Source organism: Paroedura picta, chromosome 9 (assembly GCF_049243985.1).
Source record: "Paroedura picta isolate Pp20150507F chromosome 9, Ppicta_v3.0, whole genome shotgun sequence".
In the NCBI taxonomy this organism is placed as follows: Eukaryota; Metazoa; Chordata; class Lepidosauria; order Squamata; family Gekkonidae; genus Paroedura; species Paroedura picta.
Window position 1 is genome coordinate 41,727,309 of NC_135377.1, and position 68,009 is coordinate 41,795,317.

The following is a 68,009-nucleotide window of genomic DNA, read 5'->3' on the forward strand; positions in this document are numbered from 1 at the left end:
TTGGGGACACAGAAATCCAGCAAGGGCCAGTGTTGCCAACTCTGGATCATGGCATACCTGAAGATTTTTGGGTGGGCCTTGTGAAGGATGGGATTTAGGAAGGGACCTCAGTAGGGTCCAATTCCACATAGCAGCCATTTTCTCTGAGGTCATTTGGGGATATCTCCAAGCCACCCACAGGAAGAATATACTTTCATTTTGGGATTCACAGGGAGTTTTACACATGGCACATTGTCCCCAAATGCAGTCTTTCACCTGCAGTTTGAATTGGTGCAGTCCTTCCTGCTACCTCCTTTAATTCTTGGATAAGCTTTTTGAGTATCCCAGCCTCCAGGTGGGACCTGGTGATCTACTGGAATTACATCTCATAACAGAGATCACTTCACCTCGAGAAAATGGTCCCTTAGAAGGTGGACTGTATGGCTTTATAAACCACTGAGACTAGGGTTGAACGCTTCTGTGTCTGAAACGGCCGTTTGCCATGTGGCGGGGGGGGGAGGGAAGGTGCGGGTGCCGGCATGCCGGCGCCTGCCAGCACTGGTGCCTGCGCTCTTCCCTGCTCACGGTGCAGCGCTGGCTGCTTTGAGCATGAATGCCCATTTTGGACGCCAAAGCACTCAACCCTAATTGAGACACTCTCTTCCCCAAACCCGACTCTCTGTGGGCGCCACTCCCAAAGTCTTCAGTTTTTTCCCAATCTGGAGATGAGAACCCTATTTCATGTGCATACCCTCAAAATCTGTCTTAAAGGATACTATCCCCAGAGATGAGCTGTGATTCCAGGGGATCCCCAAATTCCACCTAGATGGTGGTGTCCCTAAACCTAAGAGTGGTACAATGCCATAGAGCTCTCCTCCAAAACAGCCACTTTCTCCAAGGGAACTTATGCAGAACTATGGGCTGCTGCCTGATGCCTTTCAATATGGGCTTTGTTCCACTATGTATTTCTGGTAAGGCCTTGGAGGAGGAGCTGGTCTCATAGCTTAAGTGCCACTCAGAGCTTAACAACCACACAGGGCAGTTGTTCCACCCCTGAGTGCCTCCTCTTCCAACCAGCTTGCTCTGCCCAGCAGCCAGCCAATCGCCTTCCACCCCCCACCCCTGACCACCCCCCCTCCACCTTCGATGCTTGGAGGCTGCAGATCCCTGCTGTGTGAGAGCTGACCCTGCTGGTCAATTCCCTGCAGCCTTTCTGGTTCCTGGGGGGGGGGGAAGGAGAGGCCATCTGCAGAGTTCTCCCCCCCCCCCAATCTGGCCCCTGTTGTATTCCTGAATTCAATGGCCTTTGCCCCTAGTATAAAATAATCATGGTACTTTTGATATGTAAAACAATTACCACTCAAAAAGTCAAGAATGTATCTGATACTGCTAAACATTTGAAAAAAAAAGTCTTTATATTTATAGCTAGCTCAATACAGTACAGGATCTGGTCTGGGGATACATTCAAATCCATACAAAATCACAAACCCCATTGGAAATAATATTGGACCAGCAGAATCTCTCAAACTGACTTATCTCATATGATTTTGTTTTCTTTTGGTGAGGATAAAATGAGGCGTACACTGCTTGGAACTCTTTTGAGAAAGGTTAACTTCCTGTTAGCTCTAAAGGCTACATAACTGGTCACTCACTAAGCCAAACTCAGAACACTAGCCTTTTGATCATATCAATATTACTTCAATTCTAGTCGTTAGTTAAGCTGAAAATTTCTTAAACCCCTCTTGGATCACCATATATGCCATATAACCTACAGATAAGTATTTTAACCTCAAAGATATCTCAGGAATAAACCTTGATCTGAACTGATGCGTAGCATGAGCCATACTGAACAGGAATTGGCAACTGTAATAACTGATTTTATTAAGAATCTGAGTTCTAGCACTTCCAAGGTATAGGTTACATTTACAATGGGACCACCATGGGGACTTGAAGCTACATGACAACTGTGAGTTCCCTGTGTGAGATCGACTCAGAAACATCTCAAAGACCTTATCTGGATCAGGACTCTGGCATAGGGGAGAGCCATTATTTGTCCCATGGGGAGGAGTTGCATGTGTACTGAATTCTTGCATGTGTAACATTCACACAAGGAAAATAACTCCCCCCAGGGCCATTTGGGGTCAGGAAATTTGTGTGTATATGCATGCATAGGTGGAAGCAGGATCTCCTTTCCTCCCTGCACCACCATCTTGATCTGAATTGGGGCCCTGAGGCACTTCCAAACTGGTGGGTTCTTATGGGCAACTTGCAGCAGGTATCTTGCTGCAAGTCCTTGTAGAGATTATATGGGATATGTAGCATGAAGTCTGGCTCCTGGTTTAACAAACCTGGAGGGCCAATACACTACCTAGTTTCCACTGCTATTCTATGAAAAACTAATGAATCCCTTCATTATATCTTTTCTGCCACACTAATAAATGAAGGCAGGAACATACAATGTTCAAGGGTGGAATTGCTCAGAGGTAAGACATTAGGGCAAGGATTCCCAAATGTTGAAAAAGGCTGCATTAGGAAGTTATTATAGCTCATTGCTGTAGCAGCCGCCTGCCTGCTCTCTCTAAACCCTTCCTGCAATTGCTCATTTCCAGTAGTCATGCAAAGCGTATTCAGAGAGAGCTGCAATAAGTAGGGCAGTGGATCTGGCTGCCAGTAAAATAAGTTTTAAAAATGGAGAGGTGAAACAACAGGTGACCTGCAGATAGTTTGTTTTTACATCATATCCTTTTTCAGTCCACTCAAACCTGGTTTCTTCACTGTAACCCTGTTAGAAGGGGGAGGAAACCAATTTGTGTTCCTGATGCCAGCTAACCATTGAGTCATGGCGTCTTAGCTAAGCAGGTGTGACATCTGATACAAAAAAGAAGTATTTGCACCACCCTCCCTGGAAGCAATTCTTTACCCACAGGTGAAGTATCTAAATTAACTTGTAGACCTAGTACCTAGCCCTTTTTTTAATTGGCAGGTGACTGTGTGAAAATGCTGACTGAATGCTATTCACAAGTACAGGCTTTTGAAGAGGACATGCTGGTGGGTGGGGCATTTCTTGGGAAGGAGAAAAAAAAACCCCTCCTGATCCCCACCAGTCAAGGCTCAAAGAAAGCAATGATTTGGTATTTATATGGCCTTTTGATTGCTGCTGTCACAATACAATAATAAGATGCCGAAACAAACTCTGAGAGTGTAAGTGATTGACGGTTCTCTGTCATCAAGGGTGGATTCAGATGACATAGTGTTGCAGAGTGTGGACCCTTAAGAATTGTACTGTTTGGAGGATTCCCCTGTTTCATATCTTAGCTGACCCACAGACACTGGGCACAAACTTCAAACAACTCTCTGCACTAACATGGGGATACTTATTGACCTTATAGGGCTGTTTACAGAGACAATGTCTATGAAACCTTTTGAACACTTAGAATGCCCTGCGTAAATAAAGGGTGGGGATATAAATCCTGTAAAATAAATATTTTGCAATTCTGATATTACTGAAGTGCATTGTGTATTTCACCCTCAGAGAACAAAACTTTGTCAAATGCTGGATAATTAATGAAAAAGAATGGTGGCATTCCAGTTTTGTGAAACATTAGATGCAGGAGGGGTGCCAGGCACAGATGACGCAGGAAGAAAAACAGTCGGCAGTGTGGTGTCTAAGAAAGGTAGAGGCCAAACGAAATAAGGAAGCAACATAAGGTAATGTAATAGAATTATCTCAGTGATATCTCATTATGAGTTTTTAATTGAAAATTATCGTATTCAATGAGTATTTTGCTCAGAGCCTAAAACATAGGCTTAAAAATCATAGCCCTTACCAAGATTCTTCAAAAACTTTTAGCATTATCCTCTGATGTTCCACTCATTCTGCACATGTTGGAGAATGCACTTTTAGTATGCTTTTGCAGTCTGATTTTCCAATACAGAACAGGAAAATCTGCCTCTAAAGAGCATCAAAAGTGCATTATCCAACATGTTCAGAATGAGCCCTTCATACAAAAAGTTGCCATGATACTTTTGACAAATGTACTCAATAATTAGGAAGGAGATCCAAGAGATCAATTCTGATCTCAGTTGCAGTCTCAGTAAATCTACCACTAAATCCAAACCCTTGTAATGTGAAAATCAGGAAAACACTTAACTTCTGTTCCTCATCAGGGTATAACTAGTCCTCTTCTTGAGTGATTGATAGGCACAGATTAATACAAGGAAAATTTAAAAAGTACAGCATGTATGATTTCTCTGTAGCTAGTTTGTTTTTCTTATCAAAATAATAAAATTACTGATCATTTTTGCTTTCTTGCACATGATGACCACCTTCCTATGGATTTGCACATCTGTCATCAGGTGACTGTGAATATGCAACTATTGTGGGCATATTTCTTCCTTAAAAACTTGTTCAATGAATTGTAGGGTATAAGTGCAGCATGGTTCTAATCTTACTACTGTATTTCTTCAAATCAACCAGAACTGAACTTTGGTTTTTACATTTCTTGATTTCCTCTCATTAAATTAGCCTGGCCAAGATGCATGTTAGTGAAAAACAGACCAGACTGTTTCAGTGCCTATTCTTTTTAGTTTTTGAAATATTTTCCCTTTCAGATCTATAATATGATCCTTAGCAACAACTTTGGCAACTTGTTCTAAGGTGGGTAATAATCAAAATTTCCATAATTATGAATATAAACTTACAGGTTGTCCTGTACTTTTCTTTAGTAGCTCCCCTCCCCCAAAGGTGAGGGCAGAATTGTTTTTAGGAATTGTTTTCCAAGACCATTTTATTCACTAAAGGTAAAGGTATCCCCTGTGCAAGCACCGGGTCATGTCTGACCCTTGGGGTGATGCCCTCTAGCGTTTTCATGGCAGACTCAATACGGGGTGGTTTGCCAGTGCCTTCCCCAGTCATTACCGTTTACCCCCCCAGCAAGCTGGGTACTCATTTTACCGACCTCGGAAGCATGGAAGGCTGAGTCAACCTTGAGCCGGCTGCTGGGATTGAACTCCCAGCCTCATGGGCAAACAGCTTCAGACAGCATTTCTGCTGCCTTACCATCCTGGGCCCAAGAGGGTCTTTTATTCACTAGGGGTGAATAAATGGCAAATAAATGATGGCATTTTCTTGGGGAGTGGAGATTAATTTGTTTTCTTTTTTTGGGAGGGGTTTACATGTTTAAATTCAGATTACTAATAAATTGTGAGCTACAAGGGGTAAACAGAGTATGAAGACTGTAAATAATAAATACACTTCTGAAAATCATACGCATAAATTGGCTTGGATCCATTCAGATGTTTCTGTGGGCACAAGGATTTCTGCCTGTGAACAGTGACTTCCTGACCTCCCTCCCTATCCAGCTTTGCTGGTGGAGATCATTCTGCTTACAGAAATGCTTCATTGAAACCAAGCCATTGGTTTCATCTTACATGTATGAAAACGTTCCTTAACTTACATTGCTTTCCATTGAAACTTCAAAAGGAGACCTATACTGATCTTCTACCAGTTCTTTCTGAAAAATAATTTGACTTTTTTTTGTATGAAAGAAAATAGCAAGAAAATGACGCAGAGTAAAAGTGTATCATTGTATAGTGAAGGTAAAATTTTGAACACATTATAGTTCTCTCTTTGCATTCTATTCTCTAGATTCAACACTTACTAAAAAAAAACTAATGACAAGTCATGACAGGTCTAGATAGAATGAAATTCTGCAGATTTGGCAATATTCAGGAGACATAAGTCATCCTACTCCAAGGAGGAGCTTCTGATAAAATAGTGTGCTAGTAGGCAGATCCTGAAATTAATAGTCTTGAAAATTGCCACAGTAAACTTAAAGGCAAAAATGCCAGATATTATATATACAGATACTTGGTGTGTTGTCTTTTTAGCAGACTTATGTGCCTCTTTGATATAGTTTACACACAGTGGAATCACATAGAAGTATTTTCTTCTGGATTGTAAATTTGTCCTTTCTTTTTTAAAGAAAAGTAACATGCAGTATCTATAATTTTTGCTCATCAATTTGTACAGTTCATTTAATTAAAACATTTATTTTAGTTGACTGCTGCACAGAGAGCTATTTCTTGAACTTTCATTTCTTGATTGATGTCTTATGAACAACATTTATGTTTTCCCAAGGAATGTAGCTGGTTCAGTGAGATATGGATAACCATTAAACCTAGCTGTTATTGTGAGGGTGTTTGTACACAGTAATGAAGTCCTCTTCTTGCTGAGCAATAAGGAAATGAAACTGCTGTGCAATAAAGAAATGGAGAAGGTTAGTTAAGTGCTGGAAGGACATCTTTTATTAGCTGCTGATGGAAGGGAGCTTGCTCCCTTTTCCTAGAGGGTAGTACAGGTGGATGGAAGGGGAAACTTACACATTTCCTTACAACATGCATGCAACTTACAACATTCATGCAGCTTGACAAATATATGCCACTGATAATATACATAAGGGAGGGATATGCACTATCAAATACCTTGTAATATGCTCTTTAATTTTCTGTGACCCATGATAAAAAATATTGAGCATTTGACCCAGAATGTATTTTTAACAAATGAAGCAAATATTTGGTAATTATGCAGCACCAATATTTCCCCATAAGTTCTTAAAACAATGCTTAAAATGTGGGTAATTTGCATGCATTTTCATGGTAGTTTTGAAGGGGTTGAAGTAGGCCTTCAATTTTTCCATCCAGGATTGGGAATTTCCATTTCCCAGCTCCAATTTCTCATCATTAAGGAAATGAGGAAGAAAAAATGACCTCTGTCTAGTAACACTCTAGAAATTACACCTAGTGTCTACAAAAATGATGACAACAACATTTTTTTGGTCAGACTTTTTTAGAGGTTTCTTGCCACACTCAGCTTTTGTTTTGTTTTCTCCCCACACTTGGTTTAGTAACAAAACAAAGCAGCTCAAAAACATCTGGACACATCCTTGTTATGTGACCCTTCAGGAGCTTGACTGGACTGAGAATACTGTAATATAAACTTAGGAATTAATAAAAATAATAAATACATTATATATTTAGATCCATTCTTTTGTGCACAGTGATTTTTGTTTTTAAGTTCAGCCTTGAAAAGTACCTGGTTGTACTTTCCAGTACACAGCATGCTTGCTGCTTTACCATCCCAAGGAAAAATACAGAGGATATGCCATCAATTTTTTCAACTAGAGAAATAATAAATTACCACAGGAGTCTAATTCTCAAAATGTTCAGTAGTTCAGCCAAGGGCAACATTGACACAGACGCTTATTGTAGAATCAATACTTTCCTACTTTTCAAGGACAATAAAATAGCAGCAGATTTTCTTGTTTTATTTTGCAGTTTTTTGTTCAGTTCTTAGGCCAGTTTCTGCATTGCCTGATCAGAGAGGAATTTTTGCAGGGCTGTATGAAATATGTCACATGCTAAAAATATTCCTTTATATTTGTATCACTACCAATATTGACCCAACTAGTATATCAAGGAGGTGTCGAGATAATTTTCCTGTGTATTTAAACAGCAAAACTATTGGTCATGTCCCAGTCAGAAACTGAGGTGTCTGATTTGCAGTATCCTTTTTAGTTCCTATGACAGAAACCGAGATTTGTATCTCAGACTTGGAATCTTACACTAGCCAAGCCAGGCAGAATCATAAATCTCAGTTCTTCTTACTACTAAAAACCCTTATATTAATATTACACTTTAATCTGGGAGCATAACTCCACTTAAGGTCATCTTACATTTTTCTCCCCCCCCCAATAAATTTTACAGCCCTATTTAAAGTTTTCAGTAACAGATAGTATTTTAATGAAAGCATCAGTTGCCAGCTTTTGAATGTTTAACTATAGAAACCTACAAGAACCTACTCTCATTATTATTATTATTTATATGAGGCTATGAACTCTTGTCATCAGAGGCCTTGGCTGCTGGACCACACCTGAAGTGGGAAGATTACATAACTGTTCTGGTTTTTATGCACTTAGTGGGTCGGGGGAATGGGGCTGGTGAGAACCTGCACAGGAGGTGTTACCTCTTTGCACTTGTCTATTATCTTCTTAAAGAACGTTACTAATTAATTGCTTACTGATTTTTCTCAAATATAACTAATTTGCTGGCTCTCCCTCCCTCCCTGCAAGTCTTTGCAATTTTGCTAAAAATTGCCTGGTTCCTTGAATCAGGTTTCAGTTACTATTGTCATGACCCGATTTGCTGTGTGGAATGCATTTTGTTTTACTCGATATTCTTAAAGCTGATATAAATAGATGTATAATAGCATGTGATTACATGAAGAATGCCCAGAAATGGATAATGAATAACATACAATTGTTTATTGCAAAACTGTTTTTATTTGTATCAAAGAACAGCTGCATATTCTTGCAGGTGTTTGAAGGTTATAGGATAATTCTTTGGGGGTGCTTGATCATCATGAGGGCTTGTCTGCTTTGGCTCAGTGCCTAGAGTTATTCCTAAAAGAATGCTGCCAATATGGGATTTCTACTAGGGTTACAATATTAAATGTTTTAATTTGGTGGATTAATTGATGATAAAGTCTTGAGTGACTAAAAATGCTCCTGTGTGATTAACCAATGGACATAATTTTTTTTTAATTCACGTCATTGTAACAAGTGCAAGGGGCAGATACCAAACTTGAAGAAGGATGCCCCTTTCCTCTTACCCAGAATACAATGTTTTGTCTAAGACTTTTTTTGATGTATAAATGCATAATCTAAAAACAAACAAAGGTCTGATACACAAATGTATGCAGATTAACCAATTAATGCAATTAACTGACAGAGTTCTTTAATTGGGTGACACCCTATGTTCCAATAGTTTGATCAGGTAAAGAAGGTGTGTGCAGCTGTCCTTCTCAGATCTTGATCTCTCTGACAGTTTTTTAAAGCTTTGGCAGACATTACGTCTGACTATGAGACTCCTAAGCCATCTTGAATTTCATAATGGAAGAAAACGATCTTATTCATTAAGTCACTGCTTGGAACAATGTAGGCTACCTTTCCTAACTGGGACGCTGTAAGCAAGCCTCCTCTCATCATAAAATGCCTCAGGGTGCTCGACAAAAGATCTTAAATTTAAGCAGACCCACACTGTTGCTGTTAATCCAATCAGGGACTACAGCAAGTTTATTTAACCCAGCCTTGAAAACAGCTAACCATTTCCAGGCCAATCTAAAGGTTCTTTTGAAAAGCTCCCTTGGCCTTGAATTGACCAGGTAATCTCACCTTGCCAAATTACACAGTTGGGTGGGCAGGTGGACAAGTACATGATGGTTTTCCTGCTATGTTCCCCAGATTGGTCAGGAGCACAGTTTCCTGGTATTTCCAACCCTGGATGGTCAGCATCTTCTTTTTAAATTAAGGGAGGGTGGAGCTGAACATTTGCAGGAAGTGTCATTCGCTGGCATTTCCTGCATTGCTCTTGATTTGCTCTGAAACTGAGTGCTATGCGCAAACAGGCAATTTGTAAGAAGTGAGTTGCTGAGGACATGTCCATAAAAGCCATCCCTTGATTCGAAAGCAACCCACTCTAAACACCATACAGTGTGTATCAGATGTCCGTTGTTTCTTAAGCATTTTCTTCTTTACCCATACATTTACTTATTTTCAGAGCTAAGCATTATAACTAAAATTAGATCCTGAGGGTGGGCCTAGCAAATACAGGTTTAAATTAATATCTGGTCCAAAGATTTATATAACGGCTTAATATTGCTATCCCTACCATTTAGTTTATAGCCAGCCAGGTGTTAAAAGAAAACTGGAACAAAATGTTTTTGGATGGTATGTAGTCCCAAAGGATATTGAGAAAATAGGCAAAAACTGCAAAGGAAAATTCTGTAAATGTCAAGACATAGGTGCGGTTTCTGCATATTGCTTTGGATTTCTTTTGGATGCTGTGAGTTGACTCTAACAATTCTGCATTCCTCTCGTTATTTCCCAGGATGAAATTTGCAACATGCTTTCTGCACTGAGTCCAACAGAGGTAGTCTCCCATCATGCTTTGCTCCTTTCCCCTTTTCAAAAAAGTGGGGTTTTTTTGCAAAATGATGCCTGCTTGCACCTTTGTTTTTGTTGTACCTCTTAATCCCTTGATCGCCTCCCCCCTTCCTCCCAAAGTGTCCTGAATGTCATTTTTAAAAACCCTGGGTTATAATGTTATAATGCTGCTGTGCAAGACTGCTTTTTTAAAACTCAAAAACAGCATCAAAATGTGATCACCCGCCCCTTTAAAAAAAAAAAAGGCAGATTCTTCAGAATAGAGGGAGGGAGGGAAGGAAGGGAGGGGGGAGGGAGGATGATGACAAGGAAAGGTGCATGCCCAAATGATTCAAGATGGTGGGTGCAGGGAAAAACCCAATTGTATTGGGCAACCTCGAATTAGACCATGTTAGACCCTGCTTGAAAAGTTGAAATCAGGTTTTCGGGGGATTCTTTTGCTGCAAGGAAAGTGAGGGAGCATTTCTGGACTGTACCTAAAGAAGCAAATTTTAGTGTGAAAACAGATGGAAAAGTCAACCCTTTAAAATCTGAGTGATATCACTATTGCGGAAAAGTAATAGAACTAGTGCGGAAAAGTAATGGGACTATTTACCATACCTGTTGGACTTGTAAAAAATAAAAATATTTTGGAAGGAAATACATGATAAAATGCAGAACATATTACATTTTAAATTATCTGTGGAAGCTAAGAATGTGTGATTAGGTCTAAAGGTAAAGGTAAAGATATCCCCTGTGCAAGCACTGAGACATGTCTGACCCTTGGGGTGATGCTCTCTAGTGTTTTCTTGACAGACTCAATACAGGGTGGTTTGCCATTCCCTTCCCCAGTCATTACCATTTTACCCCCCAGCAAGCTGGGTACTCATTTTACCGACCTCGGAAGGATGAAAGGCTGAGTCAACCTTGAGCCGGCTGCTGGGATCGAACTCCCAACCTCATGGTCAGAGCTTCAGACAGCATGTCAGCTGCCTTACCACCCTGCACTACAAGAGGCTCTGTTATTAGGTCTACTGCTTATAAATTACCAATTTTGAGGGGAAGATATATTTAAATATATGGTGACAGTGGCTAGAATTATCTGCATAGCAAAATGGAAATTAGATGTCTGTCCAAGCTTAGAAGAATGGGAAAATAAATTTGCAAACTATGAAGCAATGGAAAGATTAACAATGTATTTGAGAAACAGATCAATTACAAAATTTGAGAAGAGATGGAAACTAATTTAGAATGAGAACTGGTTTAAAAATTGTATATAAATGTATTCTATTGCTTAAGCATACTGAGACCAAGTTTTAAATGTAATATTTGAATATAGATGAAAAGGAATTGGGTTTTGAACAGAAACATCTTTTATTTTCTTATTATAATATAATGGACTTCCCTTTAATATATTACCAATCTGTTAAAAGTTATGGTGAATATGCAGAAGTAGCAAAATATGTAATACTGAATATGTAGTAATAATAAAACTAACAATGTAGTTGCAAAATAGATAAGTTATGACATTTGACATTTAAAATGTGGAATATAAAAGTACCCCAACAGAAGTAAGGATCATTGTATTTTTTAGATAATGTCTTAAAATTATAGTGAAAGGAATGCTGGGGAGAAATATTTTCTGTTTCATATACTCTGTAATATGTAATCCTTGGTATATTCTATTATATTATAAATTCCCTGTTTTCCTTTTTGTATTCACTCTGTCTATACTATTATTTTGTTTTCTAAAATTAAAAAATACATAGAAAAAATATTTCTATCCCTACCAAGCATTAGTCCCCTGCATTCCACTTCTGTATAAGGATTTTAAAAAAATCGACTCCAGTTCTCCTTTTGCACATGATCATGTGAATATACACATGGGCCCTCCTTTTGGCCTTCAGTCAGTCAGCCTAAAGGCAGAGCTCATGCAGAAATTAATCAGCCACCCCTTAATTCCAGTGAACACAGGGTGTGTTAGTAACTATGCCAGTCTGTTAAGAAGTATTTTCCCTTGCAGCCATGCCAAAGCATTGCCTTCCATTCCTTAGACATCCTTATCTGAGTCATGAAGATTTCCTTCCCTAGCTTTGTCACTGCTGAACTGAAGACAGTTTATGAACACTGTCCATGAAAATTTGTAGATTAATACATAGTCCTTCAGATCTGGCTAATGCTGCTTCTTAATATGTCAGAAAAGTTTCTACTGGATGAAGTGAGGCACACCCATCTCCTCCTTAAGTGATGAGTGCTCAGTTATTCAAACACACCCAGCTTAAAGAACACATCATGATTAGCACCAGAAGCAGATGCTCTGGACAGGATCAACCTGCTCTTCTGCTCTTAGCTTAACCTTGACTCTATTGCTTTTTTGAAAAAAAGAAGGTATTTTGTTAATGTTCAGACTTCTTTTCATTTGCCTACATTTACTTACATACATTTTGGGGTGCTGTAAGCAGGGGAAATAAAATGCTGCTCTGCTAACAGGAATCCCTTCCATCAGCAGAGATTTTCTGCAGAATCCAAAACATAATGTGTATCCATTATAGCTGGGTTATGAGTTGGGCATCTTCAACACTTGTGGATCCTTATCTGAGTCATGAGTTTGACCTTTCCCAGTTCTATCACTGCTGAATTGAAAAGACTTTATGAATCCTTGAAAATTTGTAGATTAAAATGCAGTTGTTTACCTGTTGTCCTAGAACAGTGGTTCTCAACCTGGGGGTCGCTTGACCCTTTTGCGGGAGTCGCTGAGACCCCTGCACCATCGACAACCTCCTTGCGAAGCCCATTGTTAATCACTATGTTTCAATTATGTTCAGTTTGTAACAATGAAAATACATCCTGCATATCAGATATTTACATTACAATTCATAACAGTGGCAAAATTACAGTTATAAAGTAGTAACAAAAATAATGTTATGGTTGGGGGTCCCCACAACATGAAGAACTGTATTAAGGGACTGCAGCATTAGGAAGCATTAGGAACCACTAATCTAGGACAAAAGGTGGTGTTAACATTACTCAGGAGGTCAGGTAAGTGAATGAATGTGTGAAAGAGGCAGAGTAATGCCCAACACAGTTTCCCATCTGTTGGACAAGAGTTACTTTGGAGGAAGATTGACAGCTGCTGCCAGCTTTCTTAAGCAGCAACTGCCTACTTTCAGTACTGTTGTTAGGTGTGAAGTCATGTCCGACCCATTGCGACCCCATGGAAAATGATCCTCCAGGCCTTCCTGTCCTCTACCATTCCCTGGAGTCCATTTAAGTTTGCACCTACTGCTTCAGTGACTCCATCCAGCCACCTCATTCTCTGTCGTCCCCTTCTTCTTTTGCCCTCGATCGCTCCCAGCATTAGGCTCTTCTCCATGGAGTCCTTCCTTCTCATGAGGTGGTCGGTACTATCTCCCCTCAATATCATTTGATGAAGTCTTTCTCTGCTGGGTAGCTGTCAGTATCAGTGTGGGCGGTTGTTTCTCATACCTTGCTTTTTCACCTGCTTTCTGGAGGTGGCTTGGTGGCTTGTACTATATCCAGGACAGGCATTGGTGTCAGCACTGCCCCTCATATCCTGCCTTCATTTGTCACTCTCTCACTCACTTAGATGGGAGATCTGCTGATGGATGCGAGGAACAGCTATCAGCATCCTCCTCCTGTTCTAAGCAGTGACATGCAGAATCGAGTAGAGGCTGCATAGTTTGTGGAGAGAACTCTAGTGGAGGGAGGCATGGGAAGAGCCACCAGTCCCCCAGCACCTGAAATTATAAGGGACTGCCTTATACTGAACCAGGCCATTGACCTCTATCTCATTATTGTCTGCTTTTTCAGCAGCAGCTGTCCAGAGTGAGCAGTATTGCTTCCTTACACCCTTGTACTTTGGGTGGAATAGATCTTGGGGCCCTTTAAATGCAAAGCTCAGCTATATGAAGGCTTTGGTTTTAAGTCCAGATTCATACAATGGCAGCAGCACTTGGGAAGCAGAGACTAGTAAAATGGCAATATGCAAGACTTCAATGTCACTTCTGGCTGAAAAGCTGGAAGTGATGTCAATTAATTGTGCAATGCTCTAGGATTTTCCCTGATCTCTATGATAAAACCGATACAAATCAGGGTTCCTAGGTTATCAAACAATGAAGTGGAATCCAGAAGTGACATTGATATGCCATCCAATAGCATTTTACCAGCCCCTCCTGCTGCTGTATGGAGCAATGGCAGGGGCCAGAGCTGAGGGATGGAAAATTACCAACCACAGTAGACCACCTGGCACTGAAGGGAAGACTTTGGGGCTATGGCCTATGAAATTTATATTATTGATGTACCAAACTCTTAATTGGGAGAGGGGACTGTTTTGGGACACCCACACTAAATAGTTTCTATAAATTTTAGTTTTTCTCAGGCCAATTCCTCACAGGCGGAAAAGTGAAGGAGGAGAGTGCAAAAGTTGGCCTGAAACTCAACATCAAGAAAACAAAGATCATGGCATCCGGCCCTCTCAATTCCTGGCAAATAGATGGGGAAGAAATGGAGATAGTGACAGATTTTATTTTCCTGGGCTCCAAGATCACTGCAGATGGGGACTGCAGCAAAGAAATTAAAAGACACTTACTCCTCGGGAGGAAAGCTATGGCAAATCTAGACAGCATCCTAAAAAGCAGAAACATTGAGGCTTTTGAACTCTGGTGCTGGAGAAGATTCTTGCGAGTCCCTTGGTCTGCAAGGCGAACAAATGGGTTAGTCCTAGAGGAGATCAGCCCTGACTGCTTCTTAGAAGGCCAGATCTTGAAGATGAAACTCAAATACTTTGGCCACCTCATGAGAAGGAAGGACTCTCTGGAGAAGAGCCTAATGCAGGGGGCGACTCAGGGCAAAAGAAGAAGGGGACAGACAGAGAATAAGCGTCCAACAGGATGCTTTCGATGTGTTATCACGAGTCTTTCTCCAAGTTTGTTCCAGTTGTCTCAGCTCTCACTTTCTTTCATGAAGCTGCTCAGTGTGCCAGGGAGCTGGTTTGTGATGGGGATGGAGAAGACATCTGGAAGCAATCTTGTCAATGGTGGTTGACATTCAGTCATTCCAATAGTCAACCATTGCATCTAAGGAGTTGCTAGAAAGGCTTGGGGCCTGCAGGGCATCCACAAATCCTTCTGGATCCATAGGTCTCTGCAAGCAGGAAAAAATGCACCCCTGCCTGTCAGGGATGGAGATGAGATACAAAGGTGATCTTTTAGGGTGTAGTGGTCTGACCATCGCACTCCTTCATTTGCAATCAATTCCGCTCAATTGAGTGCAAATTGTATTAAGGGAAAAGCGATTAGCCATTCTATTCCCAAAAACTGTCAGAGATGCTTTAAGCTGCTACTTCAGCTAATTTGCACTGATTTATATGGGCCTATCATACTAGCATCAACCGCAAATAACACTTATCTATTATCTTTTACATATTATTTTTCATGCTATACAATGTGTTACTTGATGAAAAAAACTGAGCGGAAACTGAGAGATTATATTGACATGGTTTCTAACATGTTCAACAGGAAATCTCAAGCTATCTAGTCTGGTCATTGTGGTGAGTGCATATCTAGGTCAGTACAGGCATTCCTAAGGTATGAAAGACCATAATAATATGTAAATATTGACTGTTTAATGTTAACAAAATCTCAGCTCTTATTCTGTCATCAGTTGTATGAATGCAGCTGTTCAAGATGGCATGGTGTTGTAGATGTTAAAATGAGGTAGTTTGGATTATTTCAAACAGAAAATTTAACTCAAAGGGGACAATAATTATTTATATGGTAATTGTTTAAATATTATTGGAATGCTCTCCAAAGAGATGCTAGGTGGAAATATCCTTCACTTAATATTGGAATAAGATATCCCACTGAATTTGATTTTCTCTGTATTTCAATATATTAACAGTTCCTGAGTTGAAATGGTCATACACACTTATAACAGCTCAGATGAAGGGTTGTTTTCTCCAGATCCCTTCAAACTGACACACTGAAAAGGGGTTACTAAATGAATCTCCTTCTATTGAGCTGGTAGCCTTAGCGAGGATGACTATTTCCTCTGGTCCTGATGGTACTACATAAAACCTGAAACCACTTAGAGAAGAGATGGCTATATTTCCTTAAACATTCCCTTTTCTCCCTTGTGACACAAATGTTCAATTAAAAAAGATGAAACTGAAAGACATTTTAGTATTCTGTGCAAATAATTTATTTGATTGATTACCATGATTGATACAGAATGTGAACTGCAAGCTCTGTGGCCATTGATAGGAGTGATATTTGATGGCTTCAAGTTGCTGGGTTCAGTGAGGGCAACTACCTGTCACCTAGATCCCTTTCCGTCATGGTTACTCAAATTGGGTAATCAATGGATAGGAGGCCATTTGAGGGTTATCGCCAACCTCTCCTTATCATTTGGAGAGTCCCCTGAAGGGCTGAAGGAGGCAGTGGTTTGCCCTCTTCTGAAAAAACAACTTCTCTCGATCCGTGGGACCCTGCCAGCTACTGCCTAGTTTCACATTTGGTGTTTCTGGGTAAGGTGGCTGAGAGGGACACTGCAGACCAGCTCCCAGTATTCTTGGAGGAAACTTCACAGCATTACAGTGGCTAGTTTCCTTTCTCCAGAACCAGACACAGAGGGTGCCAGTGGGGGAAGAGTTGTTGTACATTTATGCACTCCCTGGTGGGATGCTGCAGGAGGCGATACTCTCCCCCATGCTTTTCAACATCTATATGCGCCCTCTGCACAGCTGGTCTGGGGTTTTTGGCTGGGTTGACACCAGTATATGGATGACATCCAAGTGATGGATGGTCAGTTGGACTCCCCTCCCCCCCCGAAAACATTTGCCAGTAGTATGGAAGTGGTGTCTATATGGCCCTGTTAAGTGAAATGCTCTGTTATCATAAAATGCTCTGATCAAAAATTGGGGGAATCAGCTATGCAAAAAGGGGGATAACTAGCAGGATCTGTTTTGCACAGTTTATGAGGTGATTAAGCCCTTCAAGAATCCAAGGCAGACAACAAATACTGTTTAAAATAATATTGTAGCTGTATTTACAGAATAAGACTAAGCAATTACACTAACACCTACGGCAGAAAGAAGTAAGATAGGAAATTGCTATGTTTGGGGAAGAGGACAGCAAAATTCATACGATTACCTGTCTTGCACAGATGGAGAAGTTGGGTGCATTGTGGGAGAGTGTCAGCAACATGAATGAAACCAGAATCCGAGTCAGGTGTCGCCGCAGGAGAGCGAACTCCCTGAGAGCTCCAAGGAAGGGTTCTTATACCTTTTCCTTAGCCGGATACGTGGTTAAAAGTCACGTATTCAAAAAGCGAGCTTTAGACAAAAAGGTGCAGATGCCTCCTTTTGATGTGGGCCTCAAAGGTTGATTTATCCAGGATATCTGGGAAACCTGGGACCTGGCTTAATCTAGGTGACTATATAGAGCAATAAGTCTCTTGGCTAGCTGGTGTTAGGTTGGGTGGATGGGAAGGGGATTTCAGAGGTAAGAAGTTTCTTCTGGGATCTGATAGTTTAGCAGGAGAGGGTGCCAGGAAGGAGGATGCTCTTTGAAGTTGCCAGCACTGTGCGCATTTCCCATGGATGCAGGGATCCTGGGTTCATGAGGTCATTCAGTCATGCCAAGCTTCATTGATGCTCTGCAGAAAAAGGTTGGCCTTATGTCTAGACCAGAGCAACTGTCCAAAGCCCAGAGTCCATTGTCTTGATTGAAGAAGCACACAAGTGCTATTATTGTCCCATGATGAGGTCTGTTGTTATAGGTGTTGATCCAGGGTTCCTGGCACCATGGAATACAGTCCAGCGGGTCTGGATTTTACTGGTTATAATCCAGGATCTGGTAGCACTGGTTACATTTCAGGAGTATGGTTGCACAGGTTACAGCTCAAGAAGAGTTGCCTGAAACTCAGCTCCAGAACACTTAGCCATAGTGATCCATGCAATGGTCACTTCCAGATTAGACTTTTGTAACTTGCTCTATGCAGGCCGACCCTTATCTCTGACCCAGAAATTGCAATTGGTTCAAAATGAGGCTGCTGGGGTCCTTATGAGGTCATCTTGGACCCTTATCCATTCTGTCCTGAGGCCACTACACTTGTTACTGGTTAGCTTCCGGATCAGGTTTTGGTTCTTATGTTCAAGGCCATCCACGGCTTGGTCCCTGCTTATCTGAGGGACTGCTTGTCTGCTTATGCCTGCCACAGGGCTCTTCACTCTGCAGGTTTGAATTGGTTGGTTGTTCCTGGTCCCTAGGAGGCACACCTGGCCTTGATGAGGGACTGGGCCTTTTCGGTCCTGGCCCCAACCTGGTGGAATGAATTTACAATTTCTTACAATTTCCATTTGTTTTAATGATATTGTTTCCTCCAATCAGAAGAAAATTTGGAGGGACTATTCATATTAGCGGGCAGAATGGGCCAGCATAGCCAGATTTTGTTAGGACCCGGAAGCTTGACATGTTCTTCCTCTTGTAACCCTTAGTCAAAGATTCATCCCTGCCAAACTCTAAACAGATGGAAGAAGGTGTCCTTGGCCTATGGGTAATTAAGGCTTGCAGAGTGAGTACAAGGAGATGGGAATTGGCATGTGAATTTCCCATGTTTCCTGGAATCTTGGGGGATGGGTAAGTGAGTGGGAATGAAATAAGATGCAGCACCAGAATAACAATCAGCCTGGAAAACATTTGGTCCCTCATGAAAGGTGGAAGCAATTTTGTTTTGATTTGGAATATTTATTACATTTCTGAGTGGGACACAGTTTGGATAATACCAGAAGAGTCAAATTGCCACTGCCCAGTTTTACTGTTGGTTTCGTATGACCATGCCTGTTTTTTGGTAGATAAATTGTCCTGTTTGAATAAGTGATAGCTGGAACCTTATGAAAGGGAGAACTGTGGCTAATCTTCTGTAGAACTTCTGTATTATAAAAGAAGGAAGAACATTTCTTAATGAGAATGTAGACAATTACAGGTCAGGGAAGAGGCAGATTAACATGGTTGACTAGGGGCAAACTCCTTGAACGAGTAGGGAGAACATTTATTTCAGCCTTAGTAGGACCTACTCCCCCCAACTTTCTGAGAATCATCTTAGTGGGATTCTATGAAACTAGACCCTGCTTAAAAATATCTCCCTGTTTTGCAAATAGAAACAGCAGGGAAAGGCAAGCCTGGGGCCCAATCCATCCAGTTTCTTCCTTCCCCCCAGCACTTCACAACTCTGAAATGAAACTAAGCACGTTCCACAAGTCTTTCCTAGGAGACAAGCCCTATCAACTTTACTAAGAGAGCTGAATTAACAACCAGTTCCTTTGCTTTAGTCTGTCAAAGTTTGAGGGATCCAAAAAGAGAAAGGGAAGACAGTTTTACTCACTTTCTACACAGCTACAGCTCTGCTAGCCTGGGCACCACTTCATCGTTTTGCCCTCACTCCCCTGGGGACTATGATCAATCAGTAATCCTGCAACTTCACCAGCCCTCAGAAGTTACCAGGAGAACTGGAAATGGTACTCTCAGTTGAAGCAAGATGCAGAGGTAGGACTTTGACTAGAACAATCTCGTCGTACCTTCTCTTCAGCCTACTGGTGAGTAAAGTGATCTATATTTTCTTTTTCCCCTGTGTCAAATAGAGAGGAAGTTTGGCAAAAAAGGAATGTTAGCAAATCGATGACATGTAGTGCAAGAAGGATGCTTTGTGTTACTGCCTTTTAATCAATGAACTGATATTTCTTTCTTTGAGTAAACTCTCTGCTTTTGTTAAACTCCTATTCTATGGACAGTTGTTATCAGTAACAATTGATGATGTTTAGCCAGTGTTATCTTGTGGAAACAAAGTGCAACAGTTTGAAATATTGAAAAGAATATACATTCTAAAGAAAGGGTCTGTTTTGCTAGATGGATTTATAGCATAAATTGAAGCTATAATCACTTTTAATAGCAAATGTGGTAGTCTCATGTCTATGAATACAGCCAACCACAAGGTATAAGTGTTTAAATACTTTGGGGGATTTCTTTTCTGCAAAGGAGCGCATAGAATTATGAGTTTGTAAATTTTAAAAATGATCTCCTACCCCCACAACAATCCAACGATGCTTGAGCATGCTCATTGCCCTTGAGGAGACATGGACCATTGAACATCAGATAAAGGGGAGGAGACAGAAAAATAAACAGGCTCAAACCCAAACAAAGGAAATGTGAACCTGTATCCCTCTGATGTCTCCCATATAGAATATATTCTTCAAAATCAAAGAATATAGAAAATCTGCTTATGCCACAATAACTATGGGAGCAAAATTGCAGTTTGGATCACTACAGCGAGGGACTGCCTGGGAAACCTTACCCATCCTTTTACTTACTCCTGATCAAGTTATTAGGAAGGGAAATGGTACCATGTGTTCAGGAGTGGTGCTTGCTTATTTGAATATATTTCTATAGTATCTATGCATGGTTAACATACCAGAGAGAAAGCCTGGCTTTTCAGCAGAGGTCTGCAGCATTGGAATGCCCCTTCCATAACTCAGTGGTGGCTGAAAGTAAAAAAAATGTTTTGACCTTTTTATGTATAGCAAAAATCAAATGAATGACCTGGTTATTTTGTATTTACATGTTTGAATCATTTCTACAGTAACTTTCCACACAATTATGCCCATAGCACCTCACACAATCATAAAATACCTAACAGGAATTTTAAGACAATTTAGAACAAGGACTAAAATTAAGGTTAAAATTACTGTTCAAAGGGCTTCCAGAATAAGAAGGGATTTAGTTGATGCTGGAAGGCCTGCAATCAGAAGGCTAAACTCAACTCTGGGGGAATTTCCTGAAAGGCAATTCTAGAGTCATTCCTGAGAAGGCTTCCCAAGCGTCCCCAATAAACATAAGTGAGATAGTATGATTCCCATAGCAACATCCCCTCAGATGATCTCAGAACAGAGAGTAGATGTTTATGAGTGGAGGTGGTCCTTTGGGTACTGGGAACTTATTTATATTTATTTATAATTGAATTTATAGACCACCAGCTGGCTCATGGTGGTTTACATAACATATAAAAGCAGCACAAAACCTGATACAATCGATGGCAGCAACAAAGAACAACCTACTCTCTCGTACAGCCCTCAATCCTTCTGCTAGCAGTTACTGTTGCCCTGATAGCTGACTACAGGTGATGTATGGTCTGAGGGGGGGGGGTACAGATTATAAAGAGGAGGGGAGGGACCCAATTTTATTACCCCAGCCTCAACCAAACGCCTGGTGGAAGAGCTCCATCTTGCAGGTCCTGTGGAACCCAGAGAACTCTGTCAGGGCCCTCACCTCTTCCGGGAGCTCATTCCAACAGGTTGGGACCCAGACTAAAATGTCCCTGGCTGTAGTCAAGGCCAGCCATGCTTCCTGGGAACCCGGGACAACTAGCAGATTCATACCCACCGAATGGATGAGATAAGTGATCCCACAGATAGGTAGGACCCAGGCCACATATAGCCTTGAAGGCTAAAATCAAAACTTTGATTTTGAACTATTTAGGCTTTTGAATATCAAATCATCACTTCGTACTAGGCATAGAAACAAAGTGGAAACCAGTCGAATTGATTAAATATCAGTGCCATATATGTGTTTGGTAAGCTTCAGCTAGGTGACCAGGATTGCCAGATCCCTGCAGCCTCTGGTGGAGGATGAGGGGGTCGGGTTACCAGATCTAGGTTGGGAAACTCTTGGAGATTTGGGGGATGGAGCCTGGGGAGGACAGGAGCATAGAAAGTGTACAATGCCAAAAAGTCTGCCCTCTAAAACATGATCTCTGTTGTCTGGTGATGAGTTGTAATTTTGGGGGATCCCCAGGTCCCACCTGGAGGCCGGCCTCCCTATTGACAGTGCTCAAGTCTGTTTTCTTCAGGAATGGCTGTATCTGGAAAAGCAGTCTCAACTGGTAAAAAGCAAACCTTGCCACCTCCATCTTATTTTTTCCCATGAGAAGAGAGGAATCTAAGAGTGTCAAGCTGCAACATGGGCTGTACATCTATTCCACATCAACTTCTAACCAGTGCACAACAGTGCATTTTTTTGGATTAAGTTTCAGTTTTTCCCACATTCATTCATCCTTCTTTTGCCTACAGACAGAGCCCTTCCTAGAGCAGAGAGAATTATGATGCCCCAAATCCCTGTGCTTCCCTGAAGGTGCTGATCACCTGAATAGAAATGGTTCTACAGGGCTGCTGCACAAGTAGTTGGCAGTGGTGTGAGGGACAAAGTGTGTACATTTTAACTTCAAACCATTGCTGAAAATTTCATCATTCAGATGATCAATGATGGCTTGGAAATGGAAGGGACTGGGAAGACTCTAAAAATTGGGAGGAAAGGGAGGAGTGTGTTTTGAGCCCTCCATTACCTAGGACAGCATCTAGACAATGCCTCCACCTCCCAGCATCTATATGGAAGCAAGACAGTGTCTTGTTTGCTTTGGATCTGCAAGTGATTTCTCCAAGATTATTGATGTTAAATAACACATGGGAAAATAGAATCTTAATAGGCTAAAGTGGAGGACAGAATCTTTTAGCTCTGTTTCTTCAGCATGTTCCTCAGGAATAAATTTCCTTACCCAGGCTTTCTTAACCAGGGTTTCATGAAACCCTAGGGTTTTGCAATGGCCATGGAAGGGTTTCATCAATTGAGTGGGAGTTAATTAATTAATTGGGAACTCCTCTCAAAATGGCCAGTGATGGGCCTGGATCAGGTGGGAAGAGGAGGGGCCCTGGCCATACAAATTCTTGCTGGCCAAAGCTCATTGCATGTGGTAGTGACTGGAGTCCAGAGCAGTACATACTCTCATTTTAACTTAACTGCAGGGAGAGCAACAGAGCAGTATACCATATATACTCGCATATAAGCCGAGTTTTCCAGCACAGTTTTTAGCATTTAAAAGACCTCCTTGGCTTATACTCAGGTAATTGATTAACAGCCTGCCCCCAGCCAGCCAATCGCAGCATTGCATTTGCAACCTAAGCTTTTTGCAAGTGAGTTAATTAACCTTTGCCTTCTGCAAAGATCTTAAAAACTAAGCTCTTTGCAAGTGAGCTAATTGCTCCTAGCTAACCATTGCCTTCTGCAAATATCTTGATCCTACTCTGGCAGCTTGTAGGACATCAATGCTTTGACTGAGGGATTCTGATATTTTCCCCCTTCTTTTCCTAATCACTTCTTTCAAACTATTATTATGGCTTCTGTGGGTGGGGTGGGTTTTGGGGGTGCTTTGGGATTTACTGTTTCTTCAGTGTTTCTTTCTTCTTTTATCCAAGTGGCAGCATTGTTTGCCTTTTCTTCTAGGGGTTGTGTTTCTTTTAAAAGTTCTTTCTTTTTACAGTTCTTTCTTTCAGTTTTCAGTTTTCTGGTTCTTTATTTCAGTGTTTTGTTCTGAGGGGCACTGTAGCCCCCAGTTTGGTAACTGTTGTACTTGTTGTAGTAGGTTGCCAACTTTGGGTACTATTGTTCTGCTCTGGCTTGCTAGCCTGGGGGCACTGTTTGGTTTTCCTGCCAGAGCTGTTCTCACAGAGCAGTTCTGTCAGTGCTCTCTCAGGGTGCCTGGCATCAAGAGAGGAAGGGAAGACAATTGTAAGCCGCTTTGAGACTCCTTTGGTTAGTGAAAAGTGGGGTACAAAAACCAGCAGCTATTCAATCTCTTGACTTTTCTGTATTTGTTGGGAGGGAGACTGGATGGGAAAGCCTGTGATGATTGATCATGGATTAAGCACTTAGGCCACCCTGTACATTTACCAGTAGCCTGCTGCATTTCCCACCCTCAGCTTCTATGCGAGTCAATATTGCTTCAAATATAACTATTAATTCCCCCCCCCCATTTTTTTTGTCACTACCTTTTAAAAAGAAAATCACTGGTAACCCTACTAATGACATGTTGATTATTTTCACCATCTACCAGCTCATTGCAGATTTTATTTTCTAGATGCATGAGGTAGATCTCTAAGTATTCTGTTCACATCTTCAAGTTGCACCAATAGACCGTTTACACACTGGAGGTTTTATGCTGGGATGCAGGTTGGAGCTTTAGTTGTGGCAGGTTGCTCCACATCTTCCTGCACCTACATGGGGGAACATTTGGCCTAGTGCACCACATCCACCCTCGATTTGTGCTCCTGCATGGGAGCTGGGGCAGTGAAGTTCCCAGTGGCAGGTTGCCCCCCCCCGGTATCTAGCCAATATTGTTCTACGTGTCGTTTAAACCCATTATTGTGGGTCCTATCCTCTGCTGCCAACAGGAACCTTTCTCTCCCTTCCTCTGACAACCTTTCAAATACTTAAAGACAGCAATCATGCCCCCTCTCAACCTCCTCTTTTCCAAGATGAACATTCCCAAGTCCCTCAGCCTTTTCTTCATAGGGCTTGGTCCCCAGGCCCTGGATCACTCTCGTTGCACCCTCTGCACCTCTCAATTTTGTCAAAATCCCTCTCTCCCTTCCTTCTTTCCTTCCTATTGAAAGGCCTCACAAAGAAGCAAGATTTGCAGATCTCTTGAACATGTCCAAGGAGGGGGGCTCCCTTCACCTCTTCTGGGAGCCTATTTCACAGATCAGAAGCTATGATGGAAAAGTGGAGAGACAGACAACAGATAGTTACCTGAAGACAATAGTAGGTGCATGGGAACATATCGAAGGAGCAGCCCCTAAAAATATTTGGGATTGCAGATTCTGAACCAGTTGTAGTTTCTGGATTGTCTTTGAGGGCATTCCCATGTAGAGTGTCTTGCAATAATCCATCTGTGAGGTTGCAGAAGCATGGCTCGCTAATGAGAGAGTTGGCAAACCAGATCAGTTGATAGAAGGTACTCCTGACGACCATGCTTTTCAAAGAGCAAGGCAGGGTCTCATTTGGTTATTTTTTTATTAACTCTATATGGGTAATGAAAGTGAGATTACTGGGGCTATGGGTTTTTATTTGGTTGACTCTGTTGACTACATTGCTGGCTGATCTAGGATCATCATAATAACATTGAATGATTGATTGAACACAGGGTCTATGAACAGCACCAAGCTCTTAACATATTCTGAGACGGTTGAGCATGTTTTACTGCATTGCCCTTGTTAGGAGGGTGATTGCAGATATGGCTTTATTACTCATATATCCTCAAAAGAAATCCTGTTACACTAATGTACTTCCATTTTTGTCTTGGACTATGAGCCTTAGATTATGGATACAGTTGCCAGATTTTTTTTTTTGCAGCTGCTGGGGTCTACTGTAGTTCTGTGTTAATTGAATGAATTATGTTTGCTATTTTTAATATTAAATTAATATTATCTACATATCATTTATGTAAATATTTTTGATACTGTGTGCATTTCTATGCTTCTCTATGACTGTAACAAACAATTCTGTTCAAATGTATCATGCTTCTGGCAGTTTTTGTTGCCCAAGGCAGCTTTTTGTTTGCAGTTCTGAAATCCTGGTCCTACTGCATTGTTTATTCTTTGTTATCTGATTGAATTGCTTTGTGTATTTTGAGATCCTCCTTGCATCTCAGTGAAAAAAACTGAATATGGCTATAATAGCAATACATTTGTTACTTTATTTATTTACTTCATTTATACTTCTAATTAGGTTGTTATGCAGCAGCCATATTAGTCTGGAAAACTAAATAGTTCTTTGTAAAAGTAATTTCTACAAGCCATTTTGGGTCCTCATTGGAGGGAAAGGGAGGGGGGAAAGAGAGAGCGCACGTGAAAGAGAGACAGATACGCACACAGACCGGGTGGTCTTAGGTCAGACAGTCTCTCATAGCCTAACCTACCATGGGAAGGGGGCTGTGAGAATAAAATGCAGTAGAGAAGTACCACGTACACTATCTGAACTCCGTGGAGGAAGTCTGAGATAAAAATGTTATACACTTTGTATTGTACTTTTTACAATTTACTAATTGTCCTTAATTTGAATTCACAAAAGGATCAGGAACACTTTAATCCCATTGCAAGAGCAGTTTGGCACATTGAAAAAATAGCGTTATGCCAAAAAATAATGCACCTCTGGCCATTCCTCACCTTCTGGCTCTCTTGCTTTTGTCTGCCACCTTCTTGCACTTCTTAGCACTCTACATTCCTGCTTGAAATGGCGGAAGAGAGTAACGTGCTTTACATGTGACTTTCCTCTATCTGTCAATCAAGCCAGGCAGCCAATCACCTTTCTCCATGTTTTAAAGGGCCCACAATGGTTGCTAATTCTTTTTTAAAAGTAAAACTTCTCTATTGAAAGTCCTAATCAAAGATGCATAGTGCTTTTTATAATGCCACCCCTTATGAAAACCTTGAATCACAAGCCTTGAATCTTTTAAAAAATTAATCTCGTTCCCGAATTTGGGAGGGGGGGTGACTATAGAGAGGCATGCTTTGTGTTTTAACTGGGGGGGGAGGGATATTTTTTCCTTTGCCTGTACGATTTAATGCCTATTTATTGTTCCTGGCAATTTGCCTTAGAAAAAAATACCCTGTCCCCGGGAGGAGAGGGAGGTGGGTACGTGGGCGGGAATTGGAGGAGGAGATAGTGCTACTTCAGCTCCACACATTTCCTTAGCGTGTGGCCTGCTGGTTGCTCTCCTCTAGCTTGCGCTTTTTAGTTGAGAGAATTCACTTTATGCGATTCCGCAGTTAGCGCTTTAAAATGAAGGATGTATCTACCAGTTTGCTGCTTGGACACTGGAGATGTTGTGCAAAATGACGTCTGCATAAGGTGAGTATTTCACTATATTTATCGGGTGTGGAATGGCCCCATGAATTGATACTGATTTCCTCTGTAGCTCAGATATGGTTATGTCTGCCAGCATTTGCCATTACAAGTGAACGAAAATAAGGCTTGTGTAAGAAGGACCATATTCTTTCACAATTAAAATGAATGAAATTTTTTGAACTCTTTCTTAAAGGTATTGAATGTATTCTCTGATGCTTGCAAGAAAGTGACTTTCAATGTACCTCCTGAACTGGAAGCTGGAGTATTAGTTGGCAGAGGTGAGGAAGTCCAAGACTTGTTTGCTCTTACCATTATGTAGATATTTTTGCATATTATTAGTGCTTCATGTCTTTATGTGTATTTCAGTTTATTTCTATCAGAAACTCCAAAACTGATTAGTCAGTTGTTCATGTGAAAATCCATAGCATCTAGGCAACATTTATTTGAAATTAAAATCTAACCAGTGCGGTAAACAGGCACTGAGATTTGAATTGAGGCTCTTTGTACTCAGATTACATAGCCAAAGGCGGTTTGGGCAATTTATGACATCACAGAAGTGTTGGAACTCCTCTGCTTGTACCCCATGACTTTTATTGATTAGACAATTTAAGCATCTCTGATTGGAATTTTGTGTTTTATAATGCTTTTTTCCCCTTTTTCTGACTAGTCTTTATTTTTCTTTCAGTCAAAGTGAAAAACTGTCTTAAGCATATAGAATTTCTCCACTCAAACAACCCCAACTTTACAGTTTTAGAAGATGGTTCATTGTATACAACAAATGCTGTTTCTTTCTTGTCTTCTCATGAAAACACCATCACCATATTTCTTGAAGGCAATAATGAACATGAACAAAAGAAGATACTTGTTAGTTTGCTAACACACCCCAAAAAGGTAGATACACTTAAATTAAAATTGTTGTTTTGTTTGTTATTGTATCCCTCAGTAGACAGAATTAATTTTTTAATTTTTTTAAAAATTCAGTTCTCCACCATGAATGGGGGAGACCTGCTGTGCCTTTCTCCACCCCACCCCCTGCCTATGACCCGTGACTAGTCTCTGCTTTGCATGCCAAGGTTTTAACACTGCGGTTGTTTCACATGATATATGACATCATGGCCAGATGCAGATGTATGCCAGTTTCTTTGTGCTGATAATGATCTTGGTTTTATTCTTGCATACATCCTCCATCCTGAGATTGAGCAGTTTACTTTTTTTGCAAACATAGTTGCTTTAACAAATTGGGGTGCACAGATTAATCTTCTTTTAGATTTCTTGTTTATAGACAAGAAACAATTTATTAAAGTGCCTGGATTTGATTGTCATAAGAAATTGTGGTTAAAGATTAATGAAAAAAGAAGTCTTCCGTTTCTACCCTGAATGCAAGAGAAGGAGGGGAATATATATGCCAATAAAGGTATTGAATTTAAATTTGAGAATAAGTCAAAATGCCAACCTGAGAATAAACTGTGAGAATCATATTCTTGCATAAGATGCATGTATGTGAAAACATCTTATACAGCAGCCCTGGATCACCCCCTCCCCCAAAGTTTTACAAGATAAAATGATCTGTTTGGTGGTGGAGTTCCTGCCCTGCTGACCTCTATGGGGGAAGCCATGTGGTCATCCTATCCAGCTTAAGGAGTCAGGGCAGGAAGGTAGTGAGGCGGCACATTATTGAGGGCCACATTTTCACCCAGATGGGCAGCTGTGGTAAGGAATGCCAGAGTGTAGATGTTCACCTGTGTGCCACCCATGTCTTCAGAGCCCCCTTGATGGTACAGCTGAAATACAACTCCTTGGTTCTATGTCTGAAAGCAAAGACTGCCCTGCAGAGGATAGCTTCCTGCTCTGCTTCAGCTTTCCCAGTAAGTGACTTATGCTCCACCCACTTCCAGGAGTCGGGAAGTGCTTGGTGTAGTGGTTAGGAGTGCGGACTTCTAATCTGGCAAGCCAGGTTTGATTACCTGCTCCTCCACATGCAGTCAGCTGAGTGACCTTGGGCTTGACACAGCAGTGATAAGGCTGTTCTGACAGAACAGTAATTTCAGGACTCTCTCAGTTTCACTTACCTCACAGAGCGTCTGTTGTAGGGAGAGAAAAGAGAAGGCGATTATAGGCCGCTTTGAGACTCCTTCTGGTAGAGGAAAGTGGCATATAAGAACCAACTCCTCTTCCTCCTCCTCCTCCTCCTCAGTTTCCATGCAAACATGGGAGGGGCAAAGAATGGGGCCAAGCCTGCAGCATTACCTCCGACCACTAACCACCACTGCTGCCTCCTCCTCTGCTGCCCACCTGCTGTGGGTCATTTTGCAGGTGGGCAGCAGTGAAGGAGGCATCAGCGTGCACTGTGAAGAGGAGATAGCGGGCTCTTTCCCTTGGTGGGGTAGGTTGACATGGAGGTGAGCATTAGTGTAGGAGGCATCAGCAGCTGCCTCCTGACCTTAGGTGACAACAAGTGGGAATGGTAAAGAGACCCAGAGCACAGCCATTCATCTGAGTTTCCCCCAAATCCTGAGAGTTCCCACCTATCTCCTCTTCTGTAGTTCACTTCCATTACATAGCTTGCTGTGCGTGCAGCTCAGGATGTTTTTAGATCAACAAGGAGTTTGTTCTTGATGTCTTGGTAAACCTATGCAGCAGTCTTGATACATACAGCCTGTGTAAATCAGAGCATTATTTGTTAAATGACATTTCCAAATTAATTGCCATGAAACAAAGTAGCAACTAATGATCATGTAGTTCAACTAGAATATTGTTTCTGGCAAGAGTAATACAGTTTGGAAGACAGAACAAAATTTAATGGACAAGGTGAAAGCCAGAATGATATCACGTGACAGAAGCCTTCTGTGGTCTCAGTGAAGCTATAAATAACAGTGATTAACTGTGCCTATGATTTTTAGTATGGTTTTCAGCAGAGGTCTATGGAAAGGGATCGGCCAATAGAAATACCATTAACAAACTGGAGCATGTCCAGAGGAGGACAACAAAGATGCTGAGGGGTTTGGAGACGAAGACATATGAGGAAAGCTTGGGGGAACTTGGTCTTTTTAGTCTGGAGAGGAAATGACTGAGAGGGGATCTGATAACCATCTTCAAGTATTTAAAAGGCTGCCATATAGAAGATGGAGCAGAGTTGTTCTCTCTTGCCCTGGAGGGACGGACCAGAACCAAAGGGATGAAATTAATTCAAAAGAAATTCCGTCTAAACATCCGGAAGAAGTTCCTGACAGAGTGGTTTTTCAGTGGAACGGGCTTCCTCAGGAGGTGTTGGGTTCTCCATCTTTGGAAATTTTTAAACAGAGGTTGGATAGCCATCTGACAGAGAGGCTGATTCTGTGAAGGTTCAAGGGGGTGGCAGATTACATTGGATGAGTGATAGGGTTGTGAGTGTCCTGCATAATGCAGGGGGTTGAACTAGATGACCCATGAGGTCCCTTCCAACTCTGTTATTATATGATTCTATGAATTAAGCATGTTTGATTGTTGTTATTTGTTTAGTTATCTTGTCTTCTCTTCCAGACCTTAAGAGCAAAGGCAGGACATGTAATAAGGGCTGCTCTCAAACGGAGCAAACGCAGATGGGCTCCCGTCCCAACTACTATAATGGAAAACTCACTGGGACCTTTCCCAATGCAAATTCAACAGGTATATTTTACTATATCCATTCAGTTTACTGTTGAAATCCTTTTTATATCTAACTTGCATAAGATATTGGGTTTGGATGTCGAGGAGCAGGAGTCAAGTTGTACTTATGTAATTTTCTTGCCTTCCTTCTTGCTTCAGCTCAGTGCAGCTCTTAAGAAACTGCTGCCAAAAGTCAGAGAACCCCTTGAATGGCATTGGGGCAGGAGCTGCAGCTGGCAGGGGGAGTTTATAGAATGTGGCTTCGGCTTGTGGGAGTGAAAATCCTTTTTGTAGGTAGAAGGAACGTCCTAACCCCACTCATGTTAGCAGTTATTAAGAAAAGTGAAAGAATGAGAAAACCCCTCACAAAAGAAGTTGTATGGGACTTGAACAGTAAAATATCAGGGAAATCAATGGGACTATTGACAAACAAAATATTTTTCAGACTGAGTTCTGAGGAGGCTGTGGCATCTTTGGTATTGATGGGTCTGGCTGTTGTGGGTGTAAACATTGTTGTGGTTGTTTAGGACTGGAGATATTAACCAGGGCCCAAGTATGATTTCTCTGGAAGTATTTGTAGCCCCTCCTCCCAGGATTTTGATTCTAACACATCAGTATAATTTCATGAGACATAAAAGAAAGATTTCTCTTGTATTTTTGAAATGTTATAAATAGACCATATCCCAGTAAGAAGCTTGAAGCCTAGGTCAGGCAACACTGAGTTCTTGAGTCCCTAATTGTTATTGTTGTTAGGTGCAAAGTCATGTCTGACCCATTGTGACCCCATGGACAATGATCCTCCAGCCCTTCCTGTCCTCTACCATTCCCCAGAGTCAATTTAAGTTTGCACTTAAATGGAGTACATTTAAGTTTGAGTCCCTAATAGCCACATTTAAATATTATTACCTCAGGGTCACAGAGAGAACCACACAAGGGTGCAATGGTTGTACATTATACACACTGAAGACAAGCCAAATGGCATGCAGTTTCCATTGTAATCCCAGTGGTCACCAGGAATGTATAGCACTGGTATGGAGATGCTCCATCTGACTGGGTATAACAGTATGCTAAGCCCATTTATAAGCATTACAAGCACTTGAATGGAGTCACTAGCATAAAGAACACTTAGAATTCACTGGAAAGATGATCTTTCAGCTGATCTGCAAATAGATCTATTCTGCATCTTGAGATTCCTAACACTATTTGAATAAGGGGATAGTAAGAATGTTAAGTTTTATGTTTCATTTTTTGTCTTCACAGTTATCTTCTGATACAGCCTCGAAGTATAACATTAGGTATTCCATAAGTGGTCCTGGTGTTGACCAGCCACCTCTGAATTACTTTTACATTGAGAGGGATACTGGAAATCTCTTTGTTACTTGCCCAATAGATCGGGAAATGTACCCAGAATTTAAGGTATGGGTGTCAAGCTTCTTGTTATGCAAAATTAAAGGGATTTGTCATGTTTCTTTTACTCCTCTGTATACATGTTCCAAAATGAGATAAATGGCCTTCAAATATGCCTATTGCCAGTCTTCAATGTGAGGATCAGATGAACAAGAAAGTTTAGCATCCTTGTATAACATCCTCTGAGGCAAGGCATTAAAGGTGAATGAACAGCTGTAACAAATGAATAGTTTGTCTGTGTGATGCTTATCTGACAGATAGAACTGCCATAAAAGAAGAGTGCTCAACCGGTTCTGCATTTTTGCTGAAATGCAGAAGTTGCATAGAAAGCTCAGAAAAGACAGCTGGAAATTCAGCCCATTCTGCAGTTCCTTTACTTGTTATGTACTTCTATATGACTAGAGGACATAAATGAAACAGGAACTGAACAAAAATGAAAAGTCAAGAGGAAAGAAAATGAAAATGTAATGTTCTTATTCATTTAAACCTTACTTTCTCTTGTTACTTCTTTCTTGTTCAGTAAAAGGGATGACCTTACCTGCACCACAGTTGTTGCAAATCTTTGGGTAATAATTTCTGCACTCATATACATGTAACATTTGGCAACCAGATTACATCCACAACAACCCACTCTTCCTTTATGTATTCAGCTTTATAAAAGACAGGCATGAGGCCCCTAGTGCTGGAGAAGGAGGCAGCTGGAAAATATAGCAGGAAAAGTATAACTAGATCTTATAGAAGAGAGCAGTCATTTTTGCTCTGTGAAATTCTAGCAAGAAAAATACCATGGGCCCAATGAATAACATATTAGTGAAGTTTTCTGTGAAACCTGACTGCCAACCTAAGTATCGCAAGTGGTTCCTGCTGCTCTGAGATCCCTTGTGAAAGTTGATTTTGGGGCTCCTCATGTGATTGGTCCACTGCTTGCCCCCCCTCTCCTACCACTAGAGATCCCACTAGGCCTCTGCCAGAAGAGGGGAGGGAGTTGCAACACCAGAATTTTCCTTCTCTGTATTGTCCTCAGCTACCACATCTCTGGCTAGGGTTGCCAGCTCTTAGCTGAGAAATACCTGGAGACTTTGAAGGTGGAGCCAGGAGTGGGCGGGATTTGGGGTGGGGAGGGATCTCAGTGGAGTATAATGGATTCCACCCTCCCAGGGGGAATTGAAATCTTTAATCTGAAGAAAATCTATAATTCCTATTTCTGGTTTGCTTCTGGACCCTTTTTAAATAACTGGTAGAGTGCCACACCCTCTTGGCAATTTCCGTCCTATCCATGTGATCTGGAAGTCCTGGGGAAAGGAGAAAAGATCTCATTGGCCTGGGTAGGTTCCTCTTGCCCACTACTTATCTACTAGTTACAGACCTACCCTTCATCATACATCTGCTAGATCACTTTTTTACACATGAGCCAACCCTGCAGGCTACTTCCTGCCCCATCTCCTGCTGGCCCACCCTGGTTCTACTCTCTGGGGTTGCCAGGTATGGCATGACACCTGGTGAGAGTCCAGAGGGCATGGGGATATGAGCAGCACTGTTGGGCAATGGGGTGATGCCACTTTTGGGAAAAACCAGATCAGATCTCTCTAAGAATCTTAGAGTGCATTGAAGTCACTTCTGGGTTTTCTCTGAAAATAACATCATGCCATAGTCAAAGGGTGATTTAAAAAAAACATTTATCCCCTCCTGCTGGCTGCCAGAGTGGTGATAGGAGACAGGGACTAAGGGTGGGACCTACCAACCTGGCTGTGGCTGCAGGGTGTGGCTTCAAGCCAGCAACACTCTTGATCAAGAAGGGACAGGCCGGTGCCATCTCAAAGAAGCACTGCCAATGAAGCACATTATATATATTCAAAGGGGCCATAGCCAGTTTAATAACATAGCACATGTATCATGTACTATGGGCCCCAAGCTTTCAGGGGCCCCACATAGTGCCTCCTTCCACTAGGCCATTTACCTCCCAGTGCTAAGGGTGATGAAGATAAAATTAGTCAGCTGAGCTGCAACCCTCTGCAAACTAATTTCTATAGTGGCTGATAGGGGACAATATAAACAGACAGCCTGCCTTGCCTTACTGCCTTCAGTCTCTGATTGGATGTGGTAGGTGTGGGGCAGGGATTCTTGGCTACCTCATTAGTGTGTATGGGAGATTTCAAACCCACGCCAGCTTCTTCCTCCTGCCTGCTTGGAGACAGCACAGGGTATACACACACATGGATGATTTGTGCTGTCCTGGGGAGCAATTACAAGAGGCCCAAGCTAGCCACTCACATGCCAGACACCTTCCTTACTGCTAGAAACCTCTGTTCTGGCTTGGGAAGCAGTCCAGAGGTCTCATTATGAGCAAGCATCTTTGGGTACTGCTGTCTCATCTTGCTTCCCTCAGTGCTTTGCTCTCTATTCCAGCAGTAAGTAATGGCAACATTGAATCCAGGGAGTAGGGACTGAACAAATGTGATATGCTCAAGTGCTGGGGACTGGGGAAAGGACAAATCCCCCCCCCCCAAAAAAAAGATATCTGTTGGAGGATTACTGTTTGTGTTGGAGGATTTCCTTCAAAGGTATTTTTGTCCATTGGTTACAACTGAATCAGCCAAAGAATGGAAGTGTATGGCTTCATTCCAAAGTACCTCCCTTGTGCTGAAAAGGGCTTTAGTTATTTGGTTTTGAGAGAAATGCACTTTGATGGTAAACTTCAAAGTTAATTTTTCACCTGTATCTGATGAAGTGTGCATGTACATGAAAGCTTCAACCTTGAATAACATTTTGTTGGTCTGAAAGGTGCTACTGAAGTCAGTGTTTCTTTGACCTAGCTTGTTCTGCCACAGATCTATGTTGAAGTGTGATCCTAAACTTGTCTACCTATATGTTCAGTTGTGCCTAAAGTCAAGTTAGTGTGGATAGGGTTGTTGGTCTTATATAAGTGGATTGACCTTACAAAAATTTAAAGAAAAAACTGCAGACAGAGATAGATGGTGGGCCTTTGAGTCAGAAATGACTTGACGGAACTTAACAACTAACAAGGGCCCCACTCTGGCTGTGGTGCTATGGGCCCCGAAAAGCCTTAAAACAGGCCTCAGTGGGGGCTTTACCAAACTCTGTTCTCCATTCTGTGCAGAGCATTCAGATGTGTGACTTAATATTGGAGGATTTCCCTCCTACTATGAAATTGTTTGTTATGTCTTATTATAACAGATCCCTGAATGTAAACAAGGGCCAAAATTGGGTATATCATGGCTTCATGTGCTCTAGAGAGCAACTAGCAATTAAAAATATTTGTATCTCTCTCTCCCTACAGATAATTTGCTATGCAGTGACACCAGAGGGATATACACCAGAGACACCTCTTGTGCACGTGATCAAAATCGAGGATGATAATGATAATGCTCCAGTGTTTGAGCATGATAGCTATATTTTTGCTGTTGTTGAAAACAGTAGAGTTGGTAAATTGTTAAAAATAATTTTTATAATCTTTCATGCAATTGATTTTAAAATGTGTTAAATAATGATCATATTGTTGGAATAATTATTTGATACCAATTTTAATTCATTTTCATAAGCCTTCTAACTAGACCATACTGAATTTGGGTGGTTGTGTGACTAATAAATTTATTCATGATTTGAAATATTTCAAAACCCTTTAAAGAATTCACAAAGCCATTAACAAAATGTTATTATGAAACAGATAAGTAAATTGCATAGACTGAATTGCATGAATGAATAGTCATGCCAGAAAAACAAAATTCCTCAATGAACATGAGGTCCACCACAACCGGTATTATAAATGTAGCATCCCAAAGGATTTCTGAAAGAGTATCATTTCTGCCTAGCTGAGTCTGATAAGAATGATTACCAGAGGTAGTAAAGGGCTGAATACCACAGCTAGGTACATCAGAGGAAGGCATTGGCCTCTGTGCCCTTTTTTGTGGGTCCCCTAAGGCTACTGGAAGGCCATTGTGTGAAACAGGATGCATGGATCACTGGACTGATCCAGCAGGGCTCTTCTTATATTCTCATGATTTCTTAACACTACCAGGGAAGAAGTAAGATGTTCCTACTTTAGAAAGGGCAGAGTTACTTTAGAAAGGGCAGGACAAAGGCTTGCAAGATAAAGGAAGAAGTAGCAGAATTATCAGAAGTTTCCCCCTCCTTACCAAAGAGTTGCTTCGAGAGAGGAAGCATGTTATTTATTCCAATTTCCCTCAAACTGCAGCCTCCTGTGTAATACTCCATTCTGTTCTCATTGGCCTCTCAATCTTCAGAAATAGTTTTCAGGGCTACAGGCAAAAGGGTGCAGGTGATGAAATCAATTTCATGAGTGCCTTCCCTTCTTAGCTTGTAAAATTCATTTTCGAATATTAAAAATGTTATTAGTTCACCTTAATAGTTATGATTACAGTTTATTCCCCCACCCTCATTTCTCAAGTGTATGCCTGGCTTCATATGGATTAATTAGAAGCTTGAAAACTGTCTTCCGAAAGAAAGATGAAAATGTAAGTATAATGCTTTATTCATGCAGGGACGCTTGTTGGACAGGTGACTGCAACAGACAGAGATGAACCAAATACTTTACACAGCACAATTAGATACAGAATTGTGTCACAGAGTGGTCAAATGTATCATATCTCAGAGGCATTTGGGATGCATCCAGATTCAGGTTCTATTACTGTATTATCACCAAACCTGGACAGAGAGGTAATTTTATATTCATTTCACATTTATTTGCATTCTGTATTTGCAATTGATATTACAAGGGGAACATGCTGTGCTATATGTGAATAAAAGGGGGAATAAATACATCATATGGCTTAAATAGAATATCTCCAGGGATCTGCTCAAAGCAGCTCATAAAGTAAACACAGTATAATAAAATCATAAGAACAACCAACCTAAAACTTAAATTTAAAAAGCTGAAAATACAAGGTAAGGGCATAAAGACAACATAAAACAATATCCAGCAGCCAAAGATGTTACTCATAGAACAATCCTCTGGCTGGAACCCATCTGTTAAAAGCCTGAGTAAAAATAAATGTTTTGGCCTGGTGCTTAATGGACAACCTCAAGGGCATTTCAAAGATAAAGTGCCACCACTGTAAAAGTCCCATCTCTGATCAACACTTGCCTCACCTTTGCAAATAGTTGCATAGAGAGGGGGTTGGAGGACATCATTTTATGAAACATGCTGTTCTTCTAATATCCTGTCCCCAAGCCATTTTGGACATTAAGAGAGCAGGCCAAAGGTGGTCTTCTCAGAATCCTACTCAAGTCTATTCAGTGGGGCTTATTCATAGGAAAGTGTTTATAGGATTGCCTTGTAGAGATGAGAACTTTAGAGATGAGCACTTTATATTATGCCTGAAAAGAGTTTCACCGTCAGTTCATGTCTTTTAGCATAGGACTGATACAATACCTTTGCCCAGGTCACAACAATAGCCTGGTTGCCAGACTTTGAACCAACTGAAATTTCTGCAGTTTTCAAGGGCATCCCACATAACATGCATTTCATTAATATGTCCTGCAGATATGATCAGAGCATGAATCACCATGATCTGTCCACACTTTTTTGAGCAATGGCTGCAGCTGGTATAGCAGCTAAAGCTGACAAAAGTATTTGCCATTAAGGAGACCTGAGTCTCCAACCATCAAGCCAGGACTGGTGCATTAGTGTTTTCGGTCCAAGCAGATTTTTTAAAAATGGCATCTTTCTCCCTTCAGCCATTATATAAATATGTAATGTAATTATTTGATGAATGTGTGGTCTCTGGGTTTCTTAAAAAACCTAAGACACAAGGGCAATCTATATATTCTTTTTAATGTCTTCAGACAATATCAGAGTATAGACTGCAAGTAGAAGCAAGAGATATGGGAGGCGATGAATTTGCTTTGTGCTCTACAGCAGAAGTGATAATCGAAATTACAGATATAAATGACAATCTTCCACAATCAGAACAAATTATGGTAAGTTTGCCTTGACTAAAATGAATTGGTTCTCCTTTGGATTCAGAATTTATTATCATGATTATGTCATTCCAGTGAATTTAAATTATGTAAAGAAAGAAAAGCGAACTTTTCAGAGCTATTCTGATATTACATTTCCTTTTTCTGCCATAATGGAACAATTGTTTATATACCGTATTTGCCGGCGTATAAGACGACTGGGCGTATAAGACCCCCCAACATTTCCACTCAAAATATAGAGTTTGTTACATTACATTACAGTACCTGTCATTGTCACCATTCTACTGCCGCAGCGCGACCGCAGTGCCTCTGGCCCGCTCCTGCATCTCCCTATGACCAGCACTAGTGTGCAAGTGTGCATGTGCGAGCTCTGCGTAGACAAGGGGCAGGCTGGAGCGCCGCTGCTTTCCACTAAGCAGAATAGGCCGGTCACGCTGAAAAGGCTGGCACCCCTATCTTGCTGATGATGACCCTCCGCGGCCATGCTGGATACCGTACGAAACTGGATGGTATGTAGAATGAGGTGGGCGGCCATCAGGAGGCCGCTATGGGCAGCTATGTCTATCCCAACTGAAGTGTACCCGGCGTATAGGATGACCCCCCCACTTGGAGGCATGTTTTTTAGGGGGGAAAAGTAGTCTTATACACCAGCAAATACTGTAATTGATGATATGTCATTGCCCAATACTCAGGCCCATTCCTCACAACTTAAATGTAGCTGAATTGTAACACTTTGTAAATGCTACATTTTTGACATTATGCACGATGTCGTACACAAACCGCAACACTCCAGCAACACTCCCACAACATTCGCTTTTTTATAGTGCTTCGGGGGAATGGTAAAAAGTGGATTTCCCCTAAAAAAAAAAGCACTTGACTTCTGAGAACAACCTGCAACACATCAGCAAAAGACATGTGAGTTCTCTAAATAGCGTTAGAAAGCCCTCCTCTGCTCCCACCCCCAAGCTTCTGGGAGATGGGAATGCCTTTCCCCCCTTACGAACCATATAAAGAAACGAACAAACGAGCATGCTTTTCATTTGGCCAAAGGTATTTAACTTTATACTTTCAACTTTCAAAATTTAAATACCTCCCCCCTGGTTTAGGCTTGTGTAAAAAGCCATGGGGGGGGGGAATTACCACGAAATACAGTTCCATGTGAAGCACAGAAGAAATGAATTAACACATAATCGTTGCCATATGTGTTTTTGGATTTTTTAAAAATAACATTTCAAGGGAAAGGGGTATTTTGGAGCCACGAAAGAGCCATTTCATTGGCTCTTCAGTTTGATTGATGGGCAGAAGCAGGCAGAAGCACCACAAATTTAGAACACCTTGTTTGCAATTCCTGCAAGACCAGAAACATATGTGTTACCAAAAAAGCGCTATGGGTGCATGAATATTGCACCACAAACTGCACTGTGTGAAATGTCAAAATTCCACTTCCAATTTGTAGCAGTTTGGGCCGCCACAGACATCCAGCAACACTGGCAGATGTGCGGAATTTCCCTCAGTTCTTGCCTTATTTCTCTTCAATATCATGAGTATGCATATACCAATCCATCTTTCATCTAATAACTGCCTTTTGCTAAATTGTATCTAATGAATTGTTCTGATACCAAAAAATGAAGAGTTAATGAAAGGGAGTGATTGGATCCAACCCAATGAAACCCTTGCCTTAAGAATTGGCTTCTTTGATGTAAAATGGCTAATAGTTGGAACTTAATGCATTTCAGTATGAAGTGGATGTATATGAAAACACAGAAAATGTGGAAATATTGCTCATTCCTATTAAAGATGATGATCAAGTAGGAACACCTTCCTGGTCGGGTACAGCTACTATCATAAGAGGAAATGAAGATCATAGTTTTTCTATTACCGTGGATGAAGAGACAAACATTGGGCATTTAACTGCTTTAAAGGTAACCATAGCATCGGTTTGAGGCCTTTTGGCTAAGATCAAGTGTAAGGTAATCATAGCTCAGAAGAGCTATATAAAGTTTGATCACATCTTAATATTCATAATGGAAGAAATCCAAACTTTTTTTCATCTGTGTAAGAGGATCACTTTTCACCAACTCCTTCTTCCACTGCCATTTCTCACTTTGTGCCCCACTCCATTCCTAAGGGTCTCGTGTCCCACAGGGCCATAATCTCAGGCTATAATGGGAGAGGGGACATGCTTCTATCTTCTGCTTGCAGGAATGGCTTAGGAATGGCTTAATGATGGGGAAATCTTTGAATTCAACACCATTTAATCATTTCCTCTTTTTAAAACCAGTATGGAAATGTCCTGCTGTAATGCCCCTGAGGCCAGAACTGCATCTATATGCAGAAGTTCCATCATCCTCTAGCTTATCCCAGCCTTCAGGGAGGGTGGTAAATAAATAAATAAATAAACAAATAAATAAATAAGCAAGCAGACAATAGGGAAATCACTAAAATGATGTTTTATTGTATAGTTTTCTCATAGCAAGAGGCCTCAGATCAAATGCTCAGTTATTCCTCATTGCCTCCAGTTGCTTCTACTCAGTGCTCAGGTCTTGCTCCCAGCATTGCTGCTTCTAGCCACTGTGCCCTATGGATCCCAACACCAAATGGGGAAATTCCTGGAGATTTGGGTAAAGAGCCTGGCACTAGTAGAGTCTGGGAAAGGAACAGAGCTCAGTTGGGATGTGATGTATATAGTCTGCCCTTTGAAGCTCTATATTCTCCAAGTGAATTGATCTTTGAGGTTTGGAGATCAATTGTATTTCCAGATCTCCAGCTCCCACCTGGAAGTTGGCAACTGCACTATGCACATGGTCAGGATTTGCAAGAGATGGGTTTTAAGAGACTAACCTGTTGCCCTCATAGTCAGGAATGCTGCCTCTCTCTGCCAGGGCCAGCCTGGTCCCATCTGCCCTCAGGCTTTGCCTGCTGTCTAGCCTCCTGCCTTTATCAGCCCTGTGTCTCTGCCTCCACTTAATCCTGGGCCTATTCTGCATCTCTTGATTTTCCCGCTTTTATTCTTGCCGATCTCCGCCCGATTCGGGCTCGGGCATATGAGTGATCTGCAACAAACATTATTTCTGAAACGAAACAGCATTAACATACTTGCGTCATCTGCATCACGTTAGTTTAAATCGATTCCTGACGTTCTGACTTACTTCCCACCAGAGTGCGCCTGGATATGTTTTTTTTATTACCGTATTTGTACACTTTTCCATTTCTGTGCTGTCTCAAACAATCTAAGCTCTCAAAACAGAGCTGAACAGCGTATTTACCCGTGAAACAATTATTCCCCCTTTCTTTCGACTCCGCGAGTCGACCAATCAGCAGGAGATAAACACGTTCAGTCAGCATTGGAAAGGGGGCGGGTTGTCGACCAATCAGCAAGAGAGAACCACGCAGTGTCAGCATTGGAAACGCGGGGGTTGGTTGACCAATCAGCAAAAGACTGTTCCGTAACATCACCATTGGGGAGGAGCGGGGGGAGGAATGCCGGTTTATCCGAGTGCCGAGGACATTTACACGTGGATCCTTTGGTGCATCCGGTGCGAATTGGTGGATATTCCGGAAAATAAGCACTCCCTGATATTCCGAGGCAAAGGTACGGTGAATGCGGGTCGAGGCGTGATGGTTGCAGATGGAAAATTTCCATCGATGGAAATCAAACTGGAAATCTATTTCAGTGCAGACGGGAGGGACTGAATCGACCTGGGAGTGGAATAAAAGGTCCGTGCGGTTTACACCTTGCTTTGGCCTTTTTTTGGGGGGGAGGGGGCAATGTCATGATGCCACTTCTGGGGAAAACCTGGATGTTCCCTGATAGGAACCACAGAATTTCTGGGAACTTCTAGAGGGGTGTGTCATAATTTCCTGGTTTATGCCAGAAGTAATATCACAGCATTGCCAGTAGCTGCCCCTCATGTCCTCACTCCCAAATCTCCTGCTGGTTGCCAGGCCATGTTTGGCAATCCTATTTTACCTCCACTTGAGTAGGCCTTGACTCCCAAGGAGGTTTTCACTCCCAAGACAGACTCCTGAGGAGGCATATACTGGCAGTTTTTGTCCCTTCCTATCTCCTAGGTGTCCTCAGGGCCCAGTCCTATCTTTCCCTTCTGCTGTTAGCCTCTTTTGGGGTTGTTTTTAGGTTCCCCAACTGTACACTTGATCCAAGACTGTAGGGTATGAATGACAGCTGCTCATCAGGTTTTAAACCCTAAGTTCCTATTTAAACATGTTGTATTCATATTTGATTTTCAAGAGTTCCTATCTTTGAAATATATCTCATATAAATTTCCCTGATAGTGTAAGTTATTTGAAGCAAGGAAATCTGTTAGAGGAAGACAGTGGATTAAAAAAAAACACCTATGTGTAATCATTATTTATAATTTGAAGATTAAAGTAACATAGTTATAATAAACCTTGCATTGATTTTAAAAGAAATACATTTATTTCCAGGGTCTGGACTATGAGAAAACCAAGGAGAGAAGATTAGAAATTGTTGTAAATAATGAAGCACCTTATGTACTAACACCACATTCAAGAGCCTTTTCAACGAGTACTACCACAGTTATAGTCAAAATTTTGGATGAGGATGAGGGACCAGCATTTGATCCTTGTGAATATTTTCTAACTATTAAGGAATCATTACCAAGTGGAACAGTGGTTGGTCATTATCAAGCGAGGGACCCAGAAACTGGAAATAGTGAAGGCATAAGGTATTCATTTCTTTTATCGTCTTTAGTTTACAGTGTTTGAATCAAATCAGGAAAAAATATCATTATGTTTTTACAATTCATTCATGGTATAAAGCCCTTTACAATTATTTGGTCTCAATAGTTACAGAATAATAAATGGCATGTGCAATTGGATCATCATTGACACTGCAGGACAGCTGAGAACCACTAGAATTTTAGACAGAGATGCACCAAATATGGAATATGCTCCATGCACCATAACAGTCTGTGCTACAGACCGAAGTGAGTACCCAGTGTTGTAAAAGTATCTTTGCTGTATGGTGAACTTTGAGGCTTTAATAAAAATCTTTCATTTCTTCTCACAGAAATATAGCAGTAATAGTGGTTGCAGATCTTTTGGAGATCCCTGGCCTCAGGGTGGTATACCTGGCCTTGACCTGGGCTGGGGCCTTTTTGGTCCTGGATCCAACCTAGTGGAATGAGCTCCTGGGTGAGCAGTGGGCCCTGACAGAACTGTCTCAGTTCTGCAGGGCCTGTAAAATGCAACTCTTCCACCAGGTCTTTGGTTGAGGCCAGATCAAGTAAGATCTGGTCCCTTTCCCAATTCACAACTCCTACTGGGTACTGGAGCTCTGCTCTCATCAGCTACTCTATTGCTGCATGTCTTTTTTCTCAGTCTCACATATAGCTGACATTTTATGTAGATACCTATACTATCAAGCCACCCTGGCAGATCTTCTAAGGTGTTGTAATATGTCTGTGAGCAGGGGGGAGAGAGTTTGGTTGCCACCTGGGGCAGGGTTTAAATAAGATTTTAATGGGGGTTAGGATTTTATGTTTTTGTGGGGCTCTGTATGAGACGATTGTTACCCGCCACGAGCCACTATGTGGGAGTGGCAGGATATGAATTGAATCATAAATAAAATAATAAATAAAAATAAATAAAAAAGGGTTGATAAGAATTTTTTCTTTAGAAAAAGAGAAAAAGAATGTGTATTTAAAATAACACAAAATGGGGTAAATGTAGAATACTCTTAGGGAAGTAACAATGTACTTGTAAAAATACTTGTCTGAAATTAAGCCCCACTGAAATACACATCTCCAACTTCCAGACCTTCAACTATTACAACCAACTGTCAAATCCTACTGGACTCCCTGCTTCCCAATTCCCAGCTCCTATTGGGTACTGGAGCTCTGCTCTCATTGGCTACTCTATTGCTGCATGTCTTTTTTCTCAGTCTCACATATAGCTGACATTTTATGTAGATACCTATACTATGTTCCAGTGCCTCTTCTTGAATGTGTCTATGTTGCCTAGTTTGTTATGTGACCACAGAAGAAGACTACAACCCATGGGAAAACTTCTCTATTTTATCTAATTTTAGCACTGAATTCTTTGCATTGCTGTACATAATCATGGGAGAGATAAATCCACACTGTTTTTTAAAAATAAGTATTTAAAACATTAAACTAAGAAAGACTATTTTAATTTCCCAGGTGGTAAAACTGGAACTGGAAAAATTGTTATAACAGTGATAGATGAGAATGACAATTACCCAGTGATTACTGAAAGTAATTACATAATTTGCAAGGAAAAAGAACCAGTATATATTAAAGCCTTTGATGCTGATCAGCCCCCCTACACAACACCTTTCCATTTTGAAATAGAGAAGCCAATAGGCTCAACCTGGAGGATAATACCGTATGATGGTACGTATATGATCTATAGTAAGTTTAGACAAAGTAGAAATTGTGTAAATTTTTAACTATTATATTTGGATCATTTCTTATGCAGAGGACTCAGCGTTGCTTTCACTTGATGAAGATATACCTTATGGCTACTATACACTTCTTCTTAGGATATATGATAATGGAGGTTACAGTGGAATAAGTGAAATAAGAGTTCATTATTGTAACTGTGTATTTCCAAATGATTGCCCTGACCTCAGCTCAGACATCTATGCAGATCGGGTTTCTGTTGAAGAGGTGCAATATCAAGCTCCAGATGGAGGGGGATCTTTTGGTCCCTTGGCCATCACTTCAGCAATTATGGGAATGATGTTTGCAATGGGTGAGTATGTTTATGTCTTGAAGATGAGATGCAAAAGGAATAATTAAATCCATTACTATGTGGGAAATGACAGTGCTTTGGAATTTTTGAGGTTCAGCCCATGTATGTAAGTATAGAATCATGCAATAATAATTTTTTGATTCAAGAAAGAAGCTTCCTCAGAGGATTCAACTCTGAATACTTAAATGATTTGTTTGGGCAGTTTAAGTAATTAACAGTGCAATCCTAATTGGAGATACACTCTTCTAAATCAACTGAAGTAAATGGGTTTAGAAGGATGCAACTGTTTAGAATGACACTGTAAAGCTGCCACTGTATAACATATGATGTACCTTCAACAACCTCTCACACAGAGGTGGAAAGATCCAGTCCACTAAATCTTTAGTGTGTAAATAGAAGATGGTCCATTAATTAGTCTTAATATTATAGGCAGCAACAACTTGCAGAACTCATTGCATGGGTCAATGAGTGGTAGCCATATATGGGTTGCTCATTAATTATTCAATATGTGGGCTGAATCTGCATGGAGCCCTTATTCCAATTCTGGGTCGATTCAGTCCCTGCTGTCTCCACTGAATGCAATTTCCATTTTGATTTTGTCTGATTTAAATTTTCCCTCTGCAACAAGCATGAGTGACCCTACCTTTTCCCCGTGATATCCTAGAGTGGATATAACCCTCAATATTTGAAAAATCGGCATGAGAAAGCATGCAGTGCTCTCTGCTTGTCCAAACTAATTTGCTGCCTCGAGCCTGCACCACTGTAGAAAAGCCCTGCTTGGCCAGGGTGTCAGTTTAAAGGCTTCCTCGTTCCCAGGTTGCAAGCTTGCCTTAAAAGGGAAGCCCTAACTTCTCTCAGCAGAAGCCCTAACTTCTCTCAGCAGAGATTTGCCTCTTGTTTTTTTTCTCCCTCCTCTGCTGTCTTCAATCCTCCTCTCCCCCCCTTTCAAGAAAAGAAAGAGCTTCCCTAACCATGTGCCGAACACTTTTCTCTTTCAATGGGGAGGGGGGATAGAAGAAGACCTGAGTTCAAATCAATCTGAATTCAGCAGGATCCACAACAGAATACGCAAAGAATCAACCCTGCTCTCCGCATGGGATGATCTGCACATCCAAACTCATTTGGCTGATAGATCCCAATAATTGTGTTCTCATATTGTTGAATCAGAACATCTCTTTCTAGCCTTAGTTACCATACCTGGGAAAGCTGGAATTAAAACATGCAGGACTGGGATGAATCTAGACCAACCAGTTTTTTGGTATGGAAAAAGGACTCACTGTCCATGCCACATCCTGTCATTTGCCATTGTTTGCATTCCACTTCATACTTGCGCTTATTATTGGGTTATGACCAAGTTGATCAGTTAGCATATATGCCCCCCCATTTTATCATTACACCTACAGTGGAATAGAACAGATGGACTTTAAAAGATGTATTTAGAGTTTAAGTATTAGCAGTTGATCTGGACCAAAATCAAGTATTGGTTCTATTCCTAGCAATTGTATAATCAGGCACACTCAGCAATTGTATACTCAGGCACACTCAGGCACACCTTGGCTATCAGAGTCTTTTAGAAAATGTTGCAGAATTTATGCCATTGCACCCATGTAGCCTTTTAGATAAATACTTTTTGCAAAACTATTTCAGTTCAAATAGTGAAGGGCTCAGTGGTCACTTTTTGTATCTACAAGATATAGTTCTCATATTCAGCAAATGAGCTGCTAAACTTGTGTCTGGACTTCATAACAGCATGTGCAGCCGGGAGCCACATGGACGAATGCTTCTCTATGCACAACAGTTTTCAAAAGGTTAATAACACTAGATTTCATGGTAAAAGTTCCCAGCATATGGAGGAACATTCTGTGGTATACATTAAACTTGCAGGTAAAAGGTGAGTAGCCCAGAGATGGGTTGGTCAGACCATCTGCTGTTTGTAAACACTGTTCCAGAGTTAGCACTTCCTCCAAAGGAAGCAAAAAGCTCCAACTTTTCAACAGTAACAAATAGGAATTTGCTACAGGCAATGGTAAAAAAAGGGGCCGGGCCCCATCAATTATTTGTCTTGTCCCTCCAATCAGCACTTGGGGTTGGTGAGAAATCTGTTACAAGTTTTTCAAATGTAAATTTTCTGTGTGAAAAAGGAAGGAGTTGAGGTCATAAACCTCCCAAATGTGAATTCTCTATGTAATTGACAAGAACAGAATGAGCATTTAGCAGAGCTGAAGAACCCTCCTGCTTTAAAAAAAACCCCTCCTGCTTAAAAAAAAAAACCAAACAAAAAAAACACCAGTCTGCAAGGGGAAGTATAAAATAATGTTGAAATAAAGCAGAAAAATAAATAATGATGGCTGATCACACTTGTACTGATTAGCCCATCCACATCCCAATTTTTATTATTTATGTACTTTCTTAGATTTTTATAACGCCCTCCCATACGGCCCAGTGCAGTTTACATAGGAACATTGTGGTATACATAGAACGTTATACATTAATAACAGTAACACCAATAGATCAATAACAATTCCAACAGTAAATATAAGTTTAACAGGTTACCATAATTAACTCATTGAACAATTTCAATAGAACAACTTTAACAAAGCTCCTAGGGAGGTCAGGAACGTTCAGATTATGGAGGGTATGATTTGAGGGGGACCGCCGGATATTTCTAGGTCGGATTTACCTCAGTCAAATGCCTGGTGGAGGATCTCCCTTTTGCAGGCCCTGCAGAGTTCTGGAAGTTTGGGCAGGGCCCTGATCTCTTCAGGGAGATCGTTCCACCAGGTGGGGGCCAGGACTGAGAAGGCTCTGTTCCTTGTTGAGGTCCGACGTGCTCCTCTGGGGCCAGGAATCTGCAGCCACTTGGAGGTGGCAGAGCATAAGGCTCTTTAAGTGTAAGGCTCTTTTTTTCTGGCTATGGACCTGCATCATGCATATTCTGCTTAAGTGAGTATGTACTCCCCATACCCTCAAGTTATTTAAACATACTCTTGTCACAAAAAGCCTTGCTTTTCCAACTGGTTCCCAAATTCATCTCGGCCCTGGCTCTCATTACATTAGATCAATAAATAAATAAAAATGCATACTAACTTATTTCATTTATTGAACCTACCTTTAAGACCCATCATTATAAGATCTGAACATCTGATTTTCTCAATTTACTTCTTAAGGAGCATTCCCTCTTGCTTACTATTGCCACAAAAGAAAATCCAGGCCTCAAGAGGTGGGCGATAATGCAGCTTCCCACAATTTAATTGCATCCAACACTGAGGCACCAGGTGAGAATGTGACGGTAAGTTGCATTTCCTTTCCTGTTCTTTGGAAATAGCAGGCTAATTTATTTTGTGTTTGCTGTCATAGAATCATAGAATCATAGAGTTGGAAGGGGCCATACAGGCCATTTAGTCCAACCCCCTGCTCAACGCAGGATCAGCCCTAAGCATGCTAAAGCATCCTGTCCCTAAAGAGGGAAGTAGTACTATGGAACATATTCTCTTTCCAGTCTCGTTCCAGCACTTATATCAGCCATTCTCAACTGTTTTACCATTGAGAAACCCTGAAATATTCTTGAGGCTTCAAGAAAATCCAGAAGTGGCATGATTGTGCGGAATGAGGTTAGGAAGCATAGCTTTGTGCACATCCACCTGGGGCCCCTCTACTTCTTACCCCCTCCAGGCCCATCATTGGCCATTTGGGGAGGGGTGGGTTGACATGACCATAAATGTTTAACAAATTAAAAAATATATAAAAATTAAAAATATATAAAATTTAACTAACTCCCACCTTTAAGGGAAATTGTTCTAGGGGGGAGCTGGGAGAAGAAGGAAGGATTATCTCAGGAGCTGACTCAGGACTTGACTGCTAGCTCTGCCCTCTGCTGAGTAGGCCTTGGTGCTATAAAAGGCTCTAGCTTGCCAGAGGCGTGTGCCTTTTGTACGCACAATAATAACAAAACCTAAAGGACTCTTGGGTTCTGGATCAAACCAGAATATTCTGTAAGGAGCCAAGAGCAAGAGCTAAAGGACTCTTGGCTGTTGGCTCTTTGCTGGAGGATCAAGCCGAAGGTTTCACTTAAGTGTAGGACTGTTTGTGGAGCATTTCAGATTAATCAAAGTAGCATGAAGACTGAAGAAGGTTGTGTAGTGACATAAATAAATGTACCATCTGCAGAATGTTTGTCTTCTTACCTCAGGGGGACAATTTTTACATATGCTGCAAGTGTAAACTAGTGGCTCTGCTAGAGGAGAAGGTCCGGGGATTAGAGAAACGATTGATTACACTGCAGGAGCAGGGAAATCTATCAAAACAAAATCAGGAGCACCTAATACAGGAGAGTGATAAATGGAAGAATGTTACACATAGGAGTAGAAGAATAAAGAGAAGGTATGAACCACTGATGCTCAGCAATTAGTTCCAAGATCTGCCTGAAGAGTTTGATTCAGGAACACAGGAGCATGTGCAATCCCCCATGAAGAGCAAGCTCCAATGTAGACCAGGAAAAAAGTCACAGGCCCCCACAGATGAGAGTTTTAGGTTTTCTCCTCCGCCAACCCCATGAAGCTCAGGAAACACCTCACAGTCCCCCACAAGCGAGAGTTTTAGTTCTGCTCCCAAGGGTACGAAGAAATGGGTACTGGTAACTTGGGATTCCCTGCTAAGAGGCGTAGAGGCTGAAGTGTGTAGATCAGACTTGTTGTCTCGAGAGGTCTACTGCCTACCTGGTGCACGCATCAAGGATGTCACAGAACGGCTGGATAGACTCATTAAGCTCACAGATTATTACACCTTCCTTTTCATCCATGTAGGAACACATACTACTGCCCAGCAGAGCATGTAACATATTAAGAAAGACTTTGTAGATCTGGGGAGAAAAGTAAAGGACCTAGGAGTACAGGTTGTGTTTTCATCAGTCCTTCCTGTAAGTGGCCATGGCTTAGGAAGGGAGAGAAAAATTATGCAAGTAAATGACTGGCTATGTCAATGGTGTCAACGGAAATTGTTTGGGTTTCTGGATCATGGTCAACGATGTCAATATGAGGGGCTATTATCAGGAGACGACGTGCACCTCACAAGGGACGGAAAAAGTATTTTTGGGAGAACCCTTGCAAACCTGGTGAAGAGGGCTTTAAACACAAAGGGAGAATGAGACGTAAATTCAGAACTTGGTGTGATGGCAAGATCTGAAGATGAGAATATCACAAATCTATGGAGAATGTTACATAAGCAGGGAACTACTAGCTTACAAGGAAGTTCAAAAACATTAGGCACACAAAGGATGGATTACAATGTCTCTAAAACTAATGCACAGAGTATGGGAAACAAGCAGGAGGAACTAGTAGTCCTAATAGAGGAAGGGGACTATGACCTAATAGGAATCACAGAAACTTGATGGGATATTACTCACAACTGGAATACTAGAATTGAGGGGTACAATCTATTCAAAAGAGATAGACAAGAAAAGAAGGGGGGAGGTGTAGCAATATATGTTAAGAATCTTTACACTTGTGAAGAAATACCGGTACCTGACCATGAAAGTTCAGTTGAGTGTATCTGGATTAATATAAAAGGAGTAGGAAATGAGAGTGGTATTATTGTGGGGGTCTGCTATAGACCACCAAGCCAGTCAGAGAATTTGAATGGGATACTGCTAGACCAAATTACACAATTTTTTTTAAAAAGGGGAAACAGTGGTCATGTGTGACTTCAATTACCCAGATATCTGTTGGAAGACAATCTGCTAAAAATACAAACTTCGTTAAATTCTTAACTTGTCTTGCTGACAGCTTCATTTCCAAGAAAGTAGAGAGGGGAACCAGGGGCTCTGCTATTTTAGACTTGATTCTCATCAATAGGGAAGAACTGGTAGATGAGGTGGAAGAAGTGGGCACACTTGGTAGAAGAAGAAGAAGAAGAGTTGGTTCTTATATGCCACTTTTCCCTACCTGAAGGAGGCTCAAAGCGGCTTACAGTCGCCTTCCCATTCCTCTCACAGTAGTAGTAGTAGTGACCATGTGCTTTTGGAATTTTCAGTTGTGGGTAAGAAAAAACCTTTACATAGTCGTACGTATAGACTGGAATATAGGGAAGAAGAAGAAGAAAAAGAAGATGAAGAGTTGGTTCTTATATGCCACTTCTCTACCCAAAGGAGGCTCAAAGCGGCTTACCGTCGCCTTCCCTTTCCTCTCCCTACAACAGACACCCTGTGAGGTGGGTGAGGCTGATCCAGAGGGTACTTTTTAATGGTTCAGCATCTTCTTGGAAAAGAGTGACAAGTGGAGTACTACAAGGATCTGTCCTGGGGCCTGTGTTGATTAATATATTTATAAATGATTTGGATGAGGGATTAGAGGGGATACTTATTAAATTTGCAGAAGATACTAAACTGGGAGGGGTAGCAAACACAATTGAAGACAGAAACAGAATACAGGATGATATTGATAGGCTCTAGAAGTGGCCTAAACTGAATAAAATGAAGTTCAATAGGGACAAATGTAAAGTTCTGCATTTAGGTAGGAAAAACCAAATACACCAATATAAGTTGGGGGAGACTTGTCTTGGCAGTAGCATGTGTGAAAAGGATCTAGGATTCTTAGTGGACCATACATTGAACATGAGTCAGTAGTGTGACTTGGTGGCTAAGAAAGCAAATGGGATTTGGGGCTGTACCAACCGGAGTATCATGTCCAGATCATGGGAGGTGATGGTAACGCTGTGCTCTGCTCTGGTTTGGCCTCACTTGGAGTACTGTATTCAGTTTTGGGCACCCCAGTTGAAGAGGGATGTAGACAAACTGGAGCGTGTCCAGAGGAGAGCAACAAAGATGGTGAGGGGTTTGGAGACCAAGACGTATGAAGAAAGGTTGGGGGAGCTTGGCCTGTTTAGCCTGAAGAGGAGACGGCTGAGAGGGGATTTGATAACCATCTTCAAGTATTTAAAAGGGTGCCATATAGAGGATGGAGCAGAGTTGTTCTCTCTTGTCCCAGAGGGACAAACTAGAACCAATGGGATGAAATTAATTCAAAAGAAATTAGGAAAAAGTTCCTTAGTTAGAGTGGTTTCTCAATGGGACAGGCTTCCTTGGGAAGTGGTGGGTTCTCCGTCTTTGGAAATTTTTAAACAGAGGCTAGATAGCCATCTGATGGAGAGGCTGATTCTGTGAAGGCTCAAGGGATAGCAAGTTACATTGGATGAGCGATAGGGTTGTGAGTGTCCTGCATAGTGCAGGGGGTTGGACTAGATGACCCATGAGGTCCCTTCCAACTCTGTTATTCTATTATTATATAATTCTAGGGCTGCCAAGAAACCCCACAGTTTCATGAAACCCTGGTTGAGAAGGCTTGACTTATATGCTGACACTTTATGGCAATAAAATAGCAGTTCATTAGAAATGCCATCTATTACTATAGGAGTATATATTATTATTATATAAGCATTGTCAATTGCCTATTGTTATGAGGTGCATGTGCTAACCATAGCTATTATTTTGTGAAGAAAAATTGTGATAAGATCAATGAAAACATTCTTAATCTAACTGCTAATTACCTATATTCAACTGAGATTTTACATTTGTAACCAGAGGTATCTGAAATATGAACCAACACCAACCTGAAGTGTGAAGTCTGAAACTGAGATTGAAAAAGGGTTGGGGGTGACTTGCTTGGGATTCAAGTCAGACCAACTTTTTTCTCAGAGAAGATAGAATAGTGAGTCATAAGAATGCCACATAGTGCGGTGTGCCGCATAGTGCATAGCACTTTGATATGCATCCTGCTTCCACAGAACATATTTGCATCCTACTCTAGATGGAAGAGGGTGTGGACATGAAGGCATCGGTAGACAGGGGAAGTGAATGATGTTAGAGTAAGGTCAAGGTATTTGTGACACATAAGAACATAAGAAAAGCCCTGCTGGATCAGACCAATAGTCTGTTTAGTCCAGCATCATGTCACAAACAGTAGCCAATCAATTCCTTTAGATCAGTGGTCCCCAACCTTTTTATCACCACTCAACACTTGACAATTTTACTGAGGCCCGGTGGGGGGGGTAGTTTACTTACTCGTCTACTCTCGACCACTGCCCTAACGCTCTCTGATCGCTATGGTAATGTTTAAACATCCCTTCAAAATAAGATACAGACACGCCACAACAATGAATATAAGGAACATTTTATTTTCATGGAAATTTTAACTCATGACAATGACGAATCAATGGGAACCCTGAGCTTGTTTCTCTACAACGAGATAGTCCCATCTGGGAATGATGGGAGACAATGACACCCGAAGTGTGTTGTAAAGGGCCGGGGGGGGGGGGGTGAAGTAAAGGGCGGGGGGGGGGAAGGCATCCTTCGCGGCCCACCTCCGATTAATCGACGGACCACATGTGGTCCGTTGCCCACAGGTTGGCCCACAGGTTTAGATGGCCAACAACAGGGCATAGATGTTGAGGTCTTCCTCTAATGTTGCCTCCTGGCTCTGGGATTCAGAAGATTAGTGCCATGGTTAATAGCTATTTATCCTCCATTGATCTAATACCCATTTATTTATGTATGTATGTATTTATTTATATATATTTTAATTTCTATACCGCCACGCGGTTTACAAAAAATCTCCCAACTGTAAAACTCCATAAAGCAGTAATTAAAATCCCAATCACAGTAATTAAAACCCCAGTTAAACCACACCATTATGGTGACAACTCTCTTTCTCATCCCAGGCTCAACAGACTACTAATACCAATACCAAGCTGTTTATTCCTCTGGCCATCACTGTATTCTCTGGCAGCAAATTCCACGTTTGAATCACTCTCTATAAAGTAGTATTTTCTTTTGCCCATCTTGCCCATCAGTTTCATTGGATGCCATTAAATTCAAATATTTTGGGAGAGGGATTTTTGTAAGCTCTCCGTCCCATTTATAAACCTCTATCATGTCCCCCCTTAGTAGTCTCTTCTCTAAACTGAAAAGTCCCAGACTCTTCAGCCTTTCCTCACAGGGAAGGTGCTCCACCCCCCTAATCATCTTGATTGCTCTCTGTACGTTTTCCAGCTCTGCAAAATCCTTTTTGAGATGTGGTGACCAGAACGGCACACAGTATTCCAAATGAGATTGCCCCATATATCTATATGGGGGCATTACAATACCAGCTGTTTTATTCTCAGTCCCTTTCCTAATAACCCCAAACATATAGTTTGCCTTTTTCACTGCTACACTGGGTTGATGCTTTTTTTGAGCTATCTACTATAACCTTAAGATTTTTTCTCCTCTCAGTTTCAGCAAGTTCAAAAACCATTAGCCTGTACTTCAAGTGGGGATTTCTTGTCACACTACGGATGATCTTACAATTACCAACATTGAACTTCATTTCCCAAATTGTTGCCTACTCACCCAGTTTGTGGAGGTCCTTTGGAGCTCTTTTTAACCAGCCTTGGGTTTCACCATCCTGAATAATCTGGTGTCATTTGCAAATTTAGCCAATACATTAGTATCCCAGATCATTTATGAATAAAATAATGCCTACCTAAATACCAATCCTTGTGGAAACCCACTTCTTACTTCCTTCCACTGTAAGAACTGTCCACTGATTCCTACTCTTTGCTTCCTGTCATTTAACAATTTTTTAATCCACATGAGAAACCATCACCTTATCCCATGACTGCTAAGTTTACTTAGGAGTCTTTGATGAAGTACTTTGCCAGAAGCCCTTTGAAGGTCCAAGAATATAATATCTACTGGGTCACTGTTTGTTGTCTACATGCTTGTTCACTCTCTCAAAGAACTCCAAAAAGATAGCGAGGCAGGACTTCCCTTGGCAGAAGCCGTGCTTCTTTTCCCTCAGCAGACTTTGCCCCTCTATGCACCTAACAATTCTATCATTGATGACAATTTCTACTTATTTGCCTGGGGCAGATGATAGACCAGCCTGTAATTCCTTGGTTCCCCTCTGGATCCCATCTAAAAAATTGGCGTCACATTTGCTACTCTCCAGCCTTTTGGTACAGTTTCTGAATTTAATTATAGTTTATGTATACGGGTTAGTAGATCAACTATCTCACACCTGAGTTCCTTAAGATCTCTTGGGTTTATATCATCAGGACATGGGGAACTATTGGTCCTTAATTTCCTCAGTATGTCTAGAACTTTATGCCTTGTCACTTCAATTTGGCTCAGTTCTTCAGTTTCCCTTCCTGAAAACGGGCTATGGCAGGGGTATTCACCACATGTTTTCCACAGTGAACACAGAAGCAAAAAATTCATTAAGTTTGGCATCTTCATTTGAAAATCCTTTGTCACCCTTTATTCCTTTGTCACCCAAAGGCCGCTCTCCTTTTCTAGCTGATTTCCTGATCAAAAACATTTTAAAACATGTTTGTTTGTCTTGATGGTTCTAGCAACTTGTTTCTTAAAGTCTCTTTGTGCATGCATAATTATTGACTTACATTTCTTTTTGTCAGAGCATGTAGTCCCTTATGTTCAATTCATTGGGGGCATACCTTCCACTTATAAAAAGTATCTTCTTTACTTTTATAAATACCTTGATTTGTATTCTTCACCATGCAGGCCTTATTTTAGATTTGGGAGTGTCTTTCCTAACCTGTGGAAAGCATTCTATTTGGGCTTCAATTAGGCCCATTATGCACGGGGGGGATAGCGCACATTCGGGGTGGAATGGCGGTGACTAAAATCACCAATAACGCACGGAGCCAGCTGCAACCGGCCGCAGATTCGGTGCACACTGCCGAAAAAGCCGCGTTAGCGAAACGCGGAAGAAAGCGCAGCTTCTGGGTGACCGGGGCGCAACCAGAAGCGGCGCCGTGGTCGCCGTGTGCATAATCGGTTACTCTGGGGTTTGCCGCTGTTGCGTCCCATCCTGTGCGTAAGCGGTTTGCTTCGCTTCTCCCCCCTCCGCGTTTTCCATGTGACCCGAAATCGCCATTTCGGCGGCCGTGCATAATGGGACTTAGTGTGGTTTTAAATGTCTTCAAAGCATCTTCTAGGGAGTCCTCTTGAGGTGGGTTTTTAAAATTATTTCTTTTATTCAGAGAATCCTATCACCTTTTCCTTCAGGATTTGAATATGCTTTCCATGAAACCAACAAATGCAGCTATTAGCATGAGCACAATTGAAGAAAGAGCAGGAAGTATGGAACTGATGAAAGAAGAGGAAGTACCCATTGGAGGATCTGTACAGAATATTGGACAGCATCTACGCAATTCATATAAAAGCCTCTATTCTGAATGGCGGAGTTTCTCTAACCCTCATCTAGCTGAAGTAGGTACTCTGTTTGAATTGATGTACAGATTCCTCATAACTCATGTTTGAATTGATGTAAGCTTTTTTGGTCTACATTGTGATATTTTTCATAATTCATTTTTTGATGTTGTACATAACTGTATTGGTAAATGAATAATTTTGTAGCCACCATCTAATCCTTGGATTATTGATAAACTTAGTTAAGAATATAAGAATAGCCCTGCTGGATCAGAATAGTGGTCCATCTAGACCAGCATTTTGCCTCACATAGTGGCAAACCAAAGTTCCTTTGGAGGTCCAACAACAGAACATAGAAACTGAAACCTTCCTGATGTTGCCTCCTGGCACTGGGATCCAGAGGTTTATCACTTCTGAACATGGACGTTCCCTTTAATTAGCATGGCTAGCAGTCACTGATGGACTTTCCTCCATGAATCTATCTAATCTTCTTTCAAAGCTGTCTGTGCCTGTGGCCATAATTACATTTTCTGGCAGTGACTTTCAAATTTTAATAACTTGCTGTGTAAAAAAATATTTTATTTTGTTCATCCATACTACTGCTATAGTGGCTCTGGCTACGTAGGCTAGGAAGAAGAGCAGGAGCTCGGAAGACAGCCCAGATCCCCCCTCCATATCATGCTAGTTCAGAGATTCCATTGACCCCCTTGAGAATTCCCATGGTCCCCCAGGGGTCCACAGACCTCTGATCGGGTATCCCTGCCTTAAAAAATTGACACTGAACTTCAATTGCCACATTGTAGCCTACTTAAGATAAACATAAAGCCATATTTTAATGAAATACTACTTGCATTTAAGAAAATGGTCTATGCATTTTCTTTCTCTGCAGAAGGTATTTCAGTGTGAAGAAGAAGATGAACTCCACCAAAGTAAAGAATATGTACTTCCATATAATTATGAAGGAAAAGGATCACCAGTTGGAACCCTTAGCTCCTGTACAGGTGAATCGGAAGATGAAGAACTTGATTTTTTAGATCAGCCAGAACCTCCATTTAAGACTCTAGTAGAAGCCTGTATAAAAGAATAAGCATGTTCATCATGGTCCTGAAAACTTTAGCCACAATCTTCTGGGAAGTTTAATGGTGCAAGTTCTAGTGAAATAAATGGATTCTTTTGTGCAACTCCCGTAAAATCTCCTATTGACTTGGGTTAGGAATCCTCCATGTAGATTGTATATTTCAGCAGAATTTCCCACTTAAGAAAAATTCCCCAAAATAAACATTTATCAGGTTTGCAATTAGGAAGGTTTGAAATCTCTTAGCAGTATTTTTATCTGTATATGAACTAGGTTCTAGGTTTGGAAAGTTGTTTTTACATTATTTTGTAAATAGTAAAAGTTTCTTCTACTGTCTCTATTAGGGGTGTGCATTAAAAAAAACATGGCATTTTCCAGTTTGGGTCTACAGTTTGGGTAGTTGATCAATTCTCTGATCTGTAGATTGACTTGGGTATTTTTTTCAGTTCAGTTTCTACCAAATGTACATCCCTAGTATCTATGAATATTCTTAAAACAAACTGAAATCCTGATTCAAACTTCGAAAATTATTTTTCACATGAGCCCATGTTGGAGAAAGTATTATTCAGCTATTCTTCTTTTGGAACTTCCCGAAATGCCACTGGTGTGAATGTTTGAATAGTTTATTACAGAGCCATCCTCAACAAAGTAATGTCCTCCTAAGTCAGTGGATTTGTAAAGGTGTAATGCTGTTACTAAAAATAGCCTTGTCTCCTGAATATTGAATGGGGGAATTAGCGATTCGAGGAGACTTCTGAGTGAGAGTGGTAACATGTGTGATCTCCTTCTACGTATATTGTGTGTGGTGGGGAATTAAACCTGTCAGAAAATTCAGGAAGAGGCCAAATTTGTAATAAAAGATATATTTTTATTGAAAAATAGATTTAAAGCCCTAATATACTTGCATACAATTTAAAACAAAGGAGTTAACGTGTTTAATGGGGTGAGGTGAAGAAATGTTGACCAGGGAATGTCTCTGCCATTGTTGAGACAAAAGCCCTTGACTAAGTTACTAGTTACTCCCAGTTCAGGGAGGACACTGATGATTGCTTCAGGTTGAACCTTAATAGGTTTCTCAAGTGAAGACAAAACAGTGACTAGTAAAGATGTCCAGGTATTTGACTTGCTGGTCATTAAGGAAAGGAAATGGCTGAGATGGGGATGAATTAAGGTGAATTAAGATGAACTAAAGTGGGTATAATTAAGGGAAATAATTGCCACAGGTGTGAGAAGAGTATCAAAGAAACAAAGAAGCATTATTCCAACAATAAGCCTTTTTAACATAAGGTAAAGGAAAGGTCAATGGAAGAGGCCCCTCATGGAAACAATAATGTTGCTCTATATACTCCAGACTTCATCCAAAGTGATATAGTATCCAGTTAGAAAATGTACATTATGTTTGCTGAGTGAGCAAAACCATGGCTGAGTCAGCTTTTAGGTGAAACTGACATGACTTGGAACATTTCTGGTCAAGCAATGGATTGTTAACATGATTCAGGCAATGTTGTACAAAGGGTGGTTTGTTAGCAAACTCCTCCTAACAACTCTTTTTATAAATGTCAGCACAGCCAATTTCTTAACAAGGATTATGCTGTAAAACTAAGTGTATGCTATGCTATTTCTTATAACTCAAAACATTAGTGCCAACTGAAATTAGTGGGACATAGACTGTTTCCACACTGGAGGTTTTGTGCTGGGCTGCAGACTGGAGTTTGAGCTGGGGAAGGTTGTTCTGCCTCTTCCTGCTCCCACATGGGGGAGCATTTGAATCAGTGTACCTTGTCCACCCCAGATTTGTGCTCCCATATGGAACCTGAGACATCAAAGTTCCCAGTGCAGAAACGCTTATAGAGGCATGTAACTATACATTTGTTTATAACCTTTATATTTTATAATAATCTGAAACATAATCTATACTAGATCACAGCTCCAGAATCCACTAAAATAACCAGTATCAATAGATAACTGTAAATGTCACCTACAAAAAGTGTTCTATGTTTTTATGTATAGGCTCCCCCAATTTGGCTTCTCAGCAAAGAAATTAAAAAAGAAACCCTTGGGTTATGAGTGTATCAGATATTGCATATGTGCATCAACGTAAAAAACTGTGCTGCAAAGGATGATTAACAATTCAACATAAGCTAATTTTGATGTACTGAAACTTACTCCTTTCTTGCCAAACTCACTGCCAATCTAAGGGCCATAAAGGCTATTTTTTGTGAACCCAGTAACTATGGAAACCAAAATGTAACACAATACTTATGTTGTTAATTCCACATCAGACCATCAGAGTGTATAAATGGCAGTGTTGTACCCCACATGAAACAGAATCTTTTTGACCATCCTCCTCCCACCATTTTTTTCCTTTGAAAATGTTGAAACTATAGTTTCGTTGGTTTGGTTTTAGTGACCAAAGTATCATGGTAATGAAAATGCCATAATTGTATTAGTTGTATTTATAAAGTTTGCTCTTTGCTACATAACCAAAACTGGTATCTTGCCCGTCACTTGAGTATATGCAATGGGAAAGAAGAAAAATGAAGATGAACTACACAAGCTAACCAGTAAAGCTGTCAACTGTATAATAAAATTGTGAATATATTGAATGTAATAACAATTGTATAACTTATTCCATTTAATTGGGCTGCCTGGGATAACAATGATTTATTGTCTTTAAAAATAAATGGACTTCCTGAAAACTCAGCAAGTTCTTTTATGTTCAAAATATTAATATATATCTGAATCTCTATAACATTCACAGAAGGGTGTACAATAACCCATAATATTTCTACATTGTTTGTAACCACGAGAAAAATCAAAAGCAAAAAATACTTCATCCATTCTCCTAGCATGCCGTGCTCTTGATATGAATCAAGCCTGTGTGTGCCCGGAAAGCATAGACCCTCCAGACCATGCTAGTCAACATGAACTAAGAAAAGACCCAATAAAAATGTATTATGCAATTAGGCCTTGCCTTCCAGGGGAATAGTTCTGACACTGCTCATCTGACACTAATATGGTAGAGGGTAGCTCTCAATTGGTCATGACTGGGGAAGGCACTGGCAAACCACCCCGTCAGACATGACTCGGTGCTTGCACAGGGGATACCTTTACCTTTACCTTTAGCTCTCAATTTATGATGGTATACATGTGTTTTTATAAAATTCCACAAATTTCAACCCTAATCATCTTTGACTAACTAAACTGCCTTTCATATTAAATGGAGGCAGCCATGTTTTACTGACTGAAATTTAATAAAGCATCACAATCTTATTTTACTATATGTTCATACCATGATACAGAGAACATCATGCACAGCGCAGGGCAATTATATTGCTAAATACGAAGTCAGCACTGTCAGCTTTGATAGTAAAGGTTGCCCATTGACAGGAAGAGGGCAGAGGGATATCTAGAATCTGAAGCTTAAATTACGCATGATGGCTTTTAATGCATTATCTGGGCCCCCCCATCTGACACTGACTCATACCATCACACATGTTTTTCCCAAGTGCACATGATTCAGATCATGATACAATGGAGAAGAAATCTCTACCTCCTCCACTGGTAGCTACATGTGTACCCATTCAGTATATGTCTTTATATGCTTTTCTAAAGATATAGGGAGAGCATGTGCTTCGTTTCAGCCTATGAGAATTAAACCAATACACTTGTGGTGTGAGTTGATTCCTGTTAACCAGCAGGAAATTGGAAGGTGAGTAGTGCCATATGTAGGGGTGCTGCCACTTTGACAGTGTGATGTCATTGCTAGCCAACCCCCAAAGTGAAGTCATGCTATGCTAGGATTTAGCAAAAACTCTATGGCTGTACCACAGTGTTTCTGCTGAATCCCTGAGCAGTATGATATCACATCCAGGTAGGGCACTAGTAGCTGGGCTTGGCGGAGATGGTAGAATGCCAGCCGTGCTACCTTTGTGATCTGGGCTTCCATTGTGAGGGAAGCATCCTAGATCTTGCATCATACAACATCATGTCTCATTCTCTCAAGTAGTTTATGGTATGCTGAAATAATATCAAAGTCATCCAATGAAACAGTCAAGTTAATTAAAATAAATGATCAATTTCTGTAAATATTTCAAACATACTTTATATAGGTAAGAAGCTTCTTTCATAAATAGACCAACTTTTTTCTCCAGTCCATCTTTCTTTCCTTTGCTTAGGATCTTTATTTTCAGTGAAAGGAAGGCTGCTTCAATTCTATGATGCAATTCTACATTCTATGTTCAGTTCTTTGTTGAACTATTTGACAAACAACCCAATGCTATGTAGAGTTGTGAGTGATATGTGCTGGACAACCAACACCAACTAATTATCTCTTTAATCCATGCTTTAAGGCAGCGGTCCCCAACCTTTTTATGGTTGAGTACCAACTCCGGGGGTGGGGAAGAGCCAGCGGTCTGGGCGCTGTGCATGCGTGTTTTCGCTAGCAGGGGGTGCTACTGATTCACCCCCTCCAAGTGGCAATCCAGGCCCAAGCGCGGCTCCCCATTGGCTACTTGGCCCGTCCTCTGAGAAGCACTCCGCGGCCCGGAGAAGGCCGCCAGTCTCGCCCGGGTGGATGGGTGGAGCCCGGCCTTCTCCCGGCCCCGGGAAGAGCCTTGCCGCGTCAGGAGAAGGCCGCCAGTCTCGCCCGGGTGGGTGGGGGCCCCCGGGCTTCTCCGGGCCACGGGAAGAGCCTTGGCGCGTCGCAGGCGAGGCTCTTTCTGCGGCCGGAAGAAGGCCACCAGTCTCAGCCGGGTGGGGGGGCGGCCCTCTCTTGGCCCCGGGAAGAGCCTCGGTGCATCGCAGATGCACCGAGGCTCTTTCCGTGGCCCGGAGAAGCCCTCCAGACTCAGCAGGGGGGGGGAGCCCAGCCTTCTCTGGCACCCGGAGAAGGCCGCCAGTCTCGCCTGGGTGGGTGGGGGGAGCCCTGCCTTCTCCCATCCCCGGAAAGAGCCTCGCCGCATAACAGATGCGGCGAGGCTCTTTCTGGGGCCCACAGAAGGGCGCAAGTCTCGTCCGGGTGGGTGTGGGGGGCTCGCCTTCTCCCCGCCCTGGGAAGAGCCGGCCTTCTGACGCCCCAACACCACGCCTCTGACCATGGACTCTACCAATGGTGAGTACTGCACCCCAGGGTGAGGGCTCTCGCCAGGGGTCGGGGCGTGTGCCTTCCCCTTCCCTTTCTCCCCTTTCAAAGCCCATTTTTATAAATGGGCTTTGAAACTAGTTATTTAAGAATTTATAAAAATATTATATCACAACAGAGACGTTTATGTGGCCCATAGTTGCTGCCATCTGTGGAAACACCTAAACAGAGTATTTCATTTAAATCTTGAATTGCCATAGCAACAGAATGTGAAACAAGTACCCTATTGACAATGGTCTCAGCTTTTGTTCTTTTGCAGGAAACCTTTTCCACTATGTCTGTATCTGAATATATCACACTTAAATTTTGAAGTGGAACAAATCAATACGAACTGTCTCCCAAAATTTCAGAAAAATCCAGTGATTTGACAAACAGCCTGCCAACCAAAAAAAGAGGATATTTTCATTAGTTTTTTTTAAAAAGAGCTCCAAAGAGGACAGACCAAAAACAAGGACATGACCTCTAAAATGAAGACACCCAGTCACCCTGGTGGCCAGGCCATGGCGGGGCTGCTCAGTGTGGAGGGGACACTCATGGGAACTCCTTCCCTTCCTCCCCCCCCTACCCAGGCAGGCCCGCCGAGGCCTGGCCAGGCCACTGCACAGCTGCTCGGAGCAGGGCAAACACTGATGGGGACTTGTTCCCTCCCTCCCTCCCCCCTCCCTGAGGCAGGCCACCCAACACCTGGCCAGGCCACTGCAGGGCTGCTCAGGGCAGGGGGAGCACTGAAAGGGGCTCTTTCCCTTCGTTCCCCCCCCAGGCAGGCCCACTGAGGCTTGGCCAGGCTGCAGCAGGTTTGTTCGGGCCAGGGGAATGCTGGCAGGGTCCCCTTCCTGCCCTTCCACCCACCTGGACCTGCAGTCCCAGGCCCTCCCCCCTCCCTCCCAGCTCCCGCTGGCTGGCTTACCTTTTGCTGTCAATCCCATAGAAGGTTGGCATTTCTTCCATATGAAAAAGTTGGAGAAGGATATGGCGAGGGGTGAGACATACTACCTGATTGGCGGTTCATTGGATGGATGGCCAATCAGGTAGGCAATGAGTCTCAACTCCTCCCATTTTACAGATGTGCTGTTTGACCTTTATGGATGAAAATCTTAATGACTTTTATCTTGGAAGTTTTATATCTTTTTTCATCCATGCTAATCTATGGACTCCTTACTTGTCTTTCCCTGATCCCAATGAGGGAAGGAAAATATCAGCAGGATGTGCGGTGGCTGCTGTAACTTCAGGAGCCATTTCCCATGACAATGAGTGACAAAAGTCTCTTTGCAACAGCTTCAAATGACACAGTTCCAGCACTCTCTACATGTACAATGTGGTGCTCAGGAAACCTGTAGCCTCACCTGTCATAACACCAAGCAGTTAAATGGTATTTAATAATGGGACTGAAAAATTGACTTGCCCATACTAATTGGCATAACCTGTGTATATAGGCACAGCTATTTATAAAAACAGAAGTTAAATGTCCTTATGATGTTCCTCATGATGAGAAAAAGAATGAGCTATAAAATCACAATGCCATGTTATATGACCTTTCTCAATCACAATGTCAATAGTACAAATAAGGATTGAATTATCTGTAATTATTCTAACAACCAAAGACAAGCTAAGGGCCATCCAATAATTAGTACTAACACACTCTTACTAATTTCTTGTATAGTTCACATTTATTATTAACACATTCTTTCAAATGATCATCGAGTGCATATTTGTAAACCGCTCCGCGGGAGTGGTAAAAATAAAGGAGTAAGAGAATTGTGGGAGGAGAAAGGGGTGGGGCGAGTCCGGGATAAAAACTCGAAGGGGACACTCAGGAGCCGTGCAGGGATTGGTTTCTTGGCCCGTCCCAGATGACAGCAGGCTGACCGGGTGAGCGGGCCGACAGGGTGAGGCCGCGGAGCAGGGAAAGTAGCTGGGCCGCCATGTCAGAGACGCAGCGGCCCAGCTCCTTTCCCTGCCACGAAGCTGGGATCCTGGCCCGGGAGGGGTGCGGGGAAGAGGGCTTCGCAGGAGGAAAAGGAACTGGGCACAACTCTTTTCCCTGTCGTGAAGCCGGGATCCTGGGGCAGGAGACGGGCGGGGGAGAGGGCTTCACAGTAGGGAGGGGGCGGGGGCGGTTGGGTGGGGGAGCCACAAGGAGGGCTGCTAGCGTCCGCTGTATTTTGGGTACAGCGGGCTTAAGTTCTAGTCCTAAACTAAAAGATTTCACTGAACAAAATGTCCTACAGGAGATAAGACATTCAAAATTAATGCCTGAATCTCCCAACCCAAATAAAAAAACTGTTATCACTTTTGATCTCTACAAACATGAGTGTGGCCTCTTTTGAGAATGCTAAGCATTTTAATTTAATGTTTAGATGTTTGGATGAGAATACAAAGAAAAAACATACTGATATGGAGATTTGAAAATTACCCTTCATTCAGAACCATCAAGACGCATGGCATTTTATGGAGTACAAGAAAAAATGTCTCTGTCCCAAGGGGATTCAGACTAACATGAGCTGTACGGGAGATAACAGTGAGAGGGTTGGGAAGTGGAGGTAGGGATGAAAAGTGGTTTGCATTTGTGTCAAATATGTGAACTTAAAGTTAAGGGATAGGGACTCAGGAGTTGTGTCAAAGATCACAAACATACTGACAATGATCACAAATAATCCCAGTTGTAAAAAACCAAAGACAGCCCTGATTCAGAATGAGAGCCCCACAAGGAGGGGGTAGTAGAAACATTTAATTCCTGCTTAGTTTTGCTAATTGAAACCAGGATCCTTAGATCATTGCTAGTGTTTTAAAGGAAAATAAACGATATCTCCGTTAGAAACACAGATTTTTTCCTTTAAACTGCCAATAACATTGTAGGAGTTCAGTTTTAATTAACAAATTCAATTGGGTTTGCAGGGTCAAATTGCTGTCATCATGCAACTCTGATCTGAGCCAGGGCTCTGCAGGCCTGCAGTTTACCTTTTACAGACAGAAGTGAATCCATGAGCTATATCAGATTTGGTTTTGTTCAAAAATGTCTTGGAAAAGATTAATTTTTACAGAATTACATATTTATGAAAATCAGTAAATCTGGAAAGTACTAAAAGAGTATTAAAGTATTAAAGAAATACAGTACTATTTTAAAATATTGCTACCTTTACTATAGGTATCATCTAATCTAATAATTAATGAATGCTGCAGAATAATTAAAAAACAGGAACTATTAATTTGTGTCAAATGGCCCTAAAGAGCTGACCAGCCTATTTTAAATCTCTGCCCCATGCTCTTCAATCAGGTCATGTCTCTGTGTCATTAGCATGGAGACATTGGAATTACAGTGGCTACACGCCATTGCAGAGCATCACTTTATAATGCAAGTAGAGAGAGGATCTCTCTCTCTAGCAATTAGGATGGTGGAGGCCTGTTGGTTGCAACATGACTCTATCAGCTGAAATTTCAATTTTGTTTTCATTTATTTACTTTCTTCGAGTTTCATACCGCCCTCCCATATGGCCCAGGGCGGTTTACATAGAATGTCGTGGGATGCATGGAACATCATACGTTAATTAACAGGCACAACACAAAATATCAATAACAATTCTAACAATAGATATAAATTTACCAGATGACCATAATTAATTCATTGAACAAATTCAATAGAACAACTTTAGCAGAGCCCATAGGGAGGTCAGCATCATTCAGGTTATGGAAGGTATGACTTGAAGGGGGACCACCAGATGTTTTGAGGTTGGATTAACCTCAGTCGAATTCCTGGTGGAGGAACTCTCTTTTCATGTGACAGCTACACATACAATGAAGATATTCTATACTGATGTAGTCTCAATTGTCCAACTTGTGCAACTCAAGGATAGGATTTCAGTGCAAAGTAATGATATACACAAAGAATGCACCCAAAAAGTTAAGAAGCAATCCTTGAAATGACACACTAATAAAAATCGTTTTCATGTTTCTTGCATAAAAATAAGTGAAAACTTCACAACTGCAATGGTAGAACTTTTTATCCCGTAGGTTATGTTCACTATGATGAAGCTGTCTTACAGTGACATCCTAAGCAGAGTATATCCTTCTTAAATCATTGAAACAACTGGCTTAGAATGGCATACTTCTGCTGAGAATGGTACTGTTTGTCAACAAATTAACATCATGATTATTTAAGATATTTCTGTGTTGCCTCTATGCTTTCTTGAATTGGCTTACAATTAAAATGCTATCTATCTTAATCCCCCCCACCAACAAACCATCACAATAACAAATACTGGGGTTGCAGAGAACTAGGAAAGGATAAAGAACTATTGGAATATCACCTGGAAGAGGCAGTCCAGCCTCATGGTACTGAACAGGATTTCTAGAAAGCCCAGCTGCTCCATGGGAATGGAATACTGTGGCATTGTGCTGGGGATAGACCATTGCACTACATGCAGCCTGGAACTGAGTATTGTGACTGTTCTTCTAGCAAATGTGCAGTTGATCACCTTTGCAAAATAACTCTTGTACAGGAAAAAACTATATTTTGTTATATTTCTGCCGTTTCAACAGTTCATACAGATGGTTTTCATGTAGTCTTCCTTCCAGCCTCTGTTTGTTTCTGTCAATTGTGCTATAACTAAATGTACTAACATCCAAGTAAGGCCAGGATATAATACCATAGAGTCCACCATCCAAAGAAGCCATGTTCTCCAGTGGAACTGTTAACAGTGGATTTCCAGGTGACAGAAAATGGCTTGTTAAAGTCTCTTCCCTCCCCAGGCTTCATCCTCAAATCTTCAGGAATTTCCCATCCCAGAGCTGGTAATCCTAACTATAACATATTAATTTAGATGTATATTCTAAGGATGTACATTTGGATATTTCTGGTCAAGCATTTATTTGAAACTAGTAATATCATAGCAATATCTGGTATTCCAGGAATATCTATAATCAAATTCTGAATATTTCCAGAAATATTCAGGAAAACCTGGAAATATCTAGCATTTAATGTTTACTATGTTTCCTAGGTGCAAACTTAAATGGACTCCGGGGAATGGTAGAGCAGTGGTCCCCAACCTGCGGGCGCCGGGCCGCGGCTCCCTCTCCCCGCCCCCCCCACAGTAAAAAACTTCCCAGGCCGCAAGCTTGCGGCCCGGGAAGCTTCTTACTGTGGGAGGGCGGGGAGAGGGAATCAGGGCCGGGCCGCGCATCGCGATGTGTGGGCGCGGCCCGGGCACGGCCCGTGGGCGCGGCCGGTCCATGCGGGCGCGGCCCGATGCCCTGCCGGTCCCCAGCCTCGGAAAGGTTGGGGACCACTGTGGTAGAGGACAGGAAGGCCTGGAGGATCATTGTTCATGGGATCGCGATGGGTCGGACACGACTTCGCACCTAACAACAAATGTTTCCTGAGCAATGGGAATGAAGGGGAATGGAGACAGCTCTTCCAGACAGCAAGGTCAAACTATAGGGTGAGTACTTGAACTGTCTGCACAATTGTCATAGCCCTCCAAGGATCTCTGAGGATAAAACTAGCTTCAATTTGACTCATTTTCAGGGTTTGTCTGTCTGTGCTTGGATCTGTTTGTGCATTGTGAAGACCTTCTTGTTCTGTGCCAGAACATCTTCAGGACTTGTTTGCCGATGGTCAACTTCGTTTTAAAGTATCATTTCAAAATTATTTGAAGTTTTTCCTGTTTTTTTCCTTTCACATGTGGTGTGGGGGAAGAAGGATTTGCTTTTCCTTGTTCTTTTGAAAATAGTTTACTAGCAACTGAAGGGACCTATACAGACTATTATGCTTGAGGAGAACCAGATTTATTTTAAAACGTACACCCAGTTGTTCCTGAGGCAGCAAGTGTAAAGGCACCGAGTTTGCTGAAATGAGGTAAGTTTTGCGGTGAGCAAATACAACACAAAGATCATAAATAACAAAGATATATTTATTTTCAGGTGGTTGTAAAGAACAGACCAACAGCAGAGGACTCGATTATTAAAGGAGAAACCAAGTTGAGGCACATCAACCTAAATTAACTATGGTTTCTGGGTATGGTTTGAATTCTCTTCAACACTCACAGGTACAAATAGGCTTTTATTGACAAGTCAAAAATAGTTTTGGGGACCTGAACCATTCAAAATATTGGCCCTGCTGAAATCTGAATTAAAAACGTTG

The 68,009-nt window shown here is 41.5% G+C and overlaps 1 protein-coding gene across 1 annotated transcript; it reads left to right on the forward strand.

Moving 5' to 3' along the window:
* Positions 1–19,375: 19,375 nt before the first annotated feature.
* Positions 19,376–59,378, forward strand: LOC143844830 (desmocollin-2-like). Its single transcript, XM_077352536.1, has 16 exons — positions 19,376–19,572; positions 26,901–26,985; positions 27,393–27,598; positions 30,227–30,352; positions 31,592–31,747; positions 35,037–35,181; positions 36,258–36,433; positions 37,562–37,696; positions 39,433–39,618; positions 42,143–42,402; positions 42,524–42,663; positions 43,879–44,091; positions 44,177–44,452; positions 47,620–47,741; positions 55,512–55,715; positions 56,545–59,378. The coding sequence occupies exons 1-16, from the start codon at positions 19,492–19,494 to the stop codon at positions 56,740–56,742; spliced, it is 2,709 nt and encodes a 902-aa protein (XP_077208651.1). The 5' UTR covers positions 19,376–19,491; the 3' UTR covers positions 56,743–59,378.
* Positions 59,379–68,009: the final 8,631 nt, after the last annotated feature.

Coding starts and splice junctions, on each gene's coding strand:
- LOC143844830 (XM_077352536.1), top strand. CDS start 19,492: ATGGTACTCTCAGTTGAAGCAAGATGCAGAGGTAGGACTTTGACTAGA. Junction 36,434..37,561: donor CACCAAACCTGGACAGAGAG/GTAATTTTATAT, acceptor TAATGTCTTCAG/ACAATATCAGAGTATAGACT. Junction 42,664..43,878: donor AGTCTGTGCTACAGACCGAA/GTGAGTACCCAG, acceptor TTAATTTCCCAG/GTGGTAAAACTGGAACTGGA.